Here is a 72089-nt window from a genome sequence, read left to right on the forward strand (position 1 = left end):
CATCTCTTCTCATAGCTCCAGCCAGAGCTCTACCTTGAATTCCAGCTCACATTTTCAAAGTACTTGGAGGACATCACAAACTGAATATCTCTTCCCCAGAATTTTAACTACAACACATCCAAAGCTTAACTTAAGTAGCTTTGCTCCCCCATTCCAGCACCATCATCCTCAAACTGCAATTACTCTATTAGTGACCTCAGATCCCGGACAGCTACATCACATTCAGCTCACATCCCGAAAATAGTAGTCATCTCTTCCATTCTTCACATCCAATTAATTTCCAAGTCTTCCTCATATTTCTCAAAGCAGGCCTTTCCTTTTCTTTCCCAGTGCATTTGTCTTAAGACCATCTTTCAGCATCTCTGATACTGGGGAGAGTCTAAATTGGGGATGTGCTACTATTACAATAGCTTTTTATTTTTTTTTTAATTTATTTTATTTTTTAATAAACATATAAATGTATTATTAGCCCCAGAGGTACAGGTCTGTGAATCGCCAGGTTTACACACTTCATAGCACTCACCATAGCACATACCCTCCCTGATGTCCATAACCCCACCCCCCTCTCCCAACCCCCTACAATAGCTTTATAAATGGTTGCAGTCTGTCTCTCTCTCTCAGGTATCAGAGTTATTTCCTTTGAGTGTCCCCCATTTCTCCAGTTTTCTTCATAGCACAGAATTATAAGCACATCACACTTTTGTTCAAATTCCTTTAATAGTTCAGCTCCTCTTAGACACTCATTTAACATGATATAGAAAAGGTTTTTCCATTATATAAATTCCACTTGCCTTTCTAGTCTTTTGGCCCTCGAATTCACCCACTGTGCTTCATCTAAATAAAATTATGTAGAGCTTGCACTTGCCTGTGAATTTTTATGTGCTCTCCCTTTTGACTGGAATGTCCTTTCTCATCTTGTCTTCCCAGGAAACTATTACACATCTTTTAAGATTCTGTTAACACTTCTCTCTTGAAATGGTCTCCGACCACACACTAAGTCATCCTTATCCCTGGGCTCCCGCCATGCTGTGTACAAATCTTTATCACAGTATTTCTTACAGTGTCCTGGGAAGGATCTCACTTCTTGAGTTCCTTGAGGGAAAATACTATACACCCCACAAATCTTGATACCTGCAGCTCCTGAAATAGTACAGGCCACATGGCAGCTTCTCAATGAATATTTGCTGAATGTGTGATATGGCAGGAAGAACTAAAGATTCTGAATTAAGTCATCTGGACCTATGTTGCTCATAATTATTTGTGTACTTTTTTTGAAAAATATTTTTATTTATTTGTTTGACAGACAGCAATCACAAGTAGGCGGAGAGGCAGGCAGAGAGAAGTGGGGGGAAGCAGGCTCCCTGCTGAGCAGAGAGCCCCACTGGGTCTAGATCTCAGGACCCTAGGATCATGACCTGAGCAGAAAGCAGAGGCTTTAACCCACTGAGACACCCAGGTGCCCCTGTTTGTGTACTTTTGATGAAGTTTCTTTGGTTTTCAGTTTCCTTAACTTACTTGCTAAATGAGGGATTAGAGCTAGATTTTCTGTAAGGTCCCCTCCAGCTTTTTTTTTTTTTTTTAAATACTCTATGGTTGAAACTATTGCCTATTATAGAAGTTGGAATACTTACTTTATTTGATCACAGAATGTTATACAAAAGTCTAAAAATATTGAAAAAGAAGAATTTCACATAAAAATATGAATTTCCTCAAAGTGCAGTCGGTGCTAACTGAATCATGCCGCCTTTAGATAGGATGAATTCCTTTTGCTTGGCCAGCATGCCCACTCTATTGCTCCCTTTTTAGAGGCAGAATGTAAGTTGCTGTTAATTAAAACACTTACTGTAGTTTTCTTCAGGAAAGATGTGAAATAGGAAATATTTCTTGTTCTCATTTTTCTCTTAAAAGCAGACGATTAAAAGTAAGCAGAGGGGGCCTGGGTGGCTCAGTGGGTTAAGCCTCTGCCTTGGGCTGGGGTCATGATCTCCTGGGTCCTGGGATGGAGTCCTGCATTGGGCTCTCTGCTCAGCAGGGAACCTGCTTCCCCACCTCTCTCTCTGCCTGCCTCTCTGCCTACTTGTGATCTCTGTCTGTCAAATAAATAAATAAAATCTTAAAAAAAAAGAAAAAGAAAAAGAAAATCTGTCTACTAAATGGGCGACTCTTCACTTATTTTGTCATTGTTCTCTCTAGGATTGAATATTTGCTTTAGCATTTTTTAATGGAGCCCTGAATACGTTCTACTGTAGAGTAAGGAGAAGATGGGCAGGACCTGATGGGGCGGGCTGAAGATACGAGTCTAGGGAGGCCGCCATCACCCGATAAAGACGGATGCTCTCCGTTCCCTCCTCTGGTTTTTTGGGACGCTGGCTAAGACGTTTGCCTTCCGTTAGTCGAGGCCTCAAAAACACCTCCCTTGCAATTTTCTTGGTACCTTATTCCTTAGCTGAGACTCAGATGGGCGGGGCAGAGTGGCTGTCACTCAATCTCGCCGGCCAAGGAGAGGGGAGCCAGCCCCGCCTCCTTCCCAGAGCTGTATTGTGCGCATGCGGACTGGGAGCCCCAGTGCCACCGCCCATCAGCTGAGAACCGTAGCGGGGGGCTCTGGGGCCCGTGGGTGCCCACGGCCAGAGGAGGAGAAGGAGGAAGCCGAGGAGGTTGTGGTAAGCGCAGCCTGGGGGGAGGGGGGCCCCCAGGCCCGGTGTCCCAAAGGCGCTAAGTCCCCGCGGCTGCCGCGCCTCCTTGTTTGTGCGCGTTGTCAGGTGGCCGCCGCCTTGCGCTTTGCCGCTGTGGTCGGGAGGCGGAGGGTGGGCGCTGCTCCAGTCTCGGAGCACCCCTGCTGCCCACGCCCCCGGTCAGGCAGGCCCTGCCGGCCCCTCCGGCCCCGCGCCGCGACGGCGCGCAGCAGCCCGGCTGGGGCGCTGGCTGCGGTGCACCGACGGGCTGCGCGTACCCGGGCGGGGCCGGCGCCGGGGCCCGCTGGGGCGGAGCTCGGGAATCCTGCTTCTGCCCGGAGCGGGACACCAAGTGACCTCTTCCTCTTTGCGACTCGTGGAGTTAGAAAACGCACTTTAAAGTTCTCTTCCCGAAAACAGGGGAACTGAAAATAGATGGCTGTAGTGAAGGAGCCCTATCCATTTATTGGGAGGCTCATTGTAGTTGGTTTTCTGTCTGGCTTGAAGGCAAGCTAACTTTTTTTAATTTCAGTACACGTCATTGATTGGTTTACATAAAGACCTTTAAAAAATACATAAAATATTTCAAGACACCCCCCCACCCACCCACCCGGCTCCTTGTTTTTAGGTTCCTGCTTTTTAAAAATTTAGACACAAGAAAATAACATTACCTTTTGGTCAAATGCTGTATTTTTTTTCACCTCTCAAATTTCTTGTATTTGCTTGGCTCTTGTATACATACATTACTTTTTATTTAATTCACATCAGTGTATTTTGACTATAAAACATGTGCACAATCTGGAAGAAAATGATTATGAAGTGCTGTGTGTTGAGTAATGTTTCAGGTGGACATTTCTTCTGGAGCAGCCTTAGCCTCACCCGTGCAGAGACTTCTAGCAGTGTTCAGCAGTGTCTTGTGATGTGGCTGGCCTCTGTTTTGAAGGCCGCTTTGAGGAGTTTGTCTCAGACTGTGACTAATTAAGAAGTATGCTTTTGTTTCAAACTTGTTGTAGAAGTTAATATATCATAGTACCTCATTAATGTCTGCATCATTTTTCTTCAGTTATTTTGCTTCTGCTGCTCCAATAACATAGCCTCGTTTTGGTTAGGATATCAAACTTCAGCCAGGTGCTGGCGGTGGAAAAATATATTATAAAAAACACTGGCAGGGGACGCCTGGGTGGCTCAGTTGGTTAAGCAGCTGCCTTCAGCTCAGGTCATGATCCCAGCGTCCTGGGATCGAGTCCCACATCAGGCCCCTAGCTCAGCGGGGAGCCTGCTTCTCCCTCTGCCTCTGCCTGCCATTCTGTCTGCCTGTGCTCGCCCTCTCTCCCTCTCTCTCTGATAAATAAATAAAAAAAAATCTTAAAAAAAAAAAAAAAAAAAAAACACTGGCAGTAAGTCTGAGTAAAGTTTGTCATGATTCCATTTGACAGTTTGGTGTAGGGAAGGGTGAAAAATAATCCTTGGTATTGTGAGTAAAACCAAATAGTATAATAGTTTAATAGATGGAGATGCTGAGCTAAAGAATTCAGTTAATTTGGTTTGGGTAGAGAATGCTCACATCCCTAGAATGATCGCCTTCACACTTATGGAACATCTACCGTGCACCCAATACTGTGGATTCCGCAAGGCTAACAAGGTTGTCTTGTGTTTATATCGCTGAAGTATGGATAGATAATAAGCAGTAGACCACCTAGATCATCTTTTTTTTTTTTTTTTTAAGATTTTATTTATTTATTTGACAGACAGAGATCACAAGCAGGCAGAGAGAGAGAGAAGGAAGCAGGCTCCCCGCTGAGCAGAGAGCCTGATGCGGGGCTCGATCCTAGGACCCTGGGATCATGACCTGAGCCGAAGGCAGAGGCTTTAACCCACTGAGCCACCCAGGTGCCCCAACCACCTAGATCATCTCAAATATGATTAGCACTACCATAAAGGAAGTTAGATCAACAGAGAGTGGCAGGAGTGGTGATTTCTCATTTTAGATGCAAGTAGTCACGAAAGACTTATCCAGCATGCAGTGAGACTTTGCTGGTGTAAGGGAGTCAGTCATGTGGGGATCATGGGAGAAGCCTTCTAGGGATAGGAAATGACACTCAGCAAAGCCCTAAGGCAGAAATCAGCCCAGTACATTTAGGATCTGAAAGAAGACACTGGAATGTAATGTCTTAAGATTGATAACTATTTATCCTCAGACTAGGTATGTGTTCTTAGGAAATAGGTACATTTATCCATTCGGTCTACAAATATTTATTAAGTACAAACATTTGTTATAGAAGCAGGTACTGAGATTAGAAAAGTGCACAAAACAGACAAAACCTTGCCCTCTGGGGGGCTTACATGCTGGCGCATGGTGTGGAGGAAGTCCAGTGTTTTATGTTAGTACTCCCAAATTAGAAAGTGAAAGTATTTCTGTGGTTCTGTCCACGCTTGATTTATAGAGCATGAGATTTATGCTTATTGGGAGTCTTGGGATTCTGCAGTGTGTCCAGTAGTGGTACCTGCAGGTAGTGTTTCACACTTAAGATTTCACAGTTCCCTTTGTTCTTTTATTTGTGCTCTATAGAAGGTCTTGAGAATATCCTCGTGATGAGTGTTGCACTTTGATCCTCTCTTTCCTTTTTTCCCATTACAGTCCATATATTTTCATAGAAAGGTAATTGTTGAGATGTCTACATAAGCACTATTTAGTAGAACTTTCTGCTGTGATGGAAATGTTCTACACAAGAGCTATATAGGCCCCTGGCCTCCCATGTCATATTTGAATATTTGGTAGAGCAGGTATAGATAAAGGGTTATTGTTATTCTGAGCAATAAAACTAGGAATTCTGAATGAGCTTTCAAAAATAGTCATCAGGAGGGGCACCTGGGTGGTTCAGTCACAGTCATTAAGCGTCTGTCTTCAGCTCAGGTCATGATCCCAGAGTGCTGGGATTGAGACCCACATAAAGCTCCTTGCTCAGCAGGAAGCCTGCTTTCCCTCTCTCAGTGCCCTTGCTTGTTTTTCCTCTCTCGCTGTATCTCTATCAAATAAACAAATAAAATCTTTAAAAAAAAATAGTCATCAAGAGTACTTTAGTGCTTGTTAGCTCTGGGCTAGGTGCTGGAGACTGATGTGGACAGCAGCTATCGGCATAACTTACTTGATTCTAGTCTATATGCACAGATCATAAACTTTTAAGTCATTTTATAGTTAGCTGTAACTGTGGTTTATCTATTTGTGTATATGTTTTTGCAGTAAAGTTAGTCATTTGGCTCCTTTATTTCTCATATTTCATCATCTGAAGGGCCAACCACTGTTGTCTTCTAGATATCACTATTAGCAGAATAAGAGAAAAGGACTGTGCTATTCAGCTGCGTTACCTTGATCTACTCATGTAGCTATCTGTTCCTCATCCTAAGAGTGGAGTCTGCAGAAAGGTGATAAATTTGTTTTGTTTTGTTTTAATTGAGTGGGTTCACCTGTCCTGAGTTTTTGTTATATAGTGAAGCAGTATGGTTTAGTGTTTTAAAAATAAGCACTGTAAGATGTAGTTTCAAATTTTAGCTGTTAAAATTAAGCAAGGTTACTTATTCTTGTTATACCGTAGTGTTTTCATGTGAAAAATCAGAACAATAAGTGTACCTACCTCAGAGGTCTGCCGTAAGAATCGACTGAGAAAAGAAATCTAGAAGTCCTAAGCGAAATGCTTTGGAAATAAGAATTACCCATTGTTAATCCTGTTGATTTTAATGGATCTCTCTCTTCTATCATTTGCATATTTCTTTTCATTCTTCATTCAACACAGAGCTGAGGTGATAACCCGCTGTTCCCTTCCTCTAAGGAGATTCCAGCCAGTCCAGCAGCAGCCCCTCTTTGGAAGATGGAAGCCCAGTTATCTCAACAGCAGGAGCTTTTGAGAATTTAGTTGCTTGAGTAAAGGGATGAGGAAAACTGTTGGTGTTTTAAGCCAATTGATTGATTCTCTGAAGAGGAAAAGGGGGGCCTTGGAAAAAAAACAGGGAGAAGGCTTAGGTTAGGCTCTCATGAGTTTTGAGGATTAAGGGGAGTGTTTTAATACTGTGTATGTGGAGGGAGGAGCCTCCTGAAGACAGTAAATGAGAAACGTTTTCTCATTCATATGTTTGTGTTGGCAGTGAGGCAGTTTTTCTAGAGCTCTAGTTAATGGGGAAAGGAAAAGGAAAGGTGTCAGTGAGCCAGTAGAGAATTGCCTGTTTTTGTCAATAGAATATTAATTGTTAATGAAAAGGAATGACCCATTGATCCATGCTGCGATATGGATGGACCTTGGCAACATGCTAAGAGAAAGAGGCTGTCACTAGAGAACACATTGTGTGATTTTATTCAGAGGAAATGTACAGAATAGACAAAGTCATGAAGGCGTAAAGTAGATTAGTGGTTGCCTGCAGTGGGAGAGTTAGCAGAAACAGGATTGTACACTTTAAATGGGTGAATTGCATGGTTGTGAATTACATCTCAAGGTTTTATTGAAAAAAAAATGCAGAATTTCAAGATCTAACTGGTGGTTTGTGAGATGCATGCGATAGTGTTGGTTTCAGTCCAATCTTGTTCTGACTGGGCCACAGCTCTTCAGGTGGCTGCAGGCCCAAGGTCAAGGCCATCTGCCATCTTTCTGAGGCAGTTCTGTCTGAGTTGAGATTTAGGTCTATCCATAGGACTAGGTGAGATCTGAAGAGCCCAGAATAGGTAAATTGGACCTGTGGATCAATGAAGGATGAATGGAGAGCATCTGAAAGTTCCCAGGAATTCCATGGTGCTCAGGGACATTCCACATTGCACCAGAGTTTCAGCTATGGAGCCAGTACTGTTCTGCCTGTCTCAGCAGTTCTACAGGTGTCCTTCCTGCCAGAACCCTCTTCTCCCCTACCAGCAATCTCCAGTGGCTTCTTATTGCAACATATTAAAACTAAATCCAGCATTCAGGGCCCTCTCTTTTCCATGACCTTAGTTTTGTGTGGTAGCAGGCATGGGTGGCTTGGGAGCCCAAACCTTGGGATTGAACCCCACCTCCACACGGTAGGTGGTTGGATTACATTTATAGTTACTTCATCTTTATAAGCCGCAGTTTGCTTGTTGTTAAAACAAGGGTTATTTGCTACTATCCCCTTTAAGGGGGAGGCTTTAAAAATTAGAATAGACGGTCTGTGTGAAATGCATTTTATTTCTCAGATGGGCAATAAATGTTGGGTCATTTCTCTCCGTGATGTCTCCTACTTGTCCCAGCCACGACTCTCCTGATCCCAGGTAGACTAGCAACCATCCCTGCCTTCCCGAAATTCCACACTGCCAAGTACCCTGTGTGAGCGTCCTGGGTCTGCCGGTCCCAGGCTTCACATCTTTGCCTTTGTCATTTTCTGTACCAGTCATACCTAGGTAGTCACATCTATTGTTTCTGTGTCATAAATTCTTTGAAGATAAGGGCAATGGTGAAAATTTCCTTTTCCTAGCCTCTCACCTTTGTCTGGCACATGACCTTTTGCTGATTTGTGTTGCTCTTGTTTTACTCTACTAAGTTTCTCCCCCCTCCTAAATGACAAACATGAATTGAGCAGATTCTTGTCCTGTTTGCTTGCCACTCCCTAGTGCTTCATTTCATGCTGGTGATGTAGCAGACTCTGAGTAGAGAGTTGGTTCACACATGGACTGCCTAAAGCTTTGCTGCAGTCAGTGCACTCAGTGAAACGTGGGTGTGGAGTTGTTGAGAGTCTGTGCTGTGCCCAATCCTGTTTGCCGGGATACCCTTTCCGTCTTTCTTTCCAAACCGCGACACGTGTGTGGCGTGCATTGAGACTGAAAAGAGCTCCCTCTGGCCTCCTTCCTGTGGCAGTGCCCCAGCTTTGCTTCCTGTCCTCATGCGGGCTTGTGGAAGAGGAGTGTGTGCTCCTTGCTCTGTTGGTAAGGTGTGGTGAGCTTTTACCGAGCATGCCCTTTTCCCTTCACTTCTCAGATCTGCCTCTCAAAGTTGACCTATGCTATTACAATTAGAAACCCATCAGTCCTATGTTCTGAAGCTGTTCCTCTGTGTGTTAAATTAGATAAAGTGACATTTCTGGGGACACCCTGAACTTTGTATACCATTTAATAAATATGTAAATACCCATTTTGTGTCAGGAATTTTTATTTATTTTTATTATTATTGTTTTTAAAGATTTTATTTATTTATTTGACAAAGATCACAAGTAGGCAGAGAGGCAGGCAGAGAGGGGTGTGGGGGGGAAGCAGGCTCCCTGCCAAGCAGAGGGCGCAATGCAGGACTTAATCCCAGCACCCTGGGATCATGAGCTGAGTGGAAGGCAGAGACTTTAACCCACTGCGGCACCCAGGCACCCCATGTCAGAAATTTTTAAATGTTGGAGAAAGAAAAGATACGTCGCATGTAGACACTGCTTTATAGTTGCTGGCACTTTAGTTAAGGAGAAAAATATGTAAACAATTAAAATTATACACAAAAAAGGGACTTGGCAACTCATCCTTAGATCAAAGTTTTCAAAGGGAATGTACAATTTGAGCTTAATTTTAATTGTTTAACATGACTGGGACCTTTCAAAGGCCAGTGTTTTTGATAGCCATGAGAGTTTTACTGTTTGATGTGTCTCTTTGCCATATTTCAACTCTGTTAGGTGATAATTTGGAAAATGTAGGCCAGTAACTTTAAAAGTACAATTATGTGACTTCTGTTTTGTAGGTGACTGCTTAGAGAACTGTCCAGCCCGCCAACATCTGATGAAATTAGTGAATAAGCGAATCAGCTATGTCTTACACTCCGGGAGTTGGTGGTGACCCCGCTCTACTGGCCCAGCGTATTTCTTCTAACATCCAGAAGATCACACAATGTTGTAAGTTGACTTCACTGTTTTCAATTCTTAACTGAACTTAGAGGTTCATACTAGGACAACTCCCAGACTGAGAAAGGGAGGAGCAATCCTCTAAAAACAGATTTTAGAAGGCTAGAACTCTTAAAATTAAAAATAAAAAAATTTTTTTTAAAAAGAAGGCTAGAATTCTTTAGAGTGAATGTGAAAGACAATTGCATTAGAAGAGATAATACTTTTGCATTTTTCTGTAGAGTGCCATGCACATAATACACTATTTTATTAATGAAATAAAGATATAAAAGAATAGATACTTATATTTGCTTTAAAATCATCTGGTTCTGGATGAGATTAAAGAGACTTGTTGATTAAATGCCATAGGATTGGAACTGGGGAGTACCAAGAAGAGTTTACATTTATTAAAAATAAAGTTTTGTAGAGGGAAAAACACACGGTCCATCTTTAAGGAGCAGGGAGTAACTAATAAGGCAACATTTTTATTTTTTTATTTTTTATTTATTTGATAGACAGAGATCACAAGTAGGCAGAGAGGCAGGCAGAGAGAGAGGAGGAAACAGGCTCCCTGACAAGCAGAGAGCCCGATGCGGGGCTCAATCCCAGGGCACTGGGATCATGACCTGAGCTGAAGGCAGAGGCTTTAACCCACTGAGCCACCCAGGCGCCCCTAATAAGGCAACATTTTAATCCATTGAGACAGATCTAGAAGATAATTCTCAGAATTCCCACAAACTATCTGTGCTACACCTCTCAAAAACTATCCTAGTAGACCAATCCCATGTAGCACTTTTTTTAGAAATTATTACTCCTTGGGATGGATGGATAGATAGATAGATAGATAGTTTAAAAGATTACTGTAGCAGATTTGAGCCGAAAGTAAAACCTAAAGTTTTATATTGTGTTTCCGAATCATAGCTAATCACATATGTGGATTATTTTTAGTTACCTTGTGATCAGTATTTTGCCCCTTTGGGTGTTACCTAAAGAGTTTATTTTAGGGTATGTTAAAACAGCATTATTCTTCAGCTTACTTTGTTAAGTCTCCTGTTCTCTTTACCAGAATGGGTTAACACACTGTGAAAATAAATAATGTTTTCAGATGACCAAACCATGTTTTCTTATCTAATCATTAACTTCTGAGAAGTTACTACTCTACCCAGATGATTTCAGTAAGGTGTCAGCATGTTTTGGAGGCAAAAGGAGTAAAAGTAGATTACAGATGGTTCTAAAAAAGTGCTGCTGTGCACAGTGGTATAATAAAGCCAAAGAAATCAAGATTCTTTTTCTTTCTTAGAAGTAGTGCTGGTTGGCCTCAGGCTCATGTGTGAAAATTAAGAGAGGTTATAATTTTAGTTTACATGTGTGGGAAAATCAGGACCTTTGTGTAAGAAACAAGACCAGGAGGCCTTCTTCCTCCAGAGGACAGGCAGGTCTTTTGGGCTGGGAAGAGTGAATGTTAGGAATTCTGGGAAGAGGAGGAGGAATGAGGGTAGGCACTGAGATCATAGAGGCAGTAATTATCCAGTGATATGACAGATATACAGACTGGAGATCATGTGTGGGCTTGAACTGGAAGGAAGTAAGAGTTAACTTAAGTCATGTCCACCGAGAAAGAGATCGGTTGATCCAACCAGATGAGGAGTGATACGTTGGGCCAGAGTTGCATATTCCTGGCATAACTCATAACTAAGTATGTGACTTTGTTGTGTGCTTCGGGGCAGCTTTGGACTGTGGAGTGCGCTGGGTTTCTCAGCTTGTTAAGCATTTGACTCTTGATTTCAGCTCAGGTCATGATCTCGGGTTTATGAAATCGAGCCCGGCATCAGGCTCGTGTGGAGTCTCCCCAATGTTGAGGTGTGGAGTCTGCTTGAGATTCTTTCTCTCCCTCTGCCTTTCCCTTGCTCATACATCTGCTCTCCTTCTCTCAATAAATAAAATCTTTAAAAAAAAAGAAAAGAAAAAAGAATACTAGGTCTCTTTAGCCATGAGAAGCTATAGTCACCATCTTCAAATATTAGAAACACTGTCTTATATAAAATATAAGAAAGGTATTCTGCATGATCATGAAGGTCTCCACAAATGAATAGAAGCAACAGTAGCCAGACTTCAGCTCTAGAAGGATAGGGCTTTTGAATAATCCTGGTTATTCAGGGATGGAATTGCCAAGCTCAGGAGGAGTGCAGTCCCTGTTACTAAGTGACGAGTGTATGGTAGTCAGATACTGTTTCTCAGGTCTGTTAGAGGTTTAAACACTAGAATAATGGTTCAGACTAAGTGACTTGTAATTAAGATATTCTCTGTTTGTTCAGCAAATAATTTATTGAGCACCTACTGCTTGCTAGTCATGGTACCAGACTCTGGAAATCCAACAGTAAGCAAGATCCCTCCGGCTCTTTTCTCATGTACTTTATAGTGTAAGAAGAAACCGATGGTTAAAAAAAATTTAATGGGGTGGGGTAACCAGGTGATGGGCATTAAAGAGGGCACATGATGTAATAAGCACTGGGTGTTATATACAACTGATGAATCACTGACCTCTACCTCTGAAATTAATAATACAGTATATGCTAATTAATTAATTTAAATGAATTTTTTTAAGAAGTTAAAAAAAAAATGAATGATATCGTGTCCTATAATGAAAATGAGAGTAGTAGGAGAGCAGGTGCCTGAGGGGGAAGCTGCCATGGCCGAGATGGTCCCCTGAGTGAGGACGAGAAGGGGCTAGGAGTGAGAAGATGTATGACAAGAACATTTAGAAGCAACCATAGCTGGTATTAAAATCCTGAAGCAAGAAAATAGACAAGAAAGGGAAGCCTGGTGTGGCTGAAACACAGCCTGTGAGGCAGTTATGGCTGGAGATGAAATCAGAGAGGAGGTCAAACAGGCCGCCCTGAGCCGGGGAGGCTGTCGGGGAGTTTAGATTTCATTCTGAGAAGGAAGACACACAGTCAGATCTGTGCTTTGAAAAGATTGCTTTGGCTGCTGCTGCTTAGAAAGTGGACTTCAGGGAGTTTGAGGTGGGGACTCGTTGTCCATCGCACGGGTCTGGTGAGTGATGTTGGCTCGTACCAGCGTGGTGGCAGTGGGGACTGAGAGAACTGATGGATGTTCTTCGGAGGCAGAGCCAGCAAGACCTGCTGATGAATGTGGGTGGATTGAGAGAGAGAGAAGGAAGTCCAGGGTGACTCCATGTTTTCGTTGAGCAGCCGGGTATATTCTGAGGTATATACTGTATTTCAGAAACAGAGAGAATTTTTTTGGTGAAGTAAAGTTTGAGATGTCTTTTTTTTTTTTTTAATTAACATATAATGTATTATTAGCCCCAGAAGTACAGGTCTGTGAATTGTCAGGCTTACACACTTCACAGCACTCACCATAGCACATACCCTCCCCAATGTTGAGATGTCTTTTAAACACCTAATTAGAGATGTCAGACATCTAGTTTAGATTTATGAATTTGGAGATCAGAGTGTCATCAGAGGATAAGTATTATTTGAAACCATGGGTCTAAAATAATCACAAAGGAGTAGGAGCAGAGAGCAGGAGCGTTAAAAATGTAGAAGTCAGGAAGGCAGGGAGAAAGCATGAAGAATCAGAGTGACTGGGGAGGTAAGAAGAAAATCAGGACTGGTGGATTTCCAGAAATCAGAAAAAGTGTTTCCGGACTGACTGAGCCATCATCTGTGTCTCATGCTGCCGAGAGACTAAAAAGCAGAGAATTGGATAGGGCAGACTGGTTGCTTGGAAAGGAATGGTCTCAGGGACACCTGGGTGGCTCAGTCAGTTAAGTGTCTGCCTTTGGCTCAGGTCATGATCCCAGAGTCCTACTTTAGCAGGGATCCTGCTTCTCCCTCTGCCTGCCACACCCCCCTGCTACTGCTCTCTCGATCTCTGTCAAATAAATAAAATCTGAAAGAAAGTAGAAAGGAAGAAAGATCTCATATTCATGTCTGAGTGTGATGGAGAAAAGGAGGGAGAAGAACTGATCCTTTTTCAACTAAAGAGCTTTCCTAGACTCCTACTCCCCTCTGCTTGTATCATTGAGCAGAGTTTATGTATAGTGACCTGGCTACACCTAGCTGCTGGGAAGGCTGGATTGCACTATGCTTACTGAAATTGGGGCTTGCTCCATTTAAGAAGGGGAAGAAATTCAATATTTAGGAGACAATTGGAGGATTCTACCATTGAAGTAGAAAGAGGGCCAAAGAAGAGGCTGCATTTTTCTGCTACATAAGAGAGAGTCTACCGAGAGTACAATTGCGAAAGAAAGGTCTCTGAAGGTGAGAGGGGGAGGGGAATGGGTCACCAGTGGCCGGTATGTGTTTCGTTCACTGTACAGAGCCCAGGCAGAGTATGGCGTGAATATAAATGTGGTGGGCAAAGATGGGAGGTTCCGTCTGGGTGGCCTGGTTTTAAATGAAGTAGGAGCCAAAGGCATTAGGCAGAGAAGAGCTGGAAGGCTATGGGAAGTTTATGGAAAGGAGAAAGTGATTAGTTACAGATGTGACAATGGAAAGGATTGACATACCTTGGAATGAAGGGTTGTTTCAAATGTTGAGTACTCACTTGAGATTTGGGATCATGAATTTAGTGAAACCAATCATCACTATGTATTTTTTCTAATTCTGAGAGTCAGTGTCTGAATGAAGGGAAGTTTAGATGAGGTAGAGTTTGTTAGTGTTAAAGATCTAACCTACCCCGTGTGCATCACTGAATCGGATATGAAGAAATCACGTGGAAGTGAAAGGCAGAAGTGTGAAATTTCAGTTCATTTTTTTCCCATCTGGTAGTGCTAATAATACTGGATGTGATTGAATAAGATGGTACTTTGCGCCACATTTAGGTGTTTCTCTTCACACTACATTTGCATCTCTTAAATTTGTGTCCAAATTATCTACTTGCACAAAAGAAATCTTAAAAGAAGATGCTATAAGTAGGGTAATACCCTTGTTAGAATATGTGCACCTGTTGAACTAAAGCTAACGTCTTCCTAAATACTGCAGTGGAAGAAGTTTATTTTGATATTACTTTTGATTGAGATCAGGGAAAACTTGTAAAATATTAATTTTTATGGCTCAGTTTATACCATAAAAGAAAATAGCAATTAAAAAGATTTTTGATCTGGGAGGAACCCAAGAATAACATTTATTAAGATTGGAATTTTTTCTTTAACTAGTATTATATCCTGAAAGTTCTGTTTTGCAAAGAGTAGAACAGATGAAACAAGATATTTTTAATTTTTTTTGTCTTAAGGTACTTTTTGTTAAAAATAATTTGTAGTTTTATCAATTTCTTTACTAGTGAATTATTTAAATTATATTACAATAATATAATTTATATTAAAATATTTAAACAGTGTAAATTCATAAATATAGAAATAGATTATATTAACATAACTTTTTAAGAATGACTAATAAGTATAAAATTAGAACTTTATTAGGGATTTCTCTAGAGCATTTAGAATAATTAAGAAAATACGTATTTTTGTCTTAATGTAACTATTTATTTGAAAATTTTCCTAAATATGGAATTTTATTGACAGATTGTAGAGGGTGGTGGGGGTGGAGGTAAAAGCAATGAGGAAAGTTATTTAGATCTCAATGTGATCCCGATGAAGAAAATATTTTTACCCTGTGAGAGAAAGTGTTTTGTTGTTGACTCTGTCACAGAGTCAGCAAGGTATTTGTGCCCCAGCTGCTCCATCCTTTGTCTGTGGCACAGACACTGTTCCGTTGATGGCCCCACCATGGCATCTAGTCTTTCTCAGTCCAGTGCTGCAGGCAACCATTCCCAATAGACAGGAGTTGGCATGTCAATAAAACGATTTGTTATCCCAGGTCTAGAAGATGATCGTGCATCAAAAGAAATGCTTGCGGGGCGCCTGGGTGGCTCAGTGGGTTAAGCCGCTGCCTTCGGCTCAGGTCATGATCTCAGGGTCCTGGGATAGAGTCCCGCATCGGGCTCTCTGCTCTGCAGGGAGCCTGCCTCCTCCTCCCTCTCTCTGTTTCTGCTTGCCTCTCTGCCTACTTGTGATCTCTCTCTGTCAAATAAATAAAATCTTAAAAAAAAAATGCTTGGACTTAATGCTCAAGCTTTGGCTTGAGATACTTACAAGTAACATTTTTATTAGTAGTATTTGGAGATGAGATGTACACCCAGCTACCCCTTATCACCTGTCTGTATTTTCTTTGACACAAACTCCTACCAGTGATGGGCAGTGTAAGGATGAACAAGCCTTTATGGGTGGAAATGGCTGAGCCTATTACATAAGGTAAAGCAGAGTAGGACGTTTTCACTGGGACCATTCATCCTTGTGCAAGCAAACAACCAAACCCAGAAAAATGTATTCATTTTCGAATAAATGATATCATTTGTCCCCTGTAGATTATTTCAACACAGTCTTGTTTAGAGTTGCAAAAACACACAGAAGTAACTCATGTTTTTGAAAGAAGCAGAATAAATTATTGAAATCCATCACATAACTGAACATTTTTTTAATCTTTAAAAAATAGAGCTGTAATGTATAGAGTAGTACACCAGTTATTAGTGTATAACTCAGTAAATTGTTACAACCGCATATACCAAGAACATTACCAGTACCCTGAAGCCCTTCTCGTGTTTTACCCGCCCCATACTCTCTAAAGGTAAACCTCTAACATGACTGACTGATAGTCCCAATTTCTTAACTTGAGTAGAGTCATGTATTGTGTTTCCTGCTGGACTTCTTTCTCCCGTTATATTTGTACGGTTCATCATGTTGTGGGGTGTAGCTGTAGGTCAGATGTTTTCATTATTACATAGTATTCCATATTCAACCAGACCACAGGCTGTTTATTCTTCCTGTTGTTTATGTACATTCAGAATGTCTTTGGCTTTTTGTTTTTCTTTTTTGCTATTATGAGCAATGCTTAACATTTTTACATGTTCTTTAGTTTGACTTACGTGCCTAAGAGTACGGTTATAGGGTGCATGTATGTTTAGCTGTAGTTAGTGGTTACCTGAAGTCATCATACCAGGTTATACTCCACCAGCCAGTGTATCAGAGTTCATTTTGCTCCAAATCCTTGCCAGCATTTGGCCTTTACAGGCTTAAATTTCACCCCTTTAGACATAGTTCTATCTCATTGTGATTTATATTGCAATTCCCTGATTAGAATCAGACTTTTTAGTAGGTCGCTGAGGTAGGAAAATCGGTGAGACGATAGGAAAGATTTCTAATTAAGCAAGCTCTCTGTGAGTGCGTACACGCTTCCTGAAATCAGATCCTGGTAGCAGTGTGACCTTGAGTAAGCTCTTTCATTCCCAGGACCTGATTTTCTTACATATATTTTCTCTGGGCTGGATTATGGTCTCTTTCAACTTTAACAAGCTGTAATTGTGACCAAAGTTTTAAAGAATCTTGAAAGCTCTTCCAGCAGACGCAGGATTGTTCTCTTTGTTATTAAGAGACTAATTGCCATATCTGGATCCATAACACATACTTTTATTTTTTATTTTTTATTTTTTAAAGATTTTATTTATTTATTTGACAGAGAAATCACAAGTAGGACAAGTAGGCAGAGAGGCAGAGAGAGGAAGGAAAGCAGGCCCCCTGCTGAGCAGAGAGCCCGATGTGGGACTCGATCCCAGGACCCTGAGATCATGACCTGAGCTGAAGGCAGCGGCTTAATCCACTGAGCCACCCAGGCGCCTCATAACACATACTTTTAATATTCTGTAATTGAAATAGTCTTCACAAGACCAGCTAGAGTTCCGCTAAGACTTGTGTATTATTTCTAAGTATTAGAGGATGGGAGAGTTGCAGTCACAAAGGGTTCTGGTGTGAATTGTGTCTGCATTAATTAAGGTATGAATTGAAGGAAACACAAGTAGAAATATCAGCAGTCGAGCGTGAAACATAGTCATCAGTGGGGTGTCTGGGTGGTTAAGTGTCTGGCTCAGGTCATGATCCAGGGGTCCTGAGATGGAGTCCCGAGTCCCATATCAGACTCCCTCTTCCTGCTGCTCCCCCTACCTGTGCGCTCTCCCTCTCTCTCTCTGACGAATAAATAAATACAATCTTTAAAAAGAAAGAAAGAAAGAAACCTAGTCATTGAAATAAAATCTTCCCACGGGTACACATAGTCAGTCTTACTACCAATGTTAATAAGAATTCTGGCATTTGAGTATTTTTTAAAAAGAATAATCTGAAAGAGAAAGAATAATCTGAAAGAGAATGGCTACAAGTTAGCCTCTGGGAAATGAACAAATTAGATCTATCGGTAACATAAAATACTACTCAGCTTCATTTATGAGTGTAGAAGTTTTCTGCTAAAATATGTATAACATGTCATATGTGCATGTGTGTTCATTCCAGAGGGTTCAGGAGAGCAGAGAACCTTCTAGGGGGGCATAAAATGTGTAAACTTAAACCCATGTTGTAAAGATGAAGAGAAGGTGAATGGAAAATGTTTATGCTGAATCTTCACTGTTTCATTTTCTGTCATTTATTTCCTGTAGATTATTTCAACACAGACTTGTTTAGAGTTGCAAAAATATTGCTGGTTTCTTTGTGTTGTGATTAGCTCTCATTCTGTATGGGTCCTTTCCTTATTTATTAAAAAGGATCAGTGCTTGCCTTTTGTCCTCATGAGGTTCCTAGGACTTTGAGATGAAATATAAAATCTATATAAATGTGTGAGTCCTTTTGTTACTTTTGAGAATGAATACAGTTCTTTTCATTGGAGTCTGGTGAAGGGGTCCCTTGTTTTTGCCTCTCAACACATGACTAAACAAAAGGGAAGCAGTATCATCAACTTCTCTTTTTTGGTGCCAGGGCCAACTTTTCTTTTTAAAAAAAAAGCTCCAGTCCTGAGAAGTTAATAAATTTACTGGAACTGTATATTTACCCAGGAATTAGGGATATGTCTTTTTTTCTTGGGGAGCAGTCTCTGTGGGTTTTGGTGGATGTAAAGGTGGTTTATAGAGGAAAAAGAGATGAAAACTTGTCCCTCCCCCCAATGCTGTTTGATATAGCTACGTTTAACATCACTCATCTGAAAATATTTGGTTGGATCTTTTCCCCTGAGCAGAAAAACTTAGTACCTTTGCTCTCTCATTGCTGTAATTTTCTTCATGGCTAGCGTGTTGACACAGCGTAGAGACAGGTGTCGGAATTAGTGCCTTCTCCAAGAGAATTTTAACAGAGAGCGACAATTTTTTTTCCCTCTCTGATGGCTTTTCCTACATGACCAAACATGAATGCTGTTTATGACGGAACGTGAATCTGATGGCTACAGAAGTGTTTACACATAATTATATTCTTTTTTTTTTTAATGAAAACAAAATCATACTATACATTTCTTTTCCTGCTTGCTTTTTTTGGTCTTCTCTGTTCGCCAAATAATTTTCCATTATATGAGTGTGTCACACATCATTTAACCAAACCTTTATTAATGGACATTTTGTCCTAAGATTGTATGTTGAAAAGTCGAGGAACTTACCATTTATGCTGCCTCCACACAGGAATCCTCCTGCATTCCATGTAGGTAAGGTATGATGCTGATTATATGATAAAATCCTCATGTATGTTTCCCTACCCATGTTATGTAAAAACATTTTAATTATTATAATTTTCACTATAAATATATTCAGTATGCTTAGTACTTATATGTCACAGAGTAGCTTCTCTTTTATTAAAATGAAGTTTATGGTTGTGTAATGACCTCTAACGGTCCCGGGGTGCTGCCTGTCTGTACATTTTAGTTGGTTCAGTGTTGATGTGGAAGTCAGACAGCAGATGTTAGACTAGGTTGTTTAGTTTAGGTTTCCTGTAATAATTATGACAATTCTTGTCCTCCTCTCTTTGACTCTTTTATGTTGTTTTTCACCAGTTCTTGAGCAATATTTTCCATTAAAGAGTAATTGCCATTTATACTCATTCCAAACTGGATTTTTTTTTTTAAAAGCAGGTATTAATTGATTTGCCTGTTAACTTATTTGGATGAACCTATAAGTCTTAAAAAATAGTGTTCTGTAGGTTTTGGTGCATTTATTTTGCCAGTCTTTTCTTGTTGTAGTGTCATTATCTTGGTCATTATTTGAAGAAACCATTGTTGGGGTAGCACGTCACTGATACTGAGTATGGCCAGCTACTTCTCTGGGATAGCTTCGCCCTTATCCCTTTTAAAGTCAAGGGCATGCCCACAGTCATGAACAAGATTCCTGCCTAGCATGTGGACTGTTATTTTCTTAGTGAGGACTGTGAAAACTATTAGCTAAAAATCCAGCTGACGCCTGCTTATTTGTGAATACCCAGAGCACTGTCTTGCTGTTGGGGCTTAGGGGGAGAGCTGGGCAGGGTGGTGGAAATACATCCAGTGATTTGAGTTATACAGTATTGCCAGTATACTCTGCCTGATTCAGAAGTCTCTAGAAGATGTGTAAAGTTAGTATCTTTTAACTAAAGTTAGTATCTTTTAACTACAGGCATACCTTGGAGATATTGTGGGTTTGGTTGCAGACCAATAAAGTAAGTTAAATTTTCAGTTTCCCAGTGCATATAGTTATATTTATATTATATTATAGCCTGTTAAATGTACAGTAGCTTTATGTTTAAAGAAACAATGGACATGCTTTAACTAAAAAATACTTTATTGCTGAACCGTGTGGCCCATCATATGAGCTTTTAGGGAGTCATAATCTTTTGGCTCCTGGTGGGTATCGCCTCAGTGTTGATGCCTGCTGACTGAGCAGTGCGGTGGTTGCTGAAGGTGCAAGAGGCTGTGGCAATTTCTTAAAATTAGACAGCAGTGAAGTTTACTGCATCAGTTGCCTCTTCCCTTTGTGAACAATTTCTCTGTAGCATGGGATGATATTTCACAGCATTTTACCCACAGCCGAACTTCTTTAAAAATTGGAGTCAATCCTCTCAAACCCTGCCCAGCTAAGTTGATGTGATGTTCTAAGTCCTCTGTTGTCATTTCAATAGTCTTTACAGCAGCTTTATCAGGAGTAGATTCCATCTGAAGAAACCAGCTTCTTCGGGAAACAGCTTCTCCGGGAAGCAGCTTCTCAGCCACTAATGTCTGATGGAATTGCAACAATTCAGTCACATCTTCAGGCTCCACTTTTAATTGTAGTTCTCTTGGTCTGTCTGCCACATCTGCAGTTTCCTTCTAAGCTGGAGTCTTGAGCCTCTCAGAGTCATCCATAAGGGTTGGAATTGACTTCTTCCCAGCTGCTGTGCATGTTGACGTTTTGCCTTCTTATGAATCATGAATGTTCTTAATGGCATCTAGAATGGTAACTCTTTTCCAGAAATTTTAAATTTACTTTTCCAAGACCCATGAAAGGAGTCACTAGTGGGGATAGCTATAGCCTTATGAAGTGTGTTTCTTAAATAAGACTTGAAAGTTGAAAGTTGAAATGACTCCCATTGACTGTAGAGTGGATATTGTGTTAGCAAGCGTGAAAACAGAGTTAATCTTGTTAAACATCTCCATCAGAGTCCTTGGGTGACCAGATGCATTGTCAGTGAGCAATAATATGTTTTGAAGATCTTACTGATTTGAGAGAGAGAGAGAGTGCACAAATGGGGAGAGGGAAGGAGTAGAGGGAGGTGGACAAATAGACTCTACCTAACATGGGGCTTGATCTCATGACCCTGAGATCATGACTTGAGCTGAAATCAAGCGTCAGAGGCTTAGCGAACTGAGCCACCCAGGCACCCCCAATAAGCAGTAATATTTTGAAAGGAATCTTTTTTCTGAAGAGTAGGTCTCAACAGTGGGCTTAAGATATTCAGTAAACCATGTTGTAAACAGATGAGGTATCATGCAGGCTTCGTTTTTCATCTTTGGAGCACAGGAAGCGTAGATTTAGCACGATTCTTAAAGGCCCTGGGATGATTTTTTTTTTTTTTAAAGATTTTATTTATTTATTTGATAGAGAGAGATCACAAGTAGACAGAGAGGCAGGCAGAGAGAGAGATAGAGGGAAGCAGGCTCCCTGCTGAGCAGAGAGCCCAATGCGGGACTCGATCCCAGGACCCTGAGATCATGACCTGAGCTTAACCCACTGAGCCACCCAGGCGCCCCGGCCCTGGGATTTTTGGAATGGTAAATGAGCACTCGCTTCAACTAAAAGTCATTAGCTATCTCGGCTTATAACAAGAGAGCCAGTCTGTCCCTTGGAGCTTTGGAGCCAGGCATGGACTTCTCTCAAGCTATGAAAGTCCTAGATGGCATTTTCTTCCAAGATAAGACTGTTTCATCTCCATAGAAAATCCGTTGTTTAGTTTGGCCACCTTCATTAATTATCTTAGCTAGATCTTCTGGGGAAAGAATGTTCTAGTGGGGAATAACAAGAACAAGGGCCCTGCGATAGGAGCAGGACTAGGGGAATGATGAGGAGGCCAGCGTGCACAGAGAAGGGAGAGTTGGAGCTGTGGTTGGGTTGGTGAGGCCTTGTGGGCCACTGTAAGGAGTTGGACTTTTCATTCCAGGTAGAACGAAGGTTTTGAGCTTTTAAATAAATGGAGTGTGGAAACAGATCTGAGAATTTTATCACGCAGTCAGCATCACACTTTATTTGATCTGTGTAGAACTCAGAGGGATGCATTTGTGGAGTCAGCATAAGTTGTGAGTTCCCCAACTTTTAAACACATAGTCTTAGGATAAAATGTCCATGAACAGAGGTTAGATTAAATGCTGCACAGCACACTGATCTAATAGAGGAGGCACAGTGTTGGGCTCAAGCAGAGTTCCGGGTTTGTCAAGTGGTTAAGGTAAATGGAGGGAGGGAATGGAGGAGGACATGTGCTAGAGAGTGAATATGATGATTTCCCAGAGTTTGGGTTGGGTGAGGAGATGATTGAAGACATGGAGGACAGGGAGGCTGTGTGAGTGACAGTGGCAAAATGACAGGACCAAAGGATGGAAGGTTCTGGTAGGTCAGAGGCCTGTTGTTGGAACCAAGGGCCCGGTGGCAGTGAGCATGACATACCGGAGGTAGTGGGTTATAAATAGTGTGCATGAAAGGAAGGTGATGGAAAAGTTAGTTACTGGCACTGAGCGAGCATTTGATAGGATCTTGAAGAGTGTGACTAAGGTGGATGGAGGACCAGATCTTTGGGAGGGAGCGTGCAAAGAACTGAGGCCAGGCTGGTGGAAGGATCATCAACATGTATGTTGATATCACAGAGATCTGAGGCAGGAGTCAAGAGCGACCAGGAGGCAGGAGCTAAAACCATCAGCAGGTGTGGGGGCGTGGCCAAGGAACAAAGTGATCTCAGCTGTAATGGGTAGTGGTGACAGGGTCCTCGAGGTTTTGTGTGTGTCCATTCTTTCTTGTACTCCTTGTCACTAGTCTTCCCTTCTGAATTTGCCTTTCTCTTTCTTTCCTGAGTTCCAAGTTTCTACTTCCCCAGGGCCTACTATCTAGCCATCTCATCTATGAGTTCTTTTGTGCACTAGCTTTAAAATTGCAATTGTCTCATTGAGTTTAAAAACAAAACAAAACAAAACAAAACAAAACTGTGGTGCTATTTTGGGCTATAATTTTTACCGTATCCGCTTTGTGGCCACATTTTTTCCTGCTGTGTTTTCTCGAAGGGAATTTTGCCATTCTTTTCCACAATTGTTATGGTCTTTTTTTGTGGTAGCTGTATCTGTTCTTGTTATGTTATTCAGCGGAATGAGTTTGGTTTTCCTGGCAGGGGAGTCCTGTGAGGAGACGAGTGCTGAGTCACTCCACTCAGGTGCTCATTTCTCTCTGTCTTGTCCTGAGGCCCTGTTTCTGTCCCCCTCTGCCTCTCAAAACCCAGTCTTGTGTGGAAGCCCTCCCCCTCCAGTCCTCATAGCCCTGCATCACTCTCTTGGTCCCAAGACACACAGCTACCTTTCTATAAGGCATCTGCCTGCCCTTAGGGAAAGATGGTACTTTTAGAAGTCAGCAGCCTAGGGGCCCTGAGCATGGCCCCAGGTCCTTCTTCCTCCTTCCCCAAGAGGGTGTCCAGTTCCTTTGCTGCCCACATCTTCATCTTGGAGCTCTGCCTCCCTTCTACCGCTCTGCATCCCCCTTATTCCCCACCTTACCCGTACAGCTTCCCACTCAGGAGCTGCTCTTTTCTGTTGCTTTTGACCACATGTATATGTTTTTTAGACGTTTTTATTGTCCTCATTTCTCTGAAAACAAAACTTCTGTGGGTTTTCTCCCCCTCCCCCACTTTGTTCTCCGTGACTTCAGGAGGGAAGATTCAGACTTATACCATGTCCCTGTAGGCAACAGAAATCTATGTTCAATCCATTTTAATTAGTGACATCAGAGTAGCAGTGTCTTGGTAGACGGAACTGATCAGAAATTAGGAGTGAGGTGACAGTTTGGAAATTGCTGCCATAGAAACTGGAGGTGAACTTCATGACATAGCTAACAACACTCAGGGGCTTTTGGAGCAGAAAGAGAATGAATGGGCCATTCGGTGGGTGACAGGAGGGCAGCTTGTCAAGAAGGTGTGCCAAGAGAACCAGGAAGGCTGGATTGCTGGAGGGGCAGGGCTTGGCCACTGGGGAGTCCTTGCCTGGGTTTGCTGCTCAAACAAATCACCTTCTCAAGGGGCTGCATCTGCCTCCAGGCCTTCATTACTTCTGAGTCTAGACTCCCTCAGAGCAGTAGGTAAACTGAGTAGATCCATGTGATAAAATGGTAGCACTGAATATCTTTGCTAAGAGAGTTTGTAATACTCCAGCCATCTTAGATGTCCAGAGTACAGTTTACATACAGTTTTCAAATGGCTTGAAATTTTTATGAACCATGCCCTCAGATTTAACTCTTTATGAATCTACAGTAGTTTTAAAATACCCTGCTTTTCCACTTTGTTCATCTGTATGCCTTCCTGCCTTTGAAATATCTGGGGAGAAAACCAATGAGAAACTTAAAAAGAAATGTGTTCAGTGTTTGAGACCACTTTGTGGAAGAGGCTGTGCATGCAGGCGTGCTGGTTAGTTCTGGAAGGAGAGCTTGGCGAGCCAGTGGGCTTGGCCTCTGGAGGCGCAGACTCCCTTGTGGAGCCTCAGCTCAAGAAGAAGATAGATCTTTTATCTTGCTCTTACCCCTTTTCCTCTCAACAGTTTGCTTCAGTTCTTTTACCCACGAAGAAGATAAGCTGCCCACCCAGGTCACAAGACAGAGCATGAGATAGGGAGCATATTGGAAAAATGCCCATAATTATTTTAGTAGCTGTCTTTCAGATACTCTGAGGGGTTTTCCCGCGCTAGTGCTTTTTTAGAATTATAATACACTTTTCTTGGTTTTTCTTGATCTATGATATCGCCCAATTTCACTTGATTTTTTTTCTTAGCACCTTTTTATATTGATACTTTTTTTTAACTCACTAATTTTTTTAATGATGTATTATACTGTGCATCTTGTACACTGTAATGAACCTAACCTAATGGTTCTACTTTGAATTATGGTAAACCTACCAGTAACAGTACCTTTTATTCTTAAAGAGTTCTACGCCATTTCAAAATGTTTTTCATAGCTATCATCCCCTGTAATACTCCAAATCATTCTTTAAAATGAGTAGAGGGATTGATTGATAGATGAGAAAAGAGGGGAGGCGAAAATGGAATTTGTTTCTTTTCATGTTTCATTGTTTTCTAGTTCAGTTTCAGATCTGTCATTGGTAAATAACTGCTAGATACTTGTCAGTGTTAGCAACAGCTAACTCTTCGTGTGTTGGATGATAGAATATAACTGTTCTGTGTCAGCTGATATTTATTTTCATCTCTGCAGTTCTTGTAACTGTATCAGAGATTATGATACAGTGCATGGCTAACCTTAGTTAGTTAGCTAAGATACGTTAATAAGAATACTCTTTGGGGCCTCTGGGGGCCGGGGGGCGCAGTCACTTAAGTGCCTGACTCTTGATTTTGGCTCAGGTCCTGATCTCATGGTCGTGAGATGGAGCCCCATGTCAGGTTCTGCCATGAGCTAGGAGCCTGCTTAAGGTTCTCTCTCTGCATCCCCTCTCTGCTCGTTCACATGTTCGCTCTCTCTTAAAAAAAAAAAAAAAAAAAAAAGTATATTCTTATTGTTCATTTCTGACTTTCAGGAGAAAGAAATAAACTGCTTCACACCATTAGCTCCCATTTATTGAACTCTTTCTTACAATTTCCAGTATAAGGTGTTTCCATGCACTGTTCTGAAATTCATAACTGAAAAAGAGGTGATTTTCTCTCCATTTGACTGCTGAGGCAGTTAGAGCTTGGAGAGATTACATGAGTTGCCAGGGGTCAGCAGCTAGGAAGAAGTGAGGTCAGGTTTCCTCATCGTCAGGCTGTCTGGCTACAAGGCTGCTTTTGCTGGTCTGCACATTTATACCGTATAATGTGCCTGACACTGAGTCCGAGTCTCAAATTCACCTGCCGAGGGGCTTTCCTAACTATTATTTTGTTTTCTTTGATTGGTTACTACAATTCTGAGTTATTTTGGGGGTTGAGCAGCAGAGATGTTTAGTGCTTAGAAAATAGCCATATTCTGTTCTGTTTTTTGGAGATAATTCTTGGAAGGTTCTGTGTGCCTGGTAGGGCTGGCCCAGGTGCCGCCGCCTGCTGGCCACTCTTCCCGGTCAGATCGCATCCTCCTCATACCCCCAGTGAACTGTGACAGGTTGCAACATCACTTAGCCCCTCCCTGTACCAATTTACGCCTACCTACAATTTTTAGGGCAAAAAAATGGTTTGCCATGCGGCATTTTTCCCTTAAGGAATCCACTAGATGGCAGCAGACCCACGTGGACTAGAACGGGTCTTTTACTAAAGGTGAGCACTGGAAAGGGGACTGCTTGGTTTTTGAGAAAGTATTAAAGCACCAATTGGGGTGTGTAGGAAATAGTGTTCTCTTTATATTATGAAAAAATGTGATGTATTCTTTAAAGTCATCTCTCTAGAAATATAATGGTGCAAATAGTTCAAAATTGCAGATAATATAAAAACAATTTGTTCATTGTATTTGTTCACTGAACTTAATCCTACCTCCATGTAGTAGGTGAATTTTTCTTCAAGACACTTTATGGTTATGCAAAGAATTTGTTCTTTAATTTTCATATTTCATGAGTATTTTCTTTAAAGTTAAGCATATGCCAATTAGAATTGAATACGACTATCTTATAAACTTACAATATCCCAGACCAGATAATGAAGTGAAGCCATAAAGAACCTGACTTGGGAGAAACCAGGAATGCTTACCAGCTTTTTCACATCACCAGCCTGCTTGTCATCTGCATAGGGACCTTATTGTGACCCCCTTTCTGTAAGCTCATCTCTCCTCAGCATTTTTTTATATGGTTAACTTGGGTATGGCAAAAGATCCTCCGGACCACTATCCTACTGTTTTTATCTGCCAGAAGAAAAAGAACTAAGAGATAGTGAAAAATTGGAGAGTAATAAAATAATAGAGGGGTAATAATAACAACAGTTACTCTACAAAAATGTTCAGCCAATAGACAAAAGGTAACTGTAATTCTGTTTCTAAATTAAGGTGAAAAGAGCAGCATTTGAAATAACCTATCAAGCCAGCACCTGTGATGTACTGATTATGTATTCTTTCTGAAAATTGCGGAAATTCAACTCAGTATACATGCCTGGTTGGTGAAAAATTTGCGGCATTGTTAAATATTGTACCACATAGGCTTAATAACATAGTGAGTACTTCATACCCTGGAGTAACACTGAGTCAGAGTATGTGAATACAGAGTTTTAGTAATTTTGACTAATTTAGGACAGGGTTTGGCCAACTTTTTCTGTAAAGAGCCAGATAGTAAATATTTTAGGCTTTGTGGTCACATCTTGTCTCTTGCATATTCTTTTTTGTTCTTTTTTGTTTTTTTTCCCCCTTAATTCTTTAAAAATGTAACAACCATTTTTAGCTGGAAGGCTATACAAGATGTGCCACAGTTGGCTGACCCTGTTGTAAAAGGGTAATATCAGTCACGTAAAATCATGTCTCTGTTAGTTCGTAAGATCTGAAGAAAGGACAGGCATTTCTTTCCTGATCAGTTTCAGCCCGACTCAAGGATCCCTGTGATCCACTGGTGGACCATGAAACTTACAGCTCAGTTCTTTAGTCCAAGTTAGCATACACTTATTTGTCTCTTTTTTGCCTTGGCAGACATATACTTAGATTATGAAGTAATCTTTTAAAAAGTCTGTTACTGGGGTGCCTGGGAGGTTCAGAAGGTTAAGCATCTGCCTTCGGCTCAGGTTGTGATCCCAGGGTCCTGGGACCCAGCCACATTGGGCTGCCAGCTCAGCATGGAGTCTGCTTCTCCCTCTTCCTCTGCCCCTGCTTGTCCTCTCTCTGTCTCACCCTTTCTCAAATAAATAAATTAAATCTTTAAAAAAATACATAAATACTTTTAGCCCTTGTAGTACACTGAAAAATACTGGTTTGAAAACTCAGAAATCTACATTTTTTATCCTAGTTATTCTACTAAGTAACTGATTTCTTGGATAAGTCAGTTATTCGGTCTGGTTCTCAACTTTTTGTTTATAAAATAGGATTGAATGAATGCCATATGATATTTCTTCTAAACTTGATTCAGTAATTTCAGATTTATATTTTCATAGGCCCTTTGTCAGATACCTTTATTTGAGCTGCAAGTTTAGAGCTATAGAAATTAAAGGACCACAGTTGAATCAGTGTTGATGTACAAAACCTTTCCCACTGTGCCAGATACATAATGGATGCTCAGTAAATGTTTGCTGAATGAATGAGTGGTTGAGCACACTTAACGTTTCTTAACTCTAGTCTTACATATGTGTTTTATGTTAGGAATACTTACCTTACATAAGGCTTGATCTTTCTAATAAATTCCCTTTTGTGGTTCAGCTTTTAAAATATCCATTGAGTGTCAACAAATCAGTGGATTTGAGAGACACAAAAATGAGTAAGACTAGTTTTTGCCTTAATAAGGAGTTTATTTTCAAGTCAGGGAGCTAAGTAATTTAATTATTTCAACTTATATGTTAATATGGTATTAGAGATTTGAGTTGCCAAGCTCAAGTGTCCTGTTTCTTACACTTTGAAGCTATTCCAAATACCACCTCCATTTAGGCTTTCTGGGTTGCCTTCCAGTAGAAGACCAATGATGCTCCTTAAGGGAAGCATTTTTATAGCACTTAATGGTCCTGCTTCCTCTTTGGGCTTATGTGATGTGTTTTCCTTTCCTTTTATTTTTTAGGTAAATATAGGAGGCCTTATTTTACTTACATTTTCATGAGAAAGCATTCATGAAAAGCATCTAGCACTCAGTTAAATGCATCAATTAGGCAATAACATAAAGGGAACATTCCTAGTAAACATCATTCTGTAAGATACTGTGTTATCAAAAGGATTGTTTCAGAGTGGGTCATCAGCTAAAGCATTTCTCTTACCAGGAATTTCAGCATCTATGCGATTTAAACAACAATGACTAAGTCTAGCTTTTGTTTATAACTAGCTTGTTAAACAGTCTTCCTTTTCTCTTTGTGATTGCTACTAGTTCTGTTACTATTCATCACCTATTACTCCTAGTGGAGATAAGCAAAATGTAGAGCTTCTTAGAACAGTTGTGTTGCTTTAACAACCAGGTTTTTTTCCTCCTGAGACTGGATTTGTGATGATCCTTCTCAGTGGTTATGATATTATAATCGAGATGATCTGGATATAATTAAGAACTCTGGGTATTAGGTGGTCAAAAATAAATACCCGTTATACTTCATGCCTTTTGTTTCCTACAGTGAACATATATATATACATATACATGTATATATATATTTGTATGTTAGCTTTTAAAAAAAAAAAAAAAATTCCCTGCCTAACATTGTATTCCTTTCTCAAACCACCAGAAGTCCTCTCCCATTTCCACAAAAGGGGAAAACCAAGGTCTATTCAGTTCCTGCATCCAGCACCAAGTCTTGAGGGTGATTTCCTTTCCATCCCTCTGTTTCAGGAAGATTCAATCACAGTACTCCTTACCCATTGGACCAGAGAGTATGTGTAACCACCCCACACCCTGTGTAAAACATGGGAGGATGTTGGCAGGGGCGGAGACAAACAGTTAACACACCTAAACAGGTACATTGCAGAGCGAGGAAGAAAACACTGGTGGTTAGTTGCCCCTCCACAGACAGAAACATGGTCATGGTTCACATTAATAATTTACTCTCCTTTAGTAGCCATTCCATGTCCCTTTTGCCTTCATTCTACACCTTATCTGTGGAGTAACCTGGCCTCTCAAAGCTGGGTTGTTGCTTCTGCTCTTGTGCTTAATGATTAAGGATGGCAGCATTAGCAAGTTGTCCCCAGCTAACCTCCAGGGACATGTTCCCACTCCTCTTTCTCACTTGGGTGTGGGTGGGCACAGACCCACATCCCTTTAACAGATACCTCCATGGATACTATACTGTTCTGGCTCCCTATGGCTACACGGAATCTCGGTTTTTGCTCTGGTAGAAACATGGTTTATAGCCTTCACTTGAATATTGTCTTTAACCTCCAGCCTGGAAGGAAATTTGCAAATGGATAATTGAGTGTAAATGTGAAATGTTTCTTTTAATTTTCACCACTTAGTTCCCAAATCTAGTTTTCTTCCTGTTTCAGGGTAAAACAGCACCCTGGAGTGGTTGTTCTTAGAGAGCATAAAGAGCCTCCTATAGGACAGAGCTTTACCTTCCTGGAATATGGTCCCCCAAGTGACACCACAATTGGTCTCAAATGGGCCAGTAAACATTTTAGAAAGTCCAGCACCTCCTAGATAATGGCTGCTGGCCAACCGGGAAACTCCATTGTCTTTGGAAGATCTGTTCATTTTTTTCTCTGTAAAGTGGGTATCTTAATCAGAAACTCTGATACTGTAAAGTACCATGGTGACTAATGCATGGATTAGGAAGCTGGTGGAAGCATGGGGGAAGGGAGTAGAGGAAGCACAACACAATCCTCAGTCACCGTTTCAGTGAACATAAAATTCTGCTTCATTCAAGATTGAAGAAGCATAATTATCTTGTCATTGGTGGCTGGCTAATGCTCCCAAGAATGGCACCATATCCCATATTAGCTTTTGGTTGCTTTTGCTACAAATTGGTATATGGCAGTGCCAGTAATCTCCATAGTCTCAGTAAGGGGAAGTTGGTGAGCCTGTATGTGGCTTTTATTCCTACACCATAGGTAGTCTACTATTACCAAACAAGTGCTGTAGGAGTTGGGGCAAGGGACAGGCTGACGTATACAGAACGAAATACAGAAAGAGATAGACCAACAGGATAATACAACACCTAACCCATCTAGTAGGCAACTCGAGGCACTTGGTTATCTAGTACACACCACTGTTTCCTTTTTATAGAGGCCTCAGCAAGACTAGAACTGTTCCTCAAAATGGTAACATTGGTTGCAAAGAGCATGATCTTGCTTCAGGATTCTAAAGGACCCCTCTGTGTTTTCCTGTTGGGACATGGAACTCGTTTTGTAGAGTATCCTGCTATAACATGGGCACTGAAGTTGCCATTAGATCAACTGAGCCATTAAAACCAAATATAGAGCTACTCGTGCCCCGACTTGAGCTAGCTAGCAGGATAGCCTTTTCTTTGGAGGAGTAAAAGCCAGAGCTGGCAACCTTTTGGGGTATTCAGTAAAATGGGAGCAGCGTGAAGTCTCATGAAGCACTGTTCCCCAGTTGTATTTGAGACTGCAGAAAAAGCAGTTCGTCATTTACTTTGCGGAGGTATGTCAACAGTCCATACAGATTAATGGACTAGGCGGAGACAGGACCCTATATTTTCTTGGAATTTATCTTCTACCTGCTGTCATGCTTAACATCCTTCCTAGGCACCCAAGAGTATATGGTCACTTCTTGCTTTTCAGGTCCTTAAAAGCAAATGGAAATAGTGCATTGGGCTACTGTAGTGTTCTGTAGGAGGAGATGATCAGTATCTTTGAAAACTAAATTGGACTACAGAGGCAACGAGTGTATGTAACCCTGAGATAGACTGTGACGTCTCACTACTGTTCCACCCAGCTGAATGTGACCCCTTGCTGTGTTCTCTGTTTTTAAGTTAGAGCAGGAAGTGTTTACCAAACCGGCAGGTATATACAAGGTGCTGGAGACTGTGATGGTCTGTTCTAGAAACAGATCACATTTTGGAGATCATTGCAATTGGAGGTAATCTGAATAAGCTTCTGCTAAGCCTTCTCTACTATTTGCATTTTTCCAGGTGGACCAGTTAATGAGAATAGCTCAGCTTGTGGTAGCATTTCTGAGCATTTCCGTAGGATGCTGCCCTTGGTTTACTCAGTGAGACTGCAGAGCCCCTGGGGCTTCTGATTGCTTCTCCTTCCCCATAAGAGCCTTCACTCAGGGAGTAAGGATGAGAGCTGGACTTGCTGAGTGTGTCTGTTAAAAATGCTGGGGAGAGGACCGCTTGATAGATTTTAGGTTCCCACTGGGCCTGTCGGAATCAGTTCTATATAATTCCTTTTAATACCTGAACAATTTTACGTAGCATTCATACGTTAGCTTGATTCTGCTTTTTAAGATCACTAGGCTTGTTGATCTTTTTTTTTTGCTATTCATTTATTCAGTGAATAATATTGAAGCCCCTCTTCTTGGCCCATTTTTGTACTGGCCTGTCTGACCTTTCTGTTATTTCTAGTTCTTCATATGTTATGGATATTGCTTCTTCTTAGGTATGTCTCTACCTTTTGTTTTTAAGGCTTTTGATGGTAATTGTATCTTTATTTGCTTATTTCTCTTAGGGTGTACCATTCCATTATGTGGAAAGTTATCAGTGAAGTTGAATTTGTCATATGTTTATTTGCTTGTTACAAATTTCATGATGACATCTTTTATCCTTTTTGCACTGGACTATTTTTCTGTTATTGATTTGTAGGAGTTTTCTTTTTCCTATATTTAGGGATATTGAGCCCTTTGCTCATCATATGCTGCAGATGTTTTCAGACAGACACACACACACATTATTTATATATATATATATATATATATATATATATATATCTGTAATACAGATACACATTTGCATGTAGCATTAAAAAATTATTTGTGTTGCCAGGTTTAACATATTTTCTTCCATGGCTTTTAGTTTTATATCATGCTTAGATAATATTTTATCCCTCGCTTCAAGATCATAAAAAGATCATAATGATAAATTTGTGTTTATTGTTTCATGTAGCAGTTTAATGGTTTCAACTTTTAATATTTAACTAAATAATTTCTGATTAATTTTGTTGTATGAGGTACAGTAGTTTTCTGTTTCAATCCTAAGTGGTTAGTCATTTTCCTGATGTCATTTATTGAATTAAGCTGTTTTTTCTTAACTTAATACAACTTTTTTCAATGACAAGAACCCTTTAGAGATGAGATAAATGCTCATGCTACAGTTTGTCTTATCAACATACTTATTTTTGAAAATAAAAGCTTTAAACTCCTATAAGGCAGTCCAGAAAAACCTGTTGAGATTCAGAAGGAAATACGTAACTCATAGCAAGCTGCCTATAAGTTAAACACAGCAAACAACATTGCTCTGCCCTGCAAAAGAAAAATTTACTACCTCCCCCCAAAAAGGCAAAAAGAAATTCTTTTGAAACTAGCCAAATGGTTAACAGTTGCTATATGCTATGTGATTCCTTTCCAGTATTTTTATTTTTCAGCTTCGACCTGAAAGCAGTGACATTACATCGTCCTCAGTGAACAGTTATCCTGCTTTTGGGATACAGTCATTCCCTTGATCCCATAAATTAGTAATGACTATTTAAAAACATTTAAGCTGTGTAAATAAACCACTCACTTAAAATAAAAAGATTGGTGAGTCAGATAATTTTTCTCTAGTTCTTGGAAACGTGCATATCCTTTACTTTGGAGGTGGATTTTCAGCTTCTACTTGACATTTTATTTGTCTGCACACATGCATGTAGCTACAGGACCTCCCCATTTGTGAGAAATAACCTTTTTATAAAAATTGCATGTTTATAGAGTTTGGATTGTGAGCTTAGCCTGAATTTTAACTCTTGACTTTTAATTTTAAATATTTAGAACCTACAGAAAAGTGTAGTGCAGTGAATTTTTTGTATGACCTTCACCTGGCTCACCAGTTGTTGACTTTATCCATTTTTGTTTTGTATCTCTCTTCAAATTTAAATTTCAAAATCAAATTCAAGCATCTTCAGTAGCCCCACATTTGTTTTTTAGCGTTTTTTTCCTTCTGATTTAGAATCCAGTCCAAAACCCTATATTGCTTTTCGGTATTTTAGTAATTTGGATGGCTTAGTTCTTTAATTTGGAAAGCTCCCCTGCCTTGTCTTTTTTTCTCCTCTTTCATGGCATTGATGTTTTTAAAAGCCCAGACCAGTTGTTTTGTACATTATCCTGCAATCTAGATTGGTCTGTTTTTTGTCCCCTTGTGATTAGATTAAACATTTTGGTTAAACATTTTGGTAAAAAAAAAAAAAAATATGTAGATCATTTTGTGACTTTCTCATTGCATCATCTCAGGAAGCTCATCATGCCAGTTTGTCTCCTTGATGTTTGTAAATTTGATTATTTGTTCTGGGGCTCCTGGGTGCCTCAGTCAGTTAAACGCAGGACTCTCGACTTGAGCTCAGGTCATGATCTCAGGGTTGTGAGATCAAGCCCCGAGTCAGTCTCTATGCTGGGCATGGAACCTGCTTAAAATTCTCTCTCTCCTTCTCCCCCCACGCACATTCACAAACACACTCCCTCTCTCCTTCTCTCTCTAGAATTAAAAACAAAAAAAATTTGATCATTTCTGGCTTTTTTTAAAGATTTATTTTAGGGGCGCGTGGGTGGCTCAGTGGATTAAGCCGCTGCCTTCGGCTCAGGTCATGATCTCAGTGTCCTGGGATCGAGCCCCGCATCGGGCCCTCTGCTCAGCGGGGAGCCTGCTTCCCCCTTTGTCTATGCCTGCCTCTCTGCCTACTTGTGATCTCTCTCTCTGTCAAATAAAATAAATCTTTAAAAAAAAAAAAAGATTTATTTTATTTTATTTATTTATTTTAGAGAGAGTGAGCAAACACCTGCACACATGGGGAGGGGCAGAAGGAGAGAACAGACTCTACACTAAGCAAGGAGCCCAAGTCTGGTCTCCATCTTATGACCCTGAGGTCATGACCTGAGCTGAAATCAAGAGTCTGACGCTTAACCGACTGAGCCACCCTGGTGCCCTGATCTTTTGTTTTAAGCAACAAATTTATCTGAGGTGAAGTTAGTTCTTTCATTAATATCATCCGTGTGGTGATAACTCCAGATTGTGTGAATGTTCTGTGGTTTCAGCATCCCCTGATGACACTTGCCTGGATCCACGGTTACATGGAAAATTACAAATAATTGTTTCATCTTTATTATTCCTCCCTTGTTTATTAACAATCTTCCATTCACTTTGTAATTCACTGAGATATGTAACTGTTATAATTATTTTCCTCACAGTTTTTAGGCCAGTAGTTAAGTGAAGGTTCATGTACCCTTGTTGTAAATGCTCTGAGGAGCTAGGGAGGAAAATAACATTTTTGGATCATAAATGCAGTTTCACGTGTTTACAACCCCACACAATTTCCTCTTGAAAATTAATTCATCATTGTAACTGGGATTTAAATAAACCACTTAATCTTCATTTTTTTCTCAATTAACATTTTCTATATTCATCTCTTTGTTCTTTTTTACTTTTCTAATTGTCCAATTGCCTGTATTAATTTCTAACTTAATTTCTGTTGCCCTAACATTTATAACAATTACATATTTATCTTTTCATCATAATAGCTGCAGAAATACAGAGGAGTCTGAATCAACTTGGAACACCTCAAGATTCACCTGAACTGAGGCAACAGCTGTAAGTGTTTAATAATTTAAAAAAGAAAAAAAAAATCACTGTTATGTTGCTTTGATGGTCTATAGTGTTATGTTTACTGGAAAAATAATGGAAAGTTAATAAGATTTTTCAGCTCCTTTATTTGTACCAACATTTTGTGTATGTTTTTCCCTGTTCCGGGTAAGCAGATTATTTTTCTTTATTTTAAAGAGCTGGCTCACTCTAGCAAAGCAGGACTTCTTTAGTTGCCTTTTTTATACTTAATTGAATAGGTTGTTTAGGTGACTTTTGAAAAATGCTATTTTAAGCCTCTCTATTTATGTGATTTTTTTCCCCATAGCTAACAGTTGCTTCAGTGACTAGATTTTTATTTGGTTTAGAACAAGGACATTTTCAGTATGAGTGGCTATCTGTAAAAACCTTACACCTAAATCCTTGAATTTCAGAAAGGATTAGCCTTTGTTTAAGAAAAAAGAAAGGTTTTAGTGAAGTCATTTATGCAGTACATTTTTCAGGAAAATAATAAATGCTGTTAGAAGAACAGTAGTCATACTTTGTGGTGTTACAGATTTTACAGTGTTTTTAAACATTTTCTCATCTGAATCTTTCTCATCTAGAGTAAAAGACATAGATCAAAACAATTATTTTCGGGGTGCTGGGCTAGCTCAGTCTTCAAACATCTGTCTTGGGCTCAGGTTATGATCTCAGGGTCCTGAGATAGAGCCCTGTATTAGGCTCCCTGCTCAGCGGTAGTCTGCTTCTCCTGCTTCTCCCTGTGTGATCTCTCTTGCACTCTCTCTCAAATAAGCAACTAAAAATCGTTAAAAAAAATTTTTTTTTCATTTTGTTCAAAAGGAAAGTATTTCTCATGGGGTGTGATAATTTGCCTAACATCATTGTGAACCTGAATCTTAAATCACAATTCAGTGCCATTACAGCCATATTTCAAGTAATATATATATAGTAAGTGATATTCCAAACATTAGTTATATAAGGAAAAAATTACAAAGAGAAAGGAATTAAAAGATAGGTGATGGGAATTCATGTTTTTTTTTTCCAATTTATTTATTTTCAGAAAAACAGTATTCATTATTTTTTTCACCACACCCAGTGCTCCATGCAAGCCGTGCCCTCTATAATACCCACTACCTGGTACCCCAACCTTTCACCCCCCCCGCCACTTCAAACCCCTCAGATTGTTTTTCTGAGTCCATAGTCTCTCATGGTTCACCTCCCCTTCCAATTTACCCAAAAGCACATACCCTCCCCAGTGTCCATAACCCTACCCCCCTTCTCCCAACCCCCCTCCCCCCAGCAACCCACAGTTTGTTTTGTGAGATTAAGAGTCAGTTATGGTTTGTCTCCCTCCCTATCCCGTCTTGTTTCATGGATTCTTCTCCTACCCACTTAAGCCCCCATGTTGCATCACCACTTCCTCATAACAGGGAGATCATATGATAGTTGTCTTTCTCCGCTTGACTTATTTCGCTAAGCATGATACGCTCTAGTTCCATCCATGTTGTCGCAAATGGCAAGATTTCGTTTCTTTTGATGGCTGCATAGTATTCCATTGTGTATATATACCACATCTTCTTTATCCATTCACCTGTTGATGGACATCTGGGAATTCATGTTTATTATGAAGTACATTTTGAAGAATTTATAATTCTGTCTAATTTATACTTTTACTGCAGTGAGATATTGGGATGGTAAAAATGCCACAAGTCTAAATAATAAATCAGCATTTGTTAAACTAAAATGGAATAGAGGGGAGTGCCTGGGTGGCTCAGTGGGTTAAGCCGCTGCCTTCAGCTCGGGTCATGATCTCAGGGTCCTGGGATCGAGTCCCGCATCGGGCTCTCTGCTCAGCGGGGAGCCTGCTTCCCTTCCTCTCTCTCTGCCTGCCTCTCTGCCTACTTGTGATCTATCTATCTCTCTCTCTCTCTCTCTGTCAAATAAATAAATAAATAAATCTTAAAAAAAAAAATGGAATAGAGGGGCACCTGGGTGGCTCAGTCAATTAAGCGTCTTACTCTTGATTTCAGTGCAGTTCATGATCTCAGAGTGGTGAGATCAAGCCCCATGTCAGGCTCCCCACTCAGTATGGAGTCAGCTTACTTTACCCTCTTTTGTTCTGCCCCCCCCTACCTGTGCACACTTTCTCTCTCTCAAATAAATCTTAAAAAAAAAACAAAACTAAAGTGGAATAGAAACACGTAATTCTTAATAGATAAAATAGTTTGCTAAGGTTGTTAGTGGAGATTGAGTTGGTAGGTATCAGTAAGTCTTCTTTTCAGAAATTTAGCTATCTTACATTTTCTAAAGATTTTAAAAGGCATATTAAAGGTAGGGTAGGCAGAAAATAGATAAAAGTAGGTTGTCATTCTTCCTTATTAGTCAAATACAGTTATCTATACTTAAAAATACTCTTATACAATATCTCATTATTTTAAAGGATCCCAAGTGTGACTAGTAAGTGTTTAAAATAAGAGATAATATATTTGAGAAGTACTGATGCTGTAATTTGTAAAGCACCACATTAATATAAGCTTTTTTTTTTAGAGTAAAGTTCTTTAGTTAAAAATCTGACATTTTGGGACGCCTGGGTGGCTCAGTTGGTTAGGCATCTGCTTTCGAGTCTAGTCCTGATCCCAGGGTCCTGAGATTGAGTTCCACATCGGACTCCTTGCTTGGCGACGAGCCTACTTCTCCCTCTGCCTGCCACTCTCCCTGCTTGTGTACATGCTCGCTCTCTCTCTCTCTCTCTCTGACAAATAAATGAATCTTAAAAAAAAAAATCTGACTTCTTACTTTATAAGCTAGCTAGCAAGACAGATACAGATGCTGATACAATTACTTCTTTTATTGTGTTCTTTCTCTTTACGGAGAAATGCTATTGTTTTTTCCACAGCAAACTTAAAAAGTAGTAAATGCATATTATTATTTATTGCCTCTTTTCCTCTTTTTTTAAAAGTGTCTATAAGGATATAAATGTCCAGATCAAGATAAGACTGATAAGTCCTAGGAACTGGGTGGTCTCAGGCGACAAATCCTCTTCATTTATTCAACTGACCTCTCAGTTGTGGGATGCAGACAGAAGGCTCCCACCATCCCACCCCCATAACTAAAACATCAGACATCCCACAGTTTGGCTTTCACTCAAGTCATCTTCCTTTCTAAATGGCTGCTGAGATTTATTTCTCAAAGCTTGGTTGCTCCTTGTGAGTAAAGAATTTTTCCATGTAATATTTGCTCAATATTTATCAAGAAATAGAATCTGGAATTTTTTTTTTTTTTTTTTTTTAAAGTAGGCTCCATGCCCAGTGTGGGGCTTGAACTCACAACCCTGAGATTAAGGGTCATGTGTTCTACTGACTGAGCCGATCAGGTGCCCTGAAATTTTTGTTCTCATAGAAAACAGTACAGTAATATAGTGGTATTACTTAGATGCGAAGCATTCTTTTACAAATTAAAAAATTCAGAGCCAGTCTATAAAATAGTGGTTTTTAGCAAACTATTTGTCAGCTGCCAGAGTTGTAACTTAAAAAAATCTTTGTTCTTTTGCTATAACGTGTGTTTTCTCACTTAGGCAACAGAAGCAGCAGTATACTAACCAACTTGCCAAGGAAACGGATAAGTACATTAAAGAGTTTGGCTCTCTGCCCACCACCCCCAGTGAACAGGTATCAAGCCTTAAGACACATTGTTGATGTAGTGAATGTGAAAGAAATCACATACATTGTAGGGTCTTTGAACTGTTATTCTAGAAAGGAAATTAAGGGGGGAAAACTATATTTGAGATTAGTTCGCAGAACACAAAACTATATTTAATTGCCCATGTAGTATCCTGTGGTTCAATAAAGCAAAAATTATTTCCATGCAGTTGCCCTGACCCATAATTAAGCAAGTGCTCAGAAAATACTTCCTGAGTAATTGTTTCCTGGCCTTCCAGGGCTGACTCCATGTGACGTGCGCACTCACTCAAGATGTGAGGTTTCCTAGGGGCACACATTTATTTCCTTGCTTATTATTTAGCGGAAGTTATTCCTTAGATAGAGCACAAGGTTTTATTTTCCTAAAAAGAAAACAAAAAGAACTACTTCAAAATAATGTCAAAGTCATGGCCCAGTTTTTAGGATGAAAATTTGAGGTGAGAAATCCAACATTATGGACCTTTTGCCTCAAGATAGCAAATACACATAGCATTTGAACATGTTGTCAGAGTGTCAGTAGGGTCCCATAATTGGAGAGTGAGTGAGAATTTCAGAATAAAATGAGGAGCCAACTAGTGGTGAAACAACTTTTGCATATTCTGTAAAACTTTACGGCTTGATTCTAATAGGTTTCTCGCCCTTTCCTCTAGCGTCAAAGGAAAATACAGAAGGATCGCTTAGTGGCTGAATTCACAACATCACTGACAAATTTTCAGAAGGTCCAGAGGCAAGCTGCAGAGAAAGAGAAGGAGTTTGTTGCTCGAGTAAGAGCTAGCTCCAGAGTGTCCGTAAGTATTTAATAAGGCATTAGAAAGTGACTATGGTATTCCCTTGAAAGACTACATTAGCATTTTTCTAAGTCCTAAGGATGTGTGACTGTCTTGGAAATCAGTATTTGAATATTTACTTTTAGGTTTTTCAGCTCAGTTTTAAAAAGGATGATAGTTACATATTGCTGTGGAACCAAAGATTGCAGATTATTATACAATAGTTTGGAAGCATTTTGTCAGAGAAGACCAGGGTCAGACCCAGAGTGATATTCCCACACTGATTTATATTAGAGGCTGTCACTTTCTGTAGGGGCTCACGTAGGGAACACTTTACTCCTGGGTTATATGAAGATGACGAAAATGAACAGAGTCAATATATTGTGTGAATACTGAAAATGAATTATAACCCTGGGGAAAATAAATCAAAGGATAACTTTGGAGTGGAATTTTGAGTTAATCTAATTTTAAATTCCCTTCGAAACTATTGCAGGTTGTTTCCTTGTTCCTTAATGGAGAGGCTCCAGGACTAGAGTACATTTTAATCAAATATTTATTATTTGGCCCTTGAGAATATTTAATGAATTCCTTCCTTGTCAGGTTAGGATACAATTTTATTATTACTCGAAGCACTTGACCTAGAAAATGAGAACAAAAACATTTTTCTTTCTCTACACACACACACAGACACACGCGCGCGCACATGCATACATAAATCAGTTTAGATTATTATAAAGAAAATGTGAGTGTTGGTGGTTTTTTGTTTTTGTTTTTGTTTGCCCCTTCTCAATCCATTCTATTACTAAATTTTCCAGGGTGGTTTTCCTGAGGACAGCTCCAAGGAAAGGAATCTTGTATCCTGGGAAAGGTAAGAAATACAAAACATACAGAACAAAAGATAATTTTTCAAATATATTTTATACATTTTGGTCCCTGGAATAAAAGGAAAGCTTTTGACTTATTGTATCATGACTATCCTAGTTGTTTTTAAATAGAAAGCTATAAATTTTAATTTTTTTTCAGAATAATTATTTATAAAGTCTATAAATACATAAAATATTCCAATAAGCAGTAATACTTTGTAAATAATTATTTACCCAAGTAAATATGACTGACCTAATTATTATTTGGTGGAGATTATTTCCTCCTGTGACTTTTAAGTCAACCAAAAAGGAACACCCAGTTGCCAAATATAGCTTCCCATAATTAAATAATAACTCTAAAAAAAAATCAATGAAATGAAACATGAATACTTTGACGAAAAGATATTCTATTTCATGTTTCTCGAATAAAGAAAGAAGTCCCATTAGTTTAATACCATTCCTTGTTTTTTCCCCCCATGTTCTGTTCTGTCTGTTAGCCAAGCTCAACCTCAGGTGCAGGTGCAGGATGAAGAAATCACAGAGGATGACCTCCGCCTTATTCAGGAGAGAGAATCTTCTATTAGGCAACTTGAAGTAAGCTTGATGTGGCAGTTGGACGGCTGCTCTGTTCTCTGCATGTCTGTCCTCAAGATGCTTAGACAGTTGTGGGGGGGGGGCCTGAGAAAGAAAACTAAATATATCCATGTGGTGGCATTTCATATAAATGGGAATAATTCCCTTTTTAAAAATAAATCATGTTAGAATTTGTGCTAAGATGAGAGAACATATCTCCCTCATCTCCAGCTTTTTTTTTTTAAATAATTTTTTAATTTTTTATAAACATATATTTTTATCCCCAGGGGTACAGGTCTCAGCTTTTGTTTTTTATCCTGTCAGATCATCTCAGGTCCTTAGCTTGGAGAAAATCTCAGTCCAGACATGTCTGCTCAGGGAGTCTGGACAGCTTCCAGAACACACAGTACAGCTCAGAGCCACATGAATAACTTGACAGGGACTTTATGGGTCTTTTATTTCTCCGTAGTAGGTTTATTGTGTCAAAGAGAGTTGAAGGGTTAATAAGCATTAGTTCTTGTGGAACCTACCTATTCTCTAGAAGGCTAAAATAAAAATTAAATTAAAATTAAAATAGCTTACCGTTCCTACAGTTTGTTGAGGGTTTTTAAGCACCATGTGATAAATTCTTTGCACTATCTCATTTCGTTTTCATAAAAACCATGAAGTAGTTAATTGTGTCGTCATCATCACCATTTTATAGATGGGGAGACTAAGACACAGGATGAATATGTAGGTTGTCCCCACAATAGAATATTTAAACTTTACTCTTTAGGCAAAATAATACTTATCATATATTAAAGAAAAGATAAGTTAAAAGTTGTTCATCGCTATTCCATTGCATAATCAAATTTATTAAAATTTATACTTAATGTTTTATACTTTTATAATGTCAAATTGATATGTAAGTTTTTACTAGAAATAAATCCTAACAATGATATTTTATACTCTTACGAGAAAATACTATTGCTAGTGATAACAAACCATCAGATTACATAATCAAAAACTCAGTGACCGAGGGCCATTCTATGTTACAGATTCCTGGTTTCCATGCTGCCTTACTTGGTATTTTTAATGTTATAAAATTACTTTTAAGGAACTGGTTCCAGTTATTCAAGGTTATCTTACTTAAGATTGCTTCTAATCACATCGTTTCCTGATAGTTCCAAAATTTATATATTAAGCCTAGATGCATTCTCACTTGTGTCTAAGTGGTGGTTTGGGGTTTTTTTTGTGGGGGAGTGTTAATTTTCCCCTTTTGTGGATTGGGGCTGAATTTCTGATAATAGTAACATATGCCTCTTTCTCTCAGGCTGATATTATGGATATTAATGAAATATTTAAAGATTTGGGGATGATGATCCACGAACAAGGAGATGTGATAGGTAAGCCTCGCTGGGGTGGGCACAGGCTTCATGCAGTTTACCTGCTGTAATGTCTCAAGCAAGAGTGACCCTGTCTCTCTAGGAACCCCTGGAATTAAAAGCACAGGTTCTACCAACAAAGCATCACCCTTGGCATTATCTAAAACAGATCTTATTTTTGACTCCCACTAATTAAATCAGCCAGCCTCACTTATTTGTGAGATGAATCTCAGCAGAGCCTGCGGCCGCCAGGATCACAAAGGCGGCATGCAGTCTCACTGCCGCCTGTTCGCTGGACCCTGGTTTCCGTCTCAGCCCCTACCAGTTCTCGTCACACCAGCCACTTCCTGGGAAGCCTGTGCTCTTTATAATTGTACATGCGACCTTGTCTCTTAGACCAGAGGGGATAGGTAGCCGTTTGGTGGTCATTTATTCCGGTGTCTTTTCAGTACAGTAATATAGTGGTATTACTTAGATGCGAAGAATTCTTTTACAAATAAAAAAAAAAAAATCAGTGACAGACTCCCTGTAAGTTTTAAATGGAGTAGCTCTTCAGTTTAGATGTAACTGTCAGCACTGATGAGTGTCCTGATCATTTTTATCATTTAGAAATACGAAGATATCAGTGCACAGGTCCAAAGATAGATTTCAGATATTTTCTGCATGTGAAAATATTCATTGAAATACTTGGACCTCTATTTTGCCATAGCTGTTAGTTATCCATTCTTACCCTTCTCTGTAGCCACAGTAGATCATGAGGTAAGATTTAAAAACCAATTCATTCATTCATCCAGAACGTGTTTATTGAGTGCCTGCTGTACCCGGGCACAAATCTAGGCATTGGGGATTGAGCTGAAATTAAATAAGAGGTAAAAGACCTGGCCGTCATGAACCTTGTAATCTAATTGGAGGAGAGAGAGAATTTTTACAAAAGGAAAGAAAAGTAAGTAAATGCCGATAAGTGCTCTCAGGAAAGTAAGGCAGGTAGTGGGATGGTAATGTTACTGCTTTACTAGGGTGGTCAAGTAAGACCTTACTGACAGATAACATTTTAATGAAGACTTCTTGGAATTAAGGGAGCAAGTGAAAGAAAATTTTCCAGGTAAAGCAAACGGCAAGTGCAAAGGCCTTCAGGTGGAAGCACGTCTGATATTTTTGGTGAGTGAAACGAGCAAGAGGGAGACAGAGATGACATGGTAAAGTTCGGCACCGTGCAGGGCTCTGAGCCCCGGTGAGGACTTGCATTCCTATTACCAGAAGGGGAGCCACAAGAGGATTTGAGCAGAGGAGTGTTATCATCCAACTTGAGTTTTAATAGACTCACTTTGGCTGTGAGTTTGAGAGCAGACTGTAAAAGGACAAGACCAGAAGCAGAGGGACCTCTTCCAAGGTGGTGATGGCAGGAGTCAGGGCGGGCAGTGTGTTGCCTCAGATCGGGATGGAAGCAGCAAAGCAGTGAGAAGAGATGGAATTCTGGACAGCTGTAAAATGGAGAGCCAAGAAGACTGGGCGACTGGCTGGATGTGGGTGTGAGAGAGAATTCATTCAAGGACAGCTCGTAAGGTTGGGGACAAGCCCAGGGAAATGATGGTGTTGCCATTTTCTGAGATGGGGCCATCAGGAACTGGAGAGTCTGGAAGGATGGAGAGCAACGACTTGGGGATATGTTAAGTGAGAGGTGCCATTTGAAATGAAGGAGGCTTGCTTGGCAGTCAGAAATTCAAAGGGAAAGAAATCAATGTCAGTTTTTTTTTTGTACCCATGCTCAGCTGTGAGGAGGGTGCAGGTTGGGGTGTTGTCACATAAGTCTGACCGAAGCAGGTGGCAAGGGAGCCAGTGGTGAGTGCAAGAAAGCATGGCTCCGTGGTGTCCCAGGAGATCCAAGCTGGGTCAGGAGGAAGGTGAGGGCATGAAGTGTAATGAGGGGCAGTGAAGGGTCAGTGGTAGGGTCAGTAAAGTCAGTGTTGTCGGAAAGAGCGTGCCAGACAGCGGATGATGCTCAGAGAGTGAGGTTTGAAACTGAGTTTATAGAGAAGTTGCAGTTTTCAGTAATGATGAGGCTTGGGACATGATCATGGAGGTGGGTGGCTGGGATGGGGAAACAGGCGAAGTCATTGAAAAAGTGTGGTCAAGGCGTGAGAAAGCTGGGTGTTAGCAGGTCAGCAGCTGGCTTGAGAAACTGGCAGTGTGTGTAAGAGAAGCATTGAAGGGTCCATCAGTGAATCCAAAGCTAAAATATTCAAAGAATAAAGGAAAGGCCATGCGTTCTTCAAATGTCTGCTACAGGGGTTTGGAGGTATTTGCAAGCGTGAGCTTTAAGCTGAGTGTTGGTGGGAGAAGGGAGAGGCCGTGGTCTCAGGCTGCGGGGTGCCGCTGGTTCTCCCTCTCCACCAGAGCAGCGAGGGAAGGGCAACTGTCACCACTTAAGAAGGCTGCCTGAGCCCTCGGGGAGGGCTTGGTTTCAGCCCGCAAGTAGGTTGGTGATGACCAGAAGCAAATGATGGTTTTCAAGGCGGCGTTTACTCTCAGGAGTAGTTGTTAATGTCTGGTGCTGCCTTGACCGTGAGCACACAGACTGCATAGTACTTTTCGGGGGTTACCAGGTAGAACTGGAATTGTGTCCTAGTAAGAGTGATCCAGTTTCTTTCCAAATATCTGTGTGTTGTTTGGATCGTTTGAGGAATGGTGTAGGGAAGACTCAGCCAGTTTAAAAAGAAATTCAGCTTTGCCTGTATACTGCCAGTGTTAACATTTGAATAGTGAACATGATTGATCTTATGTTGCATGAAGTCTCTGACTTAGGCAGCTCTCTTACTGGGACGTCAACACACATCTAACAGCTGTGCGTGTGTTGTGTGTGTTTTATTTTAAAGACAGCATAGAAGCCAACGTGGAGAATGCAGACGTGCACGTTCAGCAGGCAAACCAGCAGCTGTCAAGGGCAGCAGAATATCAGGTAATATTAACCGCAGTGAGTTAGTTATCTTATAATTTAGGCTTTCCAACCTGTGTGTGTATGTGTGTGTGTGTGTGTGTGAGAGAGAGAGAGAGAGAGAGATTGATTGATTGATCAGGTATAAAGTGGCAAGAGATGTTAAAATTTAAAATCCCATGGAAGACAGGTCAGAAATCTACCAGTCCGTTAAAACTGGGTTTAGCCTGTTTCTTGGTTGTTCTCAGATCAGACCAGAACTGTGGCCCCAGGGATAGGAAGTTCAATGTCTATAAACACCCGAGAGGAGCGGTGGACAGATACCTCTAGGCATTGCTGACAGTTGGCGGTCTCTGATACCGTTGTGACCTTCCAACTCAGAAACATCTTTGATAACTTTCTTCCTCTGTTTCTCTCACTGTTTCTTTCCACCTTTTTTTTCTTTTTTGTCCGTGGCACTCTTCAGTAAGAAGGCAAAGATCTGTGCCCTAGAGAGTTCTCATCAGGTCCTATGGAACTTATATTCCCTTCAAGTGCCCTTGATCACTGGGTATCATAGGCATTCAGCAGACCCTTCACCAGGAATGAATTGATTTCTTCAGGGGATCAGGTTAATGTAGGGAGTCCATATACATGACAGATAGAAAGGATATCAGAGTACTACACAGGTATTAGGACCGTGAACTCTGTATATAGCATACGATATATAGACAATAAGAATGAGGCCAGGCTCTTTGGGAACCCCTAAATACCACCACAGCATTTGCTTTACCTCTTAACACTCCACTTTTTATAGTTGTTCATAATTATTTTCTCAGACCGTGTTGCCTTCTTCTAAAATACCTAAGATATTATCACAATCTTAGATATTTTCAATTTTTTTTCACTTTTCTCATTAACCTTAGAAGTCCCCTTTCATTTCAGTGCCATTTTTCCCTAGGCAAATCACTGCGTACTTAGTGATACATGGAGAAGAGTGAAGTTGTATAGACACTGCTGAGTTACAGCTATCTGTCCTCAGTGAAGTAATAATGCTAACTCACCTTGACCTTCTGTGTGCACGTGATTCAGGTGTGCAGCTCAGGATGATGTCACAGACCATAGGGATCATTCATGAGTAATTGAATACACACACACACACACACACACACACACACACACACGATAATCTATAAATCTCTGCAGTTACTCAAATGTAGTGTTTAGCAGGATTTATCAGTAACTAGGTTTACATGAGTTTGTTTTGCTTTGGATTTTGGAGAGATGTAGATACATCTCCAAGTTTTACTTTTCCCCTTCCTCGGGGAAGGGCAAACCCTACAGCCACCCTGGGGGAAAGGAGCTCATCTTTCCAAGCCACACCTCCAGATCTGCAGCTGCCCAATACTGAATCCCATGGACCCTGGAGAGATGAGGGAAGAGCCATGCATCATGAGTGCTGGAGAAAAAAGCAGCTTCCCTGTAGTTCTCCTTGGAAGCCTTGATAGTAAACTCATGCTTCTGCGAAATATGGTGCTTCTAAATAGTTTGTGTGAGCCATGAGTGGAAGGGAAGCTGATCAGTACTCTTACCATTGCCATACCTTGGGACCTCACCATCACACACAAGAGAGGATGCCCTGGGTATGTGTCTACAGATCCCCTGGAGGGGGAGGCCTGCATTGTTCTTACAGGTGTATTACACATGTGTCTATGGGACTCAGGTGGCGTCTGGGGAAAATATGTAGGCAAGATGACACTGAAACTCTAGGAAAGTTGTACTTCACATAATAAGGAATATTTCATTGAAAAAAATTGCTGAGTATGTGGTATACTGAAAGTCATCATAGTTTTCAGGAGAATTTGAGTCGGAAACCTATCTGTCCATAAATTTTATGGTACTACGTGTTGACAAAGAAAATTTACAAACTTTTCAGCCTTGTAAGAAAAAGAATTCTGGGGTGCCTGGGTGGCTCAGTTGGTTAAGCATCTGCCTCCAGATCAGATCATGTGGGACCCACCCCCTCCTAGGGCTCGCTGCTTAGTGGGGAGCCTGCTTTTCCGGCTCCCTTTGCCCCTACCCCTGCTTATGCTCTCTTTTGCTTTTTCTCTCTCTCAAGTAAATAAATAAAATCTTTAAAAGAGGGAGAGAGAGAGAAAGGATTCCTACATGTTGCTGTGAGATACGCAAGCCCTTAAGGAAATCTGCTGGGCCAGAATGAAGAATGGAACAAAACTTTTAACCTCTATATTTTAAATGGCTGCGTTACAGTTTTTTTTAGCTCTTTGTTTTTCATTTGTATGTTGAGATTTTAAATGCAATTTCCACTAACATTTAAGAATGGGAATTTTGGAAACTAATAAATTTACTTCAGGAGAAATGCCCAAACATTTACACTTGCTGATATTTTCAGAGAACTCATTTTAAAGAGCTGCTCTTTGATAAAAAGTTAGCTTTTAAGCTGTTCTTAGTTTTTATACAGAGGTCTACCTCAGTCTGTTGCTTAAGTCAGTAATTTTCATTTCTCTGTGTCTCCTTTTGTAAGCCTGACCACACCCAGGAAAATGATCAACAAAAAGGGAATAATTGGCCCCTGAATTATGTCATTAATTCAGCAAGACTTTTTTTGAAAGAATGGTGCCATTTGTATTTGAAGAGATTTTTGAGAAGCAAAAAAAAAAAAAAAAACACACACAGCCCAAAATTTGAGGGCAGTTAATTACTATTGATTCTACTCTAGAAATGAGCAAGTGATTTTCAGTTGCTACAGACACTCCAGTATGCCTGTAAACATGGTTTTGTTTTTGCATCTGCAGCGCAAATCCAGAAAAACCCTGTGCATCATCATTTTCATCATTGTCATCGGAGTTGTAATTCTCGGTCTCATCATATGGAAAGTCAAAGGCTAAATTATAAAGGAGCGCGCTATTGCACTACATTCTCTAAATTATGTAGGAAGATTCCTATAATCATGGGGCTTTTGTATTATTATTTTTAAGTTACTCCATTAAGGATGGCTCCCAGACTTCATTATTTTCATTTGGGGGGAGATTTTCCTTTGGATTCAATCTGGTATTTTCTAACACTGAAAGTTTTTCTCAGTATGACTGCTGGCATTACTTCCACACTTTTCAGTCTAATAACTGTGAGGTTCTGTCCACATTGTAGATGCCTTTCACTTATAATTTATTTACCTGTTGACTTAGTTCTTGGAATCAGTAAATGTAAAGGTGTGCATGTGTTTCATGGGCGTCTGTCTCTCACAGAGTGATGTATACCCAGATTTGGGTTCCTTCAATTAAAAATCTCAAATTTAATTTCGATTTGGGCCAGCAAAGGAAATAGTCAATAATTTAAAAAAAAATTATCATACCTGTTTGTGGTGTTTAGTTTGTTTGTTTGTTTGTTTTCCCTGGTTCATAGCAGCACAAATTACCTATTTAACTTTTCTTGTTGGTTTTCTTTTAAGACCCTTGTTTACTCTAAATGAAATCAGTGAATAATTTCCTAGAGTATCTCATACTCCCGATGTGTATATATTAAGCATTTGCTGTAGATTGCCTAGTAAAATACTAAGGATAGATTGTTTTTACATAGGCCCTGTGTAAGTCTGATGTTTGCTGGGGAATGTGTAGTCACTATAAATGTTTAATTTGAAGGAAGAGTATGAAAAATCCATACTTACTGCATTAGGAATCTGAAGACCCCACCTTATTATTCTGTTGTATACTTCCACAGCTATTACTGTGGAAAATAAGTTACCTTAAGTCCTTTAGAGTAATGGCTACATGTTTATCCTTGGATCAGAATTACTTTGGGGAAGGAACTTTCCCAGAATTATTGTTTTTGAGCACTAACACTTAAAATTTAATATTACCTTGCATACCATTTTGTACCTTCCTTCATTAGAAAACAACTTGGATCTTTGCCAATTAACTCACTTGCTTTTTTAAATCAATGTTGTTTTAATGCACTAATCTGAATACTGTAAAGAGGATTATCTTAGTTTACAGTTTGTATTTTATAACGTTCTTACATAGCAGTTGGATAGTGAAGTCAGTGTTTTACATGGCAAAGCTATGAGACTTCAAATGGGAACAAATAAAATACTACATGAGTAAATTGTATCTTTGCAACCAAAATAAAGATGATTTTAAAAGTGTTTGGATATTTCTGTTTCATGAGGACCCTGCTTCTGTGGGACCAACACTTGACGCAATCACACAGCAGCCCTTCTGTCTTTCTGGAGTACTGGTTGATTCAGTGTTTTATTTTGGCAATCTTCAAAGTTCTGCTGCTAGCAGAAGCTGCCTTGCGTGTCAGCAAAATGCCGTTTTTTTAATTTTCCACAAGAGACTGTAGAAAATTTTCTTGGGAGTTAGTGATTGGAAACTTTGAGGCTTGGTGTTTACCAAATTAGTCTGCTTTAGTGAACAGGATGGGCCAGGCCGGAAGAGGAATTTGTACAAATGCTACCGGTGCTGAGGTCAGTGCAAGCCCATCAGGCCTGATTGAACACGTTCTTTCTCTGTAAGAGCTCAGAGAAGCATGTGATAAAGCAGTATCTTATAGCAACAGAAAACTCCTAGTGGTGCCCACAAATCAGTTCAGGGTTTTTTTGCACAGTTGTACTTGATAAAATGTTTTATTTCATACAAGCAAGTACACTTAGGCTATCCACTTCATAATGAACTCCCAATAATAGCAAAGCACTTAATTTTTTTTTTTTTGCATGATTTGGGCATCTTCATTTAAAGTGTAATATTTTATAAATTATTTTACCTGGGACACAAATCAATAATTAAGAACAAGAACTTTAGTGGCATGCACTCTTACAAGAAACATTGCTGTTTGAAGGCAATTTTTATCCCAAAATATTTGGAACACAAAGAGTAGGCTTGATTTGAAAAAAATAAAAGTATAAAGCATAGCCACAATAGCCAAGATTTTCAGGTTCTCGAAGTTCTCCTTTAGGCCAGTTTTCAAATCACTTTGAAAGGTGAAGCTCACACTATGGGAAATAAAATTGAAGCTGTTTTTATGACAGCAAATTTGAATCAGCCCAACTGAGTCTCAAACTGAAGTTTCCCCGTCACGCAACACATCTTGTTTATTTTAATGTGCTCCAAAGACCTTCTTGAACAGCGCAGGCTGAGATCAGCCAGGCTCTGTGTGGAAATGAATGACAATGTGGCATGAAGTGTCTGACTCCTGTCCGGATCATTAAATACAGAAATGTTTGGGTTTTGCACAACTGCTGATGATAAAAAATAACAGGTTGCCATTTCAACAATGAAGCTTGTTTGTTAGTGGGCATGGGTTCGGTTCTAGAAAAACAGACGTGTGGGCACAGACAGAACTCGATCGAGGCCAGCAGACTGTGAAGGCAGTAGCCAGAGTCAGGCCTCTGAACCCTCTGCGTGCCCAGCATCATCGGTGGTGGCGTCTGACAACACCGCGTCTCAGAGAGATTGCCATCGGCGCCTTCACCGTCGTCGCTGCTTAAAAAAAAAAACAGTAACATTTTGTACACACAGAAAAACCATGTTTTGAATATCAATGTTTTTCAACAAATTTATAATGAAAAATGATTTTTGAAGACTTTTGTTCCGTGAAATTAGTCTGTGCTTTAGCAAGTAAAGAGCAGAACAGTGTTTCTAGTTGTTGTAATTTTCGTTTCTGTGTGTAGAGAAAAGAGCACAATAAAAGATAAAACGTGTCTAAAGAAAGACGTCCTTGTCCGCCTTAATGGGAAAGAACAATTTACAAAGGGAACGTATTCAGTATTTATGTTTTTAAACTCAGAATGGACTACTGTTTACACATGGTGACCAGGTTGCTGGAATAAAAATAAATTTCAGAAGGGGATAGAGTTTGGGCAAGTCATGAGTTAAATGGCATTTTTGGTTCATTTAGATAAGATGACGGTTTCTCATTAGTGGTAAAGAACATCATCAGGCGGGGCCCTGGGTGGCTCAGTGGGTTAAAGCCTCTGCCTTCTGCTTGGGTCATGATCCCAAGGTCCTGGGATCAAGCCCCACATCGGGCTCTCTGCTCAGCAGGGAGCCTGTTTCCGCCTCTCTCTCTGCCTGCTTGTGATCTCTGTCTGTCAAGTAAATAAATAAATCTTAAAAAAAAAAAAAAAAAAAAACATCATCAGGCATCCTGCTTTCCTGCTTTTCCTGTGTATTTTCATGATTCACTTGAGAAAGTGAACTGCTTCCCTGTGGAGCCCAGACCTCTTCCGTCCACCCTAGGATTTGAACAGCTCGATGTCTCAAGTAAGGAAACCCTTCACAAAGCTTTAACCAGCAGCAGCCTGAAAGGACCTCACTGTACCACGTCTCTGACAGAATGCATACCACCTCACCTTAACCCATTTTCTCATCATTGAGACACTGTGTTAAAATGTCCCTTTCAGTCCTTTGTTGCGGTAATTATTTGGTGACCATGAAAATGATGGGATAACTTATTTTTCTCCAAATAACCCTAATTTTAAATGCAGAGGTGGAAGTCAATAACTGACACACTAAATCGATTTTTATAGACACTGTTGCTTCTGGCAAGTTTTTAAGAGGTTGGTCACTTAATTACTCAGAGTGGGATTCCTGTAGGTTTTGTGTAGTGATGGCATTTCTGCTTAAAACGTAAGTGGTGGAAGGCAAAACCAGATTTCCTGTGCAGTCGTTCTATGCATAACACCCCTGCTTGTTTGAGAGGGAGTCAGCTAGAACTGAACCGGGTCTTTAAATAAACTTGAAAGGGCACTAATGCCCACTTTGGCAAACCCAAAGTACAGATTTTTAAGTGTTTACTGTAAGTACTGCTAAGACAGTAGTCGCTGACTCCAAAACCTAGTAGCCTTGATGGAAAACTTAGAAATGCAGTTAGCCTCAGTGAAGATTTCCCGACACTAATTTCAGTTTGTAATGCCTTCTGAAAGGTTCATACCGACTGTTCAACGGCAGATCTGAAATACTGAAGTCAGACCAGATAAAGACAGCCAAGTTTATATCTCTAGAAACAAGAGATTTTAACCTAGCAGTACAAGGGTACAAGCTTATACTAACTTGCATAGCTGAAGACCTGATCATATAAAGCTTCCAGGTCAAAGCAGATTCTAATGTCAATAATGATTGTAGGGAAAAAAAAATTATAACTTAGTGGAGAATATTGTACTTCATCCTTCCAAACCCAGGTGCTATGGTCATTTTAAGTTCATTTAAAGTCATTTGCAGTATACCTGACCACATCTGACCTATTCCAGTGCCAGACTTAATGTTTTAATCTTCCTAAAGGTTACCATAATTTTAACATTTAATTATTACTTTGTGGTGGGGCATATACCACAATTCAGTAAGGTAACCATCCCATATCATTTAAATTAGTTCTGTCTTGGATGCAAAAGGATATTATTTGTTCTAAATTAGGACTTCCCTTGTGTCTTTTCCTGATCTTTTTTCTGAGTAATTTAGAAGTTGTCTATGTTACATTAAACTTCTCAAGCCTGAAATGGAGGCAACAGACCAATACTTACCTTTGGAATGGTGTGGACATTTAAAATAAAGAGGCCGTTTTATAAACTAAAACATGCTTAATGCTAAAAAATTTATGTATTTTTTTAAGATTTTATTTATTTGAGAGAGAGCACTCATGTGGGCATGAGAAGGAAGGGGGGGTGGCAGAGGGGAGAGGGAAAAGCGGGCTGCCAGCTGAGAAGGGAGCCCCATGTGGGGCTCAATCCTAGTATTCCAGGATCATAACCTGAACCGAAGGCAGATGCTTAACCAACTGAGCCCCAAATGCTAAAATTTTAAACTTTTATTTTGAGGTAACAGTAAATTCACATGCAATTGTAAAAACCAATCCAGAGATCCCTCTCATATACCCTTCACCCAGTTTATCCCAATGGTAACATGCTGCAAAACTATTACAGTATCACCACCAGGATAATGACGTTGACAGTCAATACACAGAACATTTCCATATACAACATTCAAACACAAAGACTCCTCCTGAAGCCCTTTTATGGCCACACCAACTTTGCTCCACACCCACCCCCTACTTCCAACCATCATGTGTTCTCCATTTTTATAACTCTTATTTCAGTAACATTGTATAACCGGGATCATACAGTTTATAAACTTTTGGGGTAAGCTCTTTGCATTCAGCATAGTTCTCCAAAGATTCTTACCACTTGCTGCAAGTGCATCTGCTTGTTCCTGCGTTTTTCAGAGCTGAGTGGCTTTCCCCGGTATGGATGGATCACAGTTTAACCCTTTGCCTGCTGACGGATATCTGATCAGTTTGGGCTATTTTGAATAAAGCTGTTTTCATTTGTGTATAGGTGTTTGTGTGAACATAGACTTCATTTCTCTGGGATAAATGCCCAGCCCTGAAATTGCTGAATCATAGGACAGTTGAATATTTAGTTTTTAAGAAATTGCCAGACTTTTCCAGAGTGGCCATTCCAGTTTACATTCCCAGCAGCAATGTTTGAATGATCCAGTTTCTTCACTTCCTTACCGGCATTTGGTGATGTCACAAAGTTTTAATTATTGTAATAGGTTTTATTTTATACTTCACTAATGGCTAATGATGTTGAACACATTTCCATGTGCTTATTTGGCACCTACGTTTCTTCTTCGGTGATGTGTTTCTTCATGTCTTTTCCTCTTTTTCTAATTGGGTTGTTTATTTTTTCATTATTGAGTTTTGAGTTTATTTTTTAAAAATAGGTATTCTAGAGACTAGTCCTTTGTCCAATATCTAAAATAATTTGCAAGTATTTCCTCCCACTCTCTAGCTTGTCTTCCTCCTAACAGGGTCTTTCACAGAGCAAAAATTTTTCATTTTGATGGATGAAGTCCATTTTATCAATTTTGCCCTTTTATGGATCATGCTTTTGGTATCACAGACTCTTTGCTTAGCCTTAGATCACAAAGATTTTGACTTTTATCTTGTGTTCTTTTCTAAAAGTTCCGTGGTCTTACATTTTACTTTTAAGTCCATGATCCATTTAGAGTTAATTTTGTATGAAATGTGAGACTGACATCTAGGTTGGGTTTTTTTTTTGGGGGGGGGGTTTTTTGCCTTATGATGTTCAGTTGTTCCAATATTGTGTTTGTTGTAAAGGCTTTCTTTCCTTATTGAATGGTTTTTGCTCCTCTGTTGAAAACAAACTGGACAAGAATCAGTTGGACATATTTCTGTGGGTCTGTATTTGGGTCATCTGTTATATACCATTGATCTATGTGTCTATACCTCCACCAATACCAGACAGTATTGATTTTTCTATTTATTTTTTTAATACTTTATTTATTTGGGGGGGGGCTGGGCAAGCAAAAGCAGGGGGAAGGGCAGTGGGAGAGGGAGAAACAGACTCTCAGGCAAGCAGGGAACCTGCTGTGTGGTTTGGTGCCAGGACGCTGGGATCATGACCAGAGCCGAAGGCAGATGCTTAACCAACTGAACCACCCTGATTTTTCTATTTAATAAGACTTGAAATCATATAGACCTCTTGTTTCTACCTTACTCTTTTCCAAAATTAGATGTTTTAGTCCATTGTCTTTCCATATAAATTTTAGAATAATCTTATCCATATTTACACAAATATCTTACTGAGATTTTGATAAGAATTATGTTAAACCTCTATACCAGTTTGAGGAAATTTGCCATTTTACCATGTTGAGTCTTTGAATCCATGGTCACAAGGTATCTCTTAATTTGTTTAGATCTTCTTTGATTTCTTTAGTCAGTATTGTGTAGTTTTCAATGTATTAAGTTCTATATTTTCTTATTAGGTTTACACCTAAGCGTTTCATTTGTTTTTTGAGATTGTACATGATACTGTGTTTTTCACTCACATATTCATGGTTTTATTGCAACTATATATAGCATTGTTTTTTGTATGTTTATCTTGTATGCTGAGACCGTGCTTAACTCACTTACTAGTTCTAGGAGGTTTGTGTAGATTCCTTGGGATATCTTACATGATGATATCATCGGCAAGTAGCAATATTATTCTTTCTTTCTGATCTGTATGCCTTTTATTTCCTTTCTTAATTCAGTGCTGAGAACTTTCAGCACTATATGTGAATAAGAGTGGGGAAGAGATATCCTTGCCCTATTCCCAATCTCAGGAAAGGATTTGGTGTTGCAGCATTAAATATAAGGTTAGTGGTAGGTTTCTTGTAGATGCCCTTCATCGAGTTAAGGAAATTCCCTTTATTCCTATTTTTCTGAGCGTTTTTATTTTCATGAATTAGTGTTAAATTTTATCAAATGTTTTTTTCCTGCATCAATTGATGTGATCATATGATCTTTCTTCTTTAGCCTGTTAATATGGTAGGTACATTAATTGAATTTTGAATATTGAACCAGCCTTGCAACCCTGAAGTAAACCCTACTTGGTCACAATGTATAATGTTCTTTATATGTTACCAAATTATATTGACTAATGTTTTGTTAAGGATTTTTGCATTTGTATTCATGAGGGATATTGATCATAGCTTTCTTGTTTTGTTGTGTTTTGTCTGGTTTTACTGTCAGGGTAATAGCTTCAAAATGAATTAGGAAGTGTTTCTTCCTCTTCTATTATCTAAGAGATTGTTTAGAATAGATGTTAATTCTTTTTACACTTGATAGAATTTTCCAACAAAAGCATCTGGGCATTGGAATTTTGGTGAGGGAGTTTTAATTATAAATTAAATTTCTATAATAATTTATGGGGCTGTTTAAGTTACCTATTTCATATTGAGTTGCAGTAGTTTGTGTTTTTCAAAGAATTAGTCTATTTCATCTCAGTTTGTTAAGTTTATGTATGTAAGGTTGTAGTATTCCTTTGTTATACTTTTGATGTCTGTAGTGATAGCCCCTATTTTACTCCAGATATTATTAAATTGTGTCATATCACTTGTATTCTTTGAAAATCTTTCTAGAAGTTTGTCAGTTTTATTGATCTTTTCAAACAAACAGTTCTTTGCTTTATTAATACTCTATGTTATTTTAATGTTTTCCATTTTGCTATCTTCATTATTTTTTCCCTTGCTTTACTGGGGATAAGTTGAATATATTTTAGGATTCCATTTTTAATTTTTTGATGATGTTTTTAGGATTTTTTTTCAAACCATTTTATTGTTTGCTTAAGTATTGCATTATAAATATAAAGCTCACAACCTGTATGGTGTCATCCGTTTACCAGTTCTAGTCAAATGTAGAAATCTTACTTCCCTTCATGTCTCTTTACTCTTCCCTATTTCTGATTGTCTTAAATAGTACTTCTGCATATATTTAGAACCACATCCATGTTGTAATTTTTGCTTCAACCATCTAACATAATTTTGAAAACTCAAGAGGAGAAGGAAAGCCTACTGTACTTACCCAAATTTTTACTTACTATGTTCATTCATCCTTCTTGGTCTTCTAAAATTCCTTTGTGTATCATTTCCTCTCTGTTTAGGGAAATTTTGTTAAGCTTTTATTGTTCTTATTATATGTCTCTTTGCAATAAAGTCTCTTGGTTTTCCTTCCCCTAAAATTCTCTCGATTTTTCCCTTCATTTTGAAGGATGTTTTTACCAGAAATAAGATTCTACTTTCCTTTTAACACCAGCAAACTGGTGAAATTTTGAGATTTTTTTCCCCAAAAGTTCCTTCTGAACTCTGACTAATGATGAGAACCTCATTTTTTTTATATTCTTTTTCCATTATATGTAAGGTGTCATTTCTCTATTTCTTGTCCTTCCTCCCTTACGCCTTCCCTCTCTCTTTCCTTCCTTAGGTTTTCAAAAGTTGGACTATGATATGTCTTGGTGTAGATTTATGGAGTTTAACTTATTTAAGTTTTGATCAGCTTCTTAAATCCACTTACTTATATTTTTTGCCAAATAGAAGAAGTTTTCAGCCATTATTTCTTCAAGTTCTTTTCTGCCTTGCCTTTGTTCTTTCCTCTGGGACTCTGAAGACACAAATGTTAAATAATTTGTTATACTCTTGTAAGTCCCTAAGTTTCTGTTTATCTTTTTAAAAATTTCTTTCAGTTATTTGGATGGTTAATTTCTATTATTTTAACCTCCAAGTTTATTGATTCTTTCCTCTGTTTATTCCACCCTATTCCTCTGCCTCTTCTATCCTATTATTGAGCCTGTCAATTAAGTGTTTTATTCTGATTACTGTATTTTTCAGTTTTAATGTTTCTGGCCCTCTGCAGAAAAAAGTTTGTTGACCTCTGGAGTATAAAACTGATATAGTAGAGAGGGTCTACTTAAACTTAGTCAAAAGTTGGTTTCTTAAAAAAAATGTGTGTCTACACACACACACACACACACATACACACACATATAACTTTGGCAAAATTGATTAAGAAAAATTAGAGACATACAATTATTAGGAATGAAGATGAACTCAAGAAATAAACATGGGAGAGATTTAAAGAATAGTAGGATAATATAAAAAAACTTTATATCAATACATTACAAAACAGATTAAGTGAATAATTTATATCAAAAATGCAAATTGCCAACACTGACCAAGAAAGAAGTAGATGATTTCTCCCTCTGGCAGTAAGGTTGACTGGATATGCTCAATGATCCTTCCACTAAATACATTTTAGAAAAGTAAAACACATAATATTTGGTTTATTTTTTGACTCATTAGAAGGCAAGATAATCATTACAAATGAAAGTGAGTTAAACCCAAAGTAGTTGGGAAACAAAAAAGCTGTGATTCTGAGACAAATTATGGATTCCAGGTAAATAAAGTCAAGAAGCTGAACTAAGACTCCTGCATAAAACCAGGAATATTTAATGTATGAAAATAATTCTGGGGCGCCTGGGTGGCTCAGTGGGTTAAGCCTCTGCCTTCGGCTCAGGTCATGATCCCAGGGGCCTGGGATCGAGTCCCGCATCAGGCTCTCTGCTCAGCGGGGAGCCTGCTTCTCCTCCTCTCTCTCTGTCTCTCTGCCTACTTGTGATCTCTCTCTCTCTGTCAAATAAATAAATAATCTTTAAAAAAAAAAAGAAAGAAAATAATTCTGGGTCAGTAAATTCTGATGGTTACTCTAAAAAAAAATTAGGAAAGACTTCCTAATTAATTCTTCTGGATTAACTAATCAAATACATGGGGGAAATAAGCCATTTTGATTGAGAAACTGATTTTTATATTCAAGAACTTCAGATACTAGAATTAGAAGGAATGGAATGCTATGAAATGCTTAAAAAAAGTAATTGTGAATTAAAGTGATATGTGATAAGAAATATGTAAGAAGATCAGGCAGGGGGCACCTGGGTGGCTCAGTTGGTTAGGCATCTGCCTTCGGCCTAGGTCATCATTCCCTATCCCTCAGCAGCTCTCCTTGCTTGTGCTCTCTCTCTGTCAGATAAGTAAATAAAATCTTAAAAAAAAAAAAGCAGATAAAAACTTTAAGGAACTATGAGATATCATTGAAATATATAACTCAATGAATAGTTCAAGCATCTTAGTTACAGCTAAAGGAATCATTAGTTAACTGAGGAAATAACTAACACATATTGTATCAAAGACAGACAAGGAGAGAGAAAATATAAATGACAGATTATGAAACCCAAAAGACTGAAAATATCTGATACATGTCTAATTGAAGTCTCAAAGATAAAGCAAACAACAAAAACAAACAAACAAAAAAAACAGTTCAGTAACTGAACAAAGGAATTCAGTAGAGACTATCAAAAGTGGACTCAGTCATGCAGAAGAAAAAATCAGCAACTGGGGGATAAGACATTGGAAATTACCCGGAGAAGCAAAAAGAAAAACAATGAAAAAGTGAAGAAAGCGTATGGGAATTAGGGAATATAATGAATAGAAATAATATTCTCATTATGGGAATTCCAGAAGGAGAAGAAAAGAAAAGGTACAGACAATATATTTGAAGCAATGTGCCTGAAAGCTTCCCAAACTTAGGGAGAGAAATGGACATTCAGATCCATAAGGCCCAAAGGACCCTAAAGAGCTTGAATCTGAATAGGGCCACACTACACACATTATAATTAAACTGTCAAAGTTCAAAGATTAAAAAAGAATTTTAAGGGCAGCAAGAGAAAAGAGAGAAGTTACATACAAGGGAACTCCCATAAGACTATTGGTGGATTTCTCTGCAAATTTTTCAGGCCAGGAGAGAATAGGATAACATATTCAAAAAAGCAAAGAAATGGAAAGCTAAGTAGATCGATAGTTGCAATAAATATAGATAGCCTATTCCATCAGATAAAAGAAGTCTGTATTTCCTAATATATGCAGTTTACAAAAGACAGAAAGCACAAAGATAAAGACAGGAAGTAGGATTAAGAAAAATGATATAACAAGGAAATATACCACATTAGGATAGTTATATCAATACCAGCCCTTATAAATACTACAGTGAAAAGCTCTAATAAGGATAAAAACTGTCTAAAAATAATGAAAGCTTTAGTTAATGGAGTGGGGCTAACAATTCTAAACAGCGCTAAAAAAAAAAAAAAGTAGGAAAATCCAAAATTAGCAGAACTACAGAGGAAAAAAAAATGAAGAAACCTATTATACATCATTTCATTCAAGCGGCAAGAAAGTAAATATTTAGAACACAATAAACAAAACTAATTTAAAAAATACATAAAGGATCATGCACTCAAACTAAAGACATTTTCCTCAATCATGCATATAAGATTTAGAGGGAAAATGTTAGAAGAATATTTTTATGACCTCTAGTGAATATTTCTTAGAAAATATGCCAAAAAAACAGCCATAATCCACATAAGGTCAACCACTTTTCATTTAAAACCTCTCTGGAAACGGCATTGTTAGCTTTTTAAGAAACACTCAAAACCAATCAGCTAATCAAGGTCTAGTTAAACTCTAAAACTCCACTACACAATAGGTGGCATCCTATCTTAGTGTTTCTTCCCTAAAAACAAAAGCACAGTGCTCAGTGTAATTAACAATCTTTTAGGTTTTGGGTTTTTGTTTTGTTTTGTTTTGTTTTTGTTTTCAGTTTTAACCAATTTAAAGGAGATTTTCTTTAAATCTTAAAAAATCGGAAATTATTTCTAGCACATAAGTTACACTCATCAATTTTTTCATCGAGACACATTAAAAATAGAAATTACATTGTCAATATTTCTTGGTTGTCTGCCCAGTATCCATGCTACCCCTTGTCAGTTTTTAATAACCCCAGATTTTGGAATATTCTCTAGTGAGCAGCAGCCATGTGCTTTGGGAGGAATTGACCCCATCCTAACTCCAGAGATGCTGGGCACTCAGTCAGCCTGATCCCATTCCTTTTGTTTCAGTGAACAGTTCAAGAATGGGCAGAAACAGTCTGAGCAATCAGCTCGGGACCTATTCTCCTTCAGCCTATCATCCAATTTGAACAACACCTGAAATGTGGTACTCTGGAGGTGAAGCCAGACACTAATGCAATACTTTAATACTTCACGGGATGATACAGCTTTAATACTAAGAGCAATGTCAGGAATTTGGCTCATTCATTCATTCATTCATTCAATAACAGCTTGCTGAGTGCTTAACAAATGCTGGGCCCTGAGAAAGAGCAAAATCTTATTCAGCATATTCTCACCCGAGGATGATGAAATCGTTGATAACTTCCACACTTCATTAGAAACAAAGATCATCTCTTAAAACTTCATCTTGTATCTAGGAAGACTTCGGTTTTTTCAGTTGGGAATTTTAGTTCCAGAAAAAGAGCAAGACAATGAAAACATTGTATGAAAGGTTTCTTTCAAACTTTTCTCAATTGACAGTTTTTACCCCAATCATCATAATGCTGAGAGGCTTCAGGAGCACAAGTAACTCTGTGTTCAGACCAAAAACTTGGCCTCAGGAAGATGAATGATCAGACCTACTCACCATATGATTATAAGGGTCAGGTAGTTTAAAAAGAAATTACAATCTGAATTGAACCAAGGATGAACAGTGTTACCATTGAGCTACAGATCCCAGCTAATAAGCATAACCTTGTAAAGAGAGGTTAGTGTTTGGGAAACTGCATGTTCCTGCAGAAGGGCAAAGCTTTTGCAATATAAATAGTTGTAAGTGTACTAGCTTTCATCTTTGATGCCTTAACCCTCTGTGTTTAGAGTTTTGTATCCAGAGCTGGATAGAGAATTTTAGAGGCTCCAAATACAGAAAAGATTATGATGATAACCCCACATGTAATTGAAAATTAACTTTTTTAAAAAGTCATAAAACTCATGTAAATATTGGCATTAAAATTACTTTCTTCTGGATTTTCTTACTTTGAAGTGCTTTATGAATTCATCATGGATAAACTTTTCTTAGTCATTCTTAGTTTGTCTGCATTGCTGGTATCCTAAACACTTACACAGCCTGTTAGGTCATAATTCAACATTGATTACAAATCTATTAATCTTTCTGTAATTTCTAAAATGTAGATGGTGAAGAAGAATTTTATATCAGAGAGGAATTTGATAATTCACAGCAAACAAAATTCTTTGATTTTGGTCCTTCAGACATTCTTTCTGCATTGTTCTAATAAGGAACAACATTTAATCCCAAGTATATTACACAATGACAAGGTAATATGGGTTTCAGAAAGACAAAGCAGGTCTTAGTTTGGTACTATGCCTTATTTAGTTGATATTAAACATGATTGGAAGAGACAATTACATATGTACAGGTCACTGAGATTCAAAGGTCAGATGTTTTCTGACTTGCATTTCTAAGACTGGTAGTAATGTGCCTCAGGGAACTAGGTGAGTTCTAGCCAGTCATTTTTGACTGAATAATGAATGCTTAAAGGTTGACTCCTAGTCTCCAAAGCTATTGATGATTTGTAAAGTAGTATGATTTAACCCTTTTTAAAATCATTATATTAAGAACAAATTTAAAGTCCATAAGCTCCCATTTAATGGTTCCAATGAGACATTTGTGGGGTGCTTTTTTTTGTTTGTTTGTTTGTTTTCAAATCTAAAAACCTCCTTAAGCTCTGTGGAAGAGAGCAAAGAGAAATTGACTCTCTTGTTGGGGAAATCATTAACCGGGAACTATTTGTCATATCAAGATCTTAAGGCATAAGTAAGTATTACCCTTACTGAAGGAAATAAAAAAAAAATCTCTCAATACTCACCCAATACATATTTAATACCTTACTTTTTCTTTCAATACTTTTATCAAATTTTGTTTCTCTGCTTGACTGTTTCCAAATTATGTAAATTCAAGGATATTACTGTCTTTTACAAAATGACAATACTACTTAGGAGACACTATTTTTTTTATTGAAATATACACAATTACTGAGGAGAAACAAACACAGAGAGTGACACACACAGGCCACCATACAACGGTGACACAATTTTATCTGTTAAATAGCAGTTAAGTCACTGTTCAGTATGTGGTACTTTATTTTGGGTCATCAGTTATATTGATTGTCTCAGACTTTTAGCAAATTTGCCCTTGTAATTCCTTTAAAAGTTTTGAGGGCTCTTGGGAAAGCATTTGACAGGGAGAAGACAAATAGACTCTTTTTTTTTCTTTTTTTAAAGCTCTTTCTTTGTGAGACAAAGATAAACTCAAAATGGATAAAAGACCTCAACATGAGACAGGAATCCATCAGAATCCTAGAGGAGAACATAGGCAGTAATCTCTTTGATATCAGCCACAGCAACTTCTTTCAAGATAAGTCTCCAAAGGCAAAGGAAACAAAAGTGAAGATGAACTTTTGGGACTTCATCAAAATCAGAAGCTTCTGCACAGCAAAGGAAACAGTCAAGAAAACAAAGAGGCAACTCATGGAATGGGAGAAGATATTTGCAAATGACAGTACAGACAAAAGGTTGATATCCAGGATCTATAAAGAACTCCTCAAACTCAACACACACAAAACAGACAATCATATCAAAAAATGGGTAGAAGATATGAACAGACACTTCTCCAATCAAGACATACAAATGGCTATCAGACACATGAAAAAATGTTCATCATCACTAGCCATCAGGGAGATTCAAATTAAAACCACATTGAGATATCACCTTACACCAGTTAGAATGGCCAAAATTAGCAAGACAGGAAACAGCACGTATTGGAGGGGATGTGGAGAAAGGGGAACCCTCTTACACTGTTGGTGGGAATGCAAGTTGGTGCAGCCTCTTTGGAGAACAGTGTGGAGATTCCTCAAGAAATTAAAAATAGAACTTCCCTATGACCCTGCCATTGCACTACTGGGTATTTACCCCGAAGATACAGATGTCGTGAAAAGAAGGGCCATCTGTACCCCAATGTTTATAGCAGCAATGGCCACGGTCGCCAAACTGTGGAAAGAACCAAGATGTCCTTCAGCGGATGAATGGATAAGGAAGATGTGGTCCATGTACACTATGGAGTATTATGCCTCCATCAGAAAAAACGAATACCCAACTTTTGTAGCAACATGGACGGGACTGGAAGAGATTATGCTGAGTGAAATAAGTCAAGCAGAGAGCGCCAATTATCATATGGTTTCACTTATTTGTGGAGCATAACAAATAGCATGGAGGACATGGGAAGTTAGAGAGGAGAAGGGAGTTGGGGGAAATTGGAAGGGGAGGTGAACCGTAAGAGACTATGGACTCTGAAAAACAATCTGAGGGTTTTGAAGGGGCGGGGGGGTGGGAGGTTGGGTTACCAGGTGGTGGGTATTATAGAGGGCACGGATTGCATGGAGCACTGGGTGTGGTGCAAAAATAATGAATACTGTTATGCTGAAAATAAATAAAAAATAAAAATTAAAAAAAAGAAAAAGATCTTTCTTTGTGAGAGAGAGAGATCACAGGCAGGGGGCGGGGCAGAAGCACAGCCCTGCTGAGCATAGAGCCCAGTGTGGGATTTGATCCCAGGACCCTGGGATCATGACCTGAGCCAAAGGCAGAAGTTTAACCAACTGAACCACTCAGCTGCCTGACAAATAGATTTTCCACAGCAATATTTTAATGGGGTATATGGTCTCCATTTACAGTATAATATTCAATTAGAGGATCTCAAAAGAATGAGAACACTATTACTGAGCCACAATGCTTCTTAGTTTACATGAACATTCTATCACCGAACCCCCAGGCTTTCCCGTAACTTGCAAAGAGATTATTTCCTGTGACTATGGGTCTTCAGTGGGTATTGACTTCAGTTCCATTCCAGAAACCATCAGAGGGAGAACCCATGCTCCTGTTTTATAATAATCATCATAATGTAAGAAAAATTGCGCTGGGTGGGTTCAACAGGCAAGGAGGACTTCATTCAAGACTACTGCAATAGGAGAGATTGAACTCAGCTCTGCTGAAGCAAAAGGCGGTAGAGTTTTTTTTTTTTAAGATTTTATTCATTTATTTGACAGAGAGAGATCACAAGTATGCAGAGAGGCAAGGCAGGCAGAGAGAGAGAGAAGCAGGCTCCCTGCTGAGCAGAGAGCCCGATGCGGGACTTGATCCCAGGACCCTGAGATCATGACCTGAGCCAAAGGCAGCAGTTTAACCCACTGAGCCACCCAGGTGCCCCAAGGCGGTAGAGTTTTTAAGCGCTGAGGGGAGCCAGTGGAAAAGTAGTGGAGGGCATCAGCGGGTAGGTTGATCAATATCATTTGACCATCCGTGTTTGCTAATTGTGCTTCCTGATGTTAGGCTTCTATTTTCCCACAGAGACTAGGAGATGAGGGAACTTTCTTGATTATATTTCAAAGTGATGACTCATAGATCCTTGAGAAAGATATTCTTGGGCTGTAAAAGATGTACATCTCAAAGTGATAGAGAAAGAATTTATAATTACAAGCTTTCTTTCCTTTCTTTCTTTTTTTTTTTTTTTTTTGCTTTCCAAGTAAGAACTTTATTTTGATTATTTATTTTTATTTTTTAATTTAAATTCATTTAATTAGCATATAATGTATTACTGGTTTCAGAGGTAGAAGTCAGTGATTCATCAGTCTTATTTTAATTATTTTTTAATTTGAAATATAATTAGCATAGTGTTATATTAGTTTCAGGTGTACAATATAATGATTCAACATATGTTACTCAGTGCTCTATAATTACAAGTTTTCTCAAGTAAATGCTCTACGACAAGGAAGGTCAGAGGCCCATAGTCAAGAAGAAACTGGTCTAAAGTTTAGTCAAGCTGAGGAGAACCATAAAACACCTTGGTTTCTAATTGCTGCCATTTGTTGAGTTCTGTGTGTCATATTGGGCTCCATGTTTTACTTACACTTACTGGTAATCTTCCCAATCTTACTCCTGACTCTTTGGAGTAAGTGGTATTATTGCCGCATTTTATAGATGAGGGATTTTAAAGATGAGGAATCTAAGGCTCATAGAATTTAAATAACTTACCCCATGTCATACAGTAAGTAGATGCTAGGACCAGGATTTGAACCTAGGAACCCTGCCTATAGAGACCTCATTATCCCACTTCATCTGTATTTCCATTAAATCTTCAGGGTAGGGACCCTAAGTTCATTGATAAATACTGCTAGAGGAGCCGCTTATAAAATATTTGCTGTTGTGGGGCATGTGGGTAGCTCAGTCAGTTCAGCGTCTGACTCTTGATTTTAGTTCAGGTCATGATCTCAGGGTTGTGAGATCAAGCCCCACATTGGACTCTACACTCAGCACAGCGTCTGCCTGAGAGTCTCTCTCTCCCCTCTGCCCCTATGCCCACTTGTGCATACTCTCTTTCTATCCCTAAAATAAAGAAATAAATAATCTTTCTAAAAAATAAAAATAAATAAAATATTTGTTGTTTCCAAGTCATCCTCAGAAGAATGACTGTCACTTATCACTATAACAACCTAATATTTACCTATCTGGACCCAGGCGTATGCCTACAAATGTCATAACATATGTTTCTTAGTCTCAATTTTGGAGGAACCCCAGTTGTTCTAGCCCTATACTTGCTCAGAAAGGGTAATCTTTTTTTTTTCTTTTTAAGTAGGTTTTCTTTTTAAGATTTTATGTATTTATTTGACAGAGAGAGATCACAAGTAGGCAAAGAGGCAGGCAGAGAGAGGGGGGAAGCAGGCTCCCTGCTGAGTAGAGAGCCTGATGTGGGGCTTGATCCCAGGACCCTGAGATCATGGCCTGAGCCGAAGGCAGAGGCTTAACCCACTGAGTCATACAGGCACCCCAGAAAGAGTAATCTTAATAGGCAAAGATGAGGAATGATCAGGTATAACAAGATAGACATTAAAAATGTAACCTTAGAGTGCAAGGTTGGTTTAAGCAGATTAATAGAACAAAGCAAAAAAATCCATGATCAGCCTTATAGATTCAGAAAATGCATTTGACAAAATCCAGTACCTATTCATGATAAAACTTCTTCAACCTGATAAAAGCATCTTTAAAAAAACTCAAAGCTAACACCATCCACAGTGATGGAAGACTAAATGCTTTGCCTCTGAATGAGAACAAGAGAAAGATGCCTATTGCATCACTACTATATCACCTTATACTGGTGTATATGCCATTGCAATGATGCAAAAAAAGAAAAAAAAAGCATCTAGATAGGAACTGAAAAAGTAAAACTGTCATTACTTGCAGATAACATGACCACGTATGCAGAAAATCAGACGGAATCTACAAAAAAGCTCGTAGAACTAGAAGTGAGTTTTGCAAAGTTGGAGGTTGCAAGATCAGTATACAAAAATCCATTGTATTTCTATATATTAACAATGGACATTCTATAAATGAAATTAAGGAAATAATTTTATTCACAATGACATGTGAATAGAAATAACATTGTAAAACATTTAGGAATAAATTTAACAATTTAGCAAAGAAGGGCAAGACTTATACACTGAAAACTAGAAAATATTGCTGAAAGAAAATTAAGATATCTAATAATTGGTGATGTACTTCGTATTTATAGAAATCTTAAATGCAAGATGGCAATCATCTTTAAATAGACCTATAAATTCAATGTAATCTCTACCAAAATCGCAATAGAAATTTTTGTAGAAATTGGAAAGCTGATCCTAAAATTTATGTGGAAATACAAAAGACATTGAAGAGCCAAACAATTTCAAAATAAGGAAAATAATGTTGGTAGATTTATGCTACTTGATTTTGAAGCTTACTGTCAAGGCACAGTACTCAAGACAATGTGGTATAGGCACAAGAATACACCTACAGATCAATGAAAGAGACTTGAGAAACCAGATGTAAATTCTTACACAGTGGTAAGCTGATCCAATTAATTTGAACTTCATAAAAATTAAAAACCTTTGTGTCTTCTGCTTCTGGCCCTGCAGGGTCAACTTTTGCCAAGCCCTAGCCTGAATGGGAACCAGACAATAGCTAGTATTGGACAGATTGGAGCCAGGTGGGTGGGCCTTCTTAAAGAAACCCACAAAATTACCAATACAAAATTAATTATAAAAGTGAGTATCTAGGGGCTCCTGGGTGGCTCAGTGGGTTGGGCCTCTGCCTTCGGCTCAGGTCATGATCTCAGGGTTCTGGGATCGAGCCCCGCATTGGGCTCTCTGCTCAGCGGAGAGCCTGCTTCCTCCTCTCTCTCAGCCTGCCTATCTGCCTACTTGTGATCTCTGTCAAATAAATACATAAAATCTTTAAAAAAAAAAATAAGTGAGTATCTAGAATGAGAAAATGAATTTTAAAAAATGACAATTTTTTTAAAAAGCTGAAAAATAGTACAAACACAACAAAATTTAGAGAAATAATAGGTGGTGATGGTAGTCGACCTGCCCAACAAATCTATATCAATTTTTTCCCTACCTTTTTGGGCAGCATACACTTTGATGATCTCTTCATATGAAATATTCTGTAATATTTTCTCTAGAAGTGAAAAGTATAATTCATTTTTTCCTCTGCTGTGATTGATGGAAACAAAGAGGTGAGAAAACTTGCTTGCAACCTTATTATTCATTCCTGGGGATACCACATCCGAGTGTCTCGCTCAGGCAGCGATCAGGAAAATCATGGCAAAACCCCAGCCTGTTTCTGCCACGGAGTATGGATGCTGATGATCCCTGCCCCAGAAGATGGTCCACTTTGGTGAGGTCTTTGCTGCCCCTCTTCCCACTGGGCAACACCTGAGATGGTGGACAGAAAAGTCATGGTGCCCCACAGATAGGGAGACATCTCCAGGATCCTTCCTCTTAGAGTCAAACACAGGGTCTGGGGTTATACTTGGAGGCACAGAAAGACAAGGAAGTATGCCAGGCAGCTCACAAGGCACACTACAGTCATTGCACCTTCTCCAGATTGTAGAGGGTGACCACAAGGCTGGGCAGGACTGCCTACCTCCTGCACATGGCAAGGGCCCTTTCTTCTTCCTTGGTTACCCAGAGAACACAGCAAGGCTTCAAGAAAGTCCAATTAAGAGACTCTAAAGATGAAACTGTATGGTCAATCTATAAATCCACTTCTGGCCACAGCTAACATCTTTCTGGAGGGTATCTGGGTACATTGCCAAACAGATCCTCAGAGCTTCTCTGTCAGAAGACTAGAAGGCAAATAGAAGCAATTTGCTCTTGTTAGCGTACATCCCACAAGAGACATTGAATGAGTTCAGACCTCGGGTTTAGTTGGGTGGAGGTAGGCCAGGAGACAGACTGAGCAGGGTAAGAGGGATGGTGAATGGAGAAGCAAAGGAAGACAGATAGCAGGGAGGGACAAGAGGGTTCTTTGGGGGGAAGACCTGCGGTAGCAATAAAATTGTCAGTTTTATCAGCCATCGCCTGAGGGGTTTATTTTACAACAGGAAGCTGCACTAGAAAGGACAGAGAACAGAACAGATTGCTACAGAAGCTATTTCTCTTCTTTCTTTGAAAGAGCAGGACACAGGGAGGGAACAGAGCTTCCTAACCGGTAGAGAGGGCAGCCAGGACCAGAGATCACGAGCCATACTGCAGACAGAGAGGGTCTCAGACAAGAGAGAGCAGAACTGAGAGCGTGAGAGGTGTCCCCAGGGTAGCCTGATGGGCACACCATGAGCATACCTTAGCTGAGATGGCCACAGTCATTTCAAGTCCAAGGAGCTAGAGGCAGAAAGAAAGAGCTCTGGCAGTGAGCAAGGAGACAGAAAGTGAACATCCATTGACATCCAATCACATTGAAGTCATTATTACCACATGAATCTCTTAGCACGCCTGTGAGCTTGTGTTTAAGGTGCTGGAGATCCAGGGACGGATGGCTTTTCTGAAGGCTGAACGTGAGCTGGTGCAAAACAATCCATGGACTGGCTCTGGTAGCACACAACACACTCTATCTCTTTCCTGGAAGATTCTAGACAGACACAAGTAGAAAAGGACCGAGATTTTTGTTACTTGAAGGGACCACACATGAGATACTATTGTTAGTAGCATTTAGAGAATCATCAGGTGATATATTTTGAATCACCTTCACACTAAGAATTCTCTGGGAATAGCCACTTCTGCTGAGAGTCATCCGGTTCCTTCCAGACCAAGGAATGACCAGCAATGTGGTCTTGATTCTGCAATTGACAGCCTCTAGTGACTAATGGGGAGATGCTAGTGTTCTGCTTCCCACAAGTCTCTTGACCTGTGGTGGGGATGAAGGATGCCTTGGTTGTCCTGTTGGCTAGCCAGCAGGGAGAGTGGGAATGATAAAGCTCATACCTTCTACACAACATCATCAGGTAAGTTACCACTGGGTACATAAAAATAATGCTCATGAAAATATCTTTACTGATTTTCATGTTTATAAAGATAGTCCATGCTTATTTTTAAACAGTGTAAAAATATAGAAAGTAGAAAACAAGGTTTTCTACTTTTCTATAGAATATCTATATATATAGATATCTTCTATATCTATCTATAGAAGTTATCTCCCTTCCCAGGAACATTGTTTAACAGTTTGATTTATAGCCTTCCAGGATTTTTCTTATGTAGATAGATACTCCACATCTATAAGTATGTAACTCAAATCTTTGTAAGTTTTCCAAGCTAGTGGTCACCTTTTACATGAATAATCAAATAAGATAGCTCCAGTCCCCATCCTAAGTAGTTTTGGGATCTGGCATTTTCTCCAGGTTCTTTAGCCATTCCTGAGGAGGATGTTAATATGGTGGGTGGCTATGACCTCTGGATCCTCTTCTGAAATCAATTGCTTATTGGTTTGTACTGGGTCCTCTCTCCAGCTTTTCTCTGGTTTTCTTTTCTTCAAAACCTGAACATGGTCTCACCTCATTTTCCAAGGCCCTTGTTAGATGGATACTATCATGTGACATCAGATTTTACTGAATGTTCAATATTTTGGAGAAGATACAGAAATTAACCCTCTCTCATACTAGGCTTTTACATTTAAGTTCTGCTTGGTTATAGTTCATGGTCCTGCACTATTTATGGGCAATTACTAATAATTGTCATGATGATACACAGCCTCTTGACTGGCTAAATACAGAGTGTGGCCCCATGTTGTGCTACAAACCGCTGATGTTCTTAGAACCTTATTTTATCTTCACAGCAACCCTGGGAAGCAGGTTTTATCTGCATCATTATTTACAGATAGAAAACCGAGGTGAAAGGATGTAGCTTATTCGTGGTCACACCGCTAACTAACATATGGAGAAGTTTTGAACCCAGGCTATCTGACGTAGAATTCCGTGTTCTCGATCTCTGTACTGTTCTGCTCCCACACCTTCGTAATTATCAGAAATGTTGCCTATCCTAGTAATTACTACTCTCTGTCACAAAAATCAATTTCACTGAGATTTCCATCCTCCCTGGGAACTCTGGCCTCTCCTGTGGTCCACATCTTCTTCTTTCAAAACCTTTTTTTGTTTGTTTGTTTTGTTCTTGCAATCTTCCTCCAAAACACTCCCCTTTCTATTCAATGGTCATTCTAGTTTTTTTTTTTTTTAAGGTTACAGGCAATTTATTATTTTTTTTCCAATTTATTTATTTTCAGAAAAACATTATTCATTGTTTTTTCACCACACCCAGTGCTCCATGCAATCCGTGCCCTCTATAATACCCACCACCTGGTACCCCAACCTCCCACCCCCCCGCCACTTCAAACCCCTCAGATTGTTTTTCAGAGTCCATAGTCTCTCATGGTTCACCTCCCCTTCCAATTTACCCAAATTCCCTACTCCTCTCTAACGCCCCTTGTCCTCCATGCTATTTGTTATGCTCCACAAATAAGTGAAACCATATGATAATTGACTCTCTCTGCTTGACTTATTTCACTTAGCATAATCTCTTCCAGTCCCATCCATGTTGCTACAAAAGTTGGGTATTCATCCTTTCTGATGGAGGCATAATACTCCATAGTGTATATGGACCACATCTTCCTTATCCATTCATCCGTTGAAGGGCATCTTGGTTCTTTCCATAGTTTGGCGACTGTGGCCATTGCTGCTATAAACATTGGGGTACAGATGGCCCTTCTTTTCACGACATCTGTGTCTTTGGGGTAAATACCCAGTAGTGCAATTGCAGGGTCATAGGGAAGCTCTATTTTTAATTTCTTGAGGAATCTCCTCACTGTTCTCCAAAGAGGCTGCACCAACTTGCATTCCCACCAACA

The 72089-nt window shown here is 39.3% G+C and overlaps 1 protein-coding gene across 1 annotated transcript; it reads left to right on the plus strand.

Annotated features, from left to right (window-relative positions):
• Positions 1-2543: 2543 nt before the first annotated feature.
• On the plus strand, positions 2544-51299 carry STX7 (syntaxin 7). The gene is made up of 10 exons (XM_044248719.1): positions 2544-2663; positions 9386-9536; positions 35335-35404; positions 38973-39066; positions 39747-39884; positions 40679-40731; positions 41224-41320; positions 42612-42684; positions 45537-45619; positions 48391-51299. The coding sequence occupies exons 2-10, from the start codon at positions 9452-9454 to the stop codon at positions 48481-48483; spliced, it is 786 nt and encodes a 261-aa protein (XP_044104654.1). The 5' UTR covers positions 2544-2663; positions 9386-9451; the 3' UTR covers positions 48484-51299.
• Positions 51300-72089: the final 20790 nt, after the last annotated feature.

Source organism: Neovison vison, chromosome 1 (assembly GCF_020171115.1).
Source record: "Neovison vison isolate M4711 chromosome 1, ASM_NN_V1, whole genome shotgun sequence".
Classification (NCBI taxonomy): domain Eukaryota; kingdom Metazoa; phylum Chordata; class Mammalia; order Carnivora; family Mustelidae; genus Neogale; species Neogale vison.

Coding starts and splice junctions, on each gene's coding strand:
- STX7 (XM_044248719.1), top strand. CDS start 9,452: ATGTCTTACACTCCGGGAGTTGGTGGTGACCCCGCTCTACTGGCCCAG. Junction 9,537..35,334: donor CCAGAAGATCACACAATGTT/GTAAGTTGACTT, acceptor TCATCATAATAG/CTGCAGAAATACAGAGGAGT. Junction 39,067..39,746: donor CCACCACCCCCAGTGAACAG/GTATCAAGCCTT, acceptor CCTTTCCTCTAG/CGTCAAAGGAAAATACAGAA.